Below are 61920 nucleotides of genomic sequence, written 5' to 3' on the forward strand. Positions count from 1 at the left end.
GAGTTATTTGTATGACTTTTAACTGTTATTTAATATGGCAAGTTCAGCAAAAAAGCAAAAAGTGCAAGATAGTAAAAGTATCAGAGAATTTCAAACTTGGTGGACTGAGAAGTATGGCATGATTAGTAAAGGTGACAAAGCAGTGTGCGTTTTATGTTCCGGAACAGTGGTATGTAGAACATCGTCTGTTAAACGACATTTTGAAACAAATCACAAATTCATTAGTCAAAAAAGCGAAGCAGAGCAAAAGGAATTAATTGCAAATGCATTGAAAGACAGAAATAAACAGTCAACATCAATGTTTAACTATGTTGCCAAAAATTGTCATACGAGCGCGGCAAGTTACGTGGCTGCAAATGTTATTGCCCGGCATGGTAAACCTTTTCAAGAGGGAGAGTTTTTGAAGGAAGCTTGGTTAGCATGCGCGCCTTCTCTCTTTGATGATTTCGATAACAAAGAGAAGATACTTCAGCGCATCAAAGTTACTCCTCTGTCAAGAAACACAATAAAGGAACGAATCTTAAAACTGGCCGAAAATGTAACAGACCAACAAAAAATTGACATTAGCTCTGCTCCTTTTATATCGCTATGTCTTGACGAAAGCACTGATGTCACTAAATCTGCAAGATTAGCTGTTTTTGCTCGATATTGCGCGGGAAATGTCATTAAGGAAGAATTAATAGCTATGAAATCATTGGAAACAACTACAAAGGGCACAGATATTTGTATGGCCGTTAAAAATTCGCTTGCAGAAATAGAAATTGATTAAAAAAATTGTTTGGAAATAAAATTGTTGTGGATGGTGCTCCAAGTATGGTGGGTAAAAAAATGGTTTCATTAGTTTATTTAAAACAGACGTAGGACATTCAATTCTGGAATTCCACTGCATCATTCATCAACAAGCCTTGTGTGCTAAGAGTGGCTTAACGTCTCTTGATAATGTACTGGCAGTTGTTTCGAAAATAGTCAACCTTATCTCATCACAGGCTTTAAACAAGCGAAGTTCGATGCTTTGTTGGATGAAGTTAACTCGGTGTACAACGGCTTACTGATGTATAATAATGTTCGCTGGTTGAGTCGCGGGCACGTACTTGAAAGATTTGTTAATTGCTTGGAGGAAATCAGACTGTTTCTGCAAAATGAGGGAAAACTTGAACAATATTCACAATTGTTGGACGTTACGTGGCTTTCAAAATTGATGTTCTTTACAGATATATGCCAACATTTAAATACTCTAAACGTGAAGCTTCAAGGCAAAGCCAAAACAATTATTGTTATGATAGATCTGATTCGCGCTTTTAAGGCTAAACTGCAAGTTTTCAGGAACGATATCGACATCAAAAACTACAAATATTTTCCAAACTTAAAAAAATATATGAACGATTTAGATATACATGAGGCACCAGACAAAGAAAAAGTTACCGACGAATTTATTTTTGTGATTGATTATTTAATTAAGGAATTTTCAATGAGATTTTCTCATTTCAAGGAATTATCGGAAACACTTAAGTTTATTATGTACCCTGATGTGACTTCATTTGATAAAATGAACTTGTCCCAATTCGATTGGTTGGAAATCGAAGAATTTGAAATGCAGCTGATTGATTTTCAATCAAGTTCAATATGGGTTAAAAAATTTATTGATATGAGGGCAGAATTAGAAATAAATGAAAGAGAAAGACTAACAGGTAACATTAGTGGAAATGCTGATAATAAAATATTGGAAATATGGAATGCATTACCAGACACATTTAAATGTTTGAAGAAGCTGGTTCATTCCATTTTAACTATATTTTCGTCTACCTATGCTTGCGAGTCCCTATTTTCAGAGATGAATAATATTAAGAACACGGTTAGAAACCGTTTAACAGATGAATCCAGTTCAGCATGCATCTTGCTAAAAGTTACATCTTACAACCCTAATATAAGTAATTTGTCATCTAATCTGCAACAACAGAAATCTCACTAATTTTATTTTAAGTTACCTTTTATAAACCTTACCCTGTACCTTTTTAAAGTAAATAAAGATTTTATAATATTTATTATTATTATTTTCTCGATAATCACTAAGTCAAAATTATGATGGCACGTCTATGACCTTATCAAACATTTCCATAGAATAAATGGCACGTTGTTACTTAAAGGTTCGCCATCCCTGCCCTAGATGAATCTCTTCTGCTGTGGAAAGGTTGGTTAGATATTAACCAATTAATTCCCAATAAAGCTGCCAAAGTGGGGATTAAAACTTATGAGATTTGTGAATCTCAAACCGGTTATTTATGGCGGTTTGAGGTTCATGCCCATAAGAAATCTCCACCGCAGCAGTTGGAAGATCCATCAAAAGCATTCACGCCTGCTCTGGTGTTAAGACTTTTACATGGCCTTGAATACAAAGGGCACACGGTGTGGATGGACAATTTTTATAATTCCCCTTGCCTAGCTCGCCGACTCAAGTCGCTGGGATTTGACTGTGTAGGAACCCTGCGGACAAATCGTCAGTTTGTACCACAGGCCCTACACAACCTAACTAAGGCGGATATGGGTCCTGGCCAGATTACTGGTCTTACCTCAGGTGACATCGATGTCATAGTATGGCGAGACAAGAATAAAGTTTCTATGATCTCTACGTACCATGGCAACGCTGTCGCTCAAGAGCGCGAGTCCGTCAAACCCATCTTGATATTGGATTACAACATCATGATGGGTGGGGTGGACAAAAAAGACCAGTTGCTGGCCATGTACCCAATGGAACGAAAACGTACAAGAGTATGGTACAAAAAACTTTTCCGCCGTCTCTTAAACATCTGTTCTGAATTCTTATATCATTCACCGCAGTTCTTCCAATCATCTCAATACTTCTCCTCTAACTCATAGAATCTTTCGTATGAATCTTGTAAGATCTCTCATAACTAAATATTCACGTCCTAAATTTTCATCTTTTTTTCCGGCTGTAACCGGACAGAACAGAAAAATTGACCTGACTCAACGAATCGAGAATTACCCGAAAGGGGAGACTCATTACCAGCGCCGGTTGTGCACCCTCTGTAAAAGGAAGGTGCACACGTACTGTCCCGGTTGCAGAAAAACTGTTTGTATAGGGGAATGTAATCGTAAATTACTAGGGCTGTACAATTTAACCGGCCAATCCGGCTAAAAAAGTTAGCTAAATTAATTAGCTAGCTAACCGATAGGCTTAGCTAATTTAACCGGTTAACTTAATTAGCTCAGCTAATTAGCTAACGGCTAACCGGCTAATTTTTTTTTTTTCAGCTATTCACTGTACTTTTAGTGATTTTTATGATTTTAAAAATTTACAAAAAGGTTGGGGATATAATTTTAATAAAACCAAAGATGGAAATAATGTTGTATGGAATGATATAAAAATGATTAAAGTAACAAAGAATAACCCATTTTCTTTTTTTATTAAACAATCATACAACCAGCAGGATTTTTCTGAAGTATGTGTTCGAAATAGACGAACTAAAATGTTACCTTTAGAGCAATTAACATTAGTTAAGGCTTATACAGGCAAACAAATGCTTAGCGAAAACAAAAAAAAAGATTTGCGCGAGTTAATTGCAAAACAATTAATACCAAATTTTTATTCTGATTTTTATAATTCTATACTATAATTAGATGTTAAATAACGGTGTTTGATGGCTAGTGGGGTACCTTTACAAACTAATTATGTATAGTTAAGATAGAGGTGCTACTTTTAGATACTTTTTGCTACTTGTTTACTAAGATTATGATAAGAACACAATGACTGATTAATAATTTATTTAGAAGTTCTATTTTTTGTTGTCATTCATATTTTATACTAGCTACTTTGATAAACCTCTAGTTCCCATACTTTAGAAATTTTCTTTATTTTTGAGTTCCTCTTAATTATTAAATATTATACTAAGCTATGATTAAGATTGGTTGAGGTGCAAATTTTGTAACCTGTCTTGTACCTGTCTATTAATATTTCATAAGAAATACGGCTCATTGATAATTTCATTAAGAAGTTTATTTTTATTTTGTTATTTTATACTTACATAAACTTTTAGTTACCATAAAACTATCTCTATGATAACTATAGGTTCATGATACCTTATTGTTTCATTTTTAATTTGTTTTAATAAATGTGTTATTACTTAATTAAGAATATTGTGAGACTGTGTGAGAAAAAATACAATAGAACATTATTGTACCCGCCTAGTTTGTTTAGATTATTACAAATTTTGTTCCTAAATGTTGATTTTACTTTTTATTAAAAAGACTTAACTCAAAAATATATTTTTTATTTCATTATAAATGGACATAAATCTGAAATGTACAGCCTAATAGTATTGTGTTTATAGTATTAGAGTGACTTAGAATCATTAAAAAAAGACCGAACTCAAAAACATCATAATCATTTTAGTGGTAAATAGACGTAAACCTAAGATGTACAGTCTAGTCGTATATATTTTTACTATTAGAAAGACTAAAAATAAAATAGGTCTATGTACTTTTTGAACAATTCATCATTACTTAATATTAAAAAGACCTAAAACTACAAAACTAAATTTAACAACCTGTAATATTCAAAATATATAACATATAAAGAAAAAAATTACTTCACCTAAAACTTTGATGCTTAAACTATCACAAAAATTAAACTTAAATCGTACAATTAAGATAATGTGACATTTATAGCAAATTAAACAGTGAAAGTCGTAATTGCAAACAGTTTTATGCGATTTGCCAAAAAAGTGGTTTTTTGAATTAAGTCACTGTAATACTAAGCGTGCGATGTCTAGTCAAACGGAATCAACTATTGGAATGGTACGGCCACTTATTCATTCAATAATAGATAAGTTCTTGGTGCTTGATGATTCAGATGACCCTCCGAAAATTCAATCACTTAAAGAAGTATTTCGCGAAGAACTAGAAGCTCGGTTTTTGGGGGAAGATTATGATTCCGTACCTGCATTAGCCTGTTTTTTGGATCCTAGGTATAGTTTTTTACACGATACATTTATTCGCTAATAACGAAATTATTTAAAAAAATTTGATTATCAAATTCATTTATGTTTTAATACATTGCAGATATAAAAATATGGCTGATGAAACTCAAGAATTTCGAGAGTCAGTCCAAGAAAAAATTTTGGAAATTATGGCCAAAGAAAATGTCAAAGAGACACCAGCAGCTATCACTAAAAATAAGAGAGAGAAAGATTTGAATTATCTCTTTAATTGTGAAGCCTTATCTCGAAGCTTTGAGAGAATGGCAAGCTTTGAAAGTGATAATCCAAATTATCTAGATAATGAAAATGAAAGAGAAATTAATAGCTTCAAAATGGAGCCAAATATTCCGCTTGGTGACAACCCTCTTCATTGGTGGCACTCAAAACGCCATAAGTTTCCTAAACTGGCTAGGCTGACGAGAAGATACTTAGGTGTCCCAGCATCAAGTACACCCTCTGAAAGGGCTTTTTCGACAGCTGGAAACATTATTAGCTCAAAACGCAACTGTTTACTACCCGAAAATGCTAATTTATTGATTTTTCTTTATCAAAATAGAAGTATTACGGAAAAAAAAATCAATAATTAATTTAAGAGCCATTTTCATGAACAAGATATTGTTAAGTGTTAATTAATTAAATAAATTACTTTCGTTATTTTTGTCATAAAAAATCATTATTATTATTTTTTGAACCTGTCTGTAAGTAAAGAATCAGTGAATAGCTGAAAAAAAAATTAGCCGGTTAGCCGTTGGCTAATTAGCTGAGCTAATTAAGTTAACCGGTTAAATTAGCTAAGCCTATCGGTTAGCTAGCTAATTAATTTAGCTAACTTTTTTAGCCGGCTTGGCCGGTTAAATTGTACAGCCCTATAAATTACATAATTATGAGTAATTATGTAATTTACGAAGACAAGCCCCTACACAATATATATATGTCTACCTTTTACCTATTTTATATATACATATTCTTTTTATTTATATTTATTTATTTTATATACCATAGGTAGGTTGCACCATTTTAATTACGGTTAACATGATGTCATAACTAACACTTAACGTTAACCGGTCGATTTCGATCGGTCAAAGTTATTGTTTTGTCAAATTTCGTATTTGTCAATGTTGACTCATTTTATGGAGTTTCTTTCGCCGCTTCTTCTCCATAACGAAACACGTTGTGAAGTGGTGGTAGTTGTATTGACATTCAAAAAGTGCTCTGTAAAGAACCTATTTTGAATAAAATAAAATGATTTAATTTGATTTTGATTTGACTCAAAATTGTGGTATTAGTAACATAAATGACGTTAATTACAAATAACTTGCTACACCGCAGAATTGTTCCATCGCTATCGCCAGAGTTATTGTAATAGTTAACATAAACACAAACTAAATGGGCCAACGTTGCAACCCAACTTTCATGTATTTTTTTTTGTTGAGATGGTCAGAACTGCGCCATATTTATTTTTGTGTTTATTTTGTGTATGTTTGTATTTATTTGTTATGTTTTTCTTTTTTTTTTATATTGTTTGTTTATATTTTAAGACTTTATTTACGTTAATTTTTTTTTTTATTTTGTATGTGTGTGCATCTGTGTGTGTCTTTTTTGTGTTGTTTTTCATTTTATACTTTGTTTATGTGTTATGAATTATTTTTAATTTTGAATCCACAAATTTTAAAAATGCTGAGTGAGTGAGCTCACTAGTGCCACATCCATACTATGTTCGTATCAATCCTTGGCGCTTTGTAGGTAAAATCGTTGTCTCTCGATGTTTTTCGATAACGATTTCTGAAATAATTTTGTACTGCAGTGTGCATTTGTGTTACATTTTTCAATTTCTTAATATCTTCAACTTTTGTAATTCAAATTAACATTAATAAAATACGGACCCGTATTTGCTCCATGACTCAAATTATAAACAGAAGTTTTTTGTCCCCATTTTCAAGTGCTTAGTTTTTTGTTCGTAGCTCATAAAATAAACATGCCTTACAGCTGAAATGTTATATTTGACAAGAGTAAGTACCAAAGTATAGAATTAGTTTTTGTTCTGAGCTGCTCAGCCGCCAGTGTTCTCAGAATTAAAGTACAAACATACTCTTATCTTAAGTGGCGCTCGCGCGCACCGTAACAATGGGTGTTATTTTTAAGCTTGTAATATAAACAAAATGTATCAAAAGGTCTGCCTTTTTGTGCTAAGTTTAAAGACATATGTATTTATCTTTATAAATAAATCGTAATTCATTTAAAATAGTGTTTTTTGTATTACCTATTTTATACAAAATTCTGGAAATAAGTCAGATCTCCTAATTACAAATCGTAATAAAAATAAATTACTGTAAATAAGGTTATTAAATCTTATGCCTGTAGTTAGCCTATATTATATAGATTTCAAAAACATATATCTTATGTAGATGTGTCATACAACATTATAAAGATATCGCTATTAGACTAGTGTCGCGGCGATGTCGCGCAGACGCACTCGCGACTAGGTGACAGTAACCCGTTATTTCGCATCCAAAATGGACGACTGTGCAAGGGTTACCTTTATATAATCTTTTAAGGCGTTGTATACAGCATCGCAGACTATCGGTATCATTAAACTTATTGCTGGTTTAGATACTCTGAGTAAATGTGACAAAGTACGCAGACTACAACCAGTGGCAAGAAAATACAACACTATCTGAAGTTTTATTTTTGGCGTGAGTGCACTCCTCATAAAATTATCTGTTTTTTTTTATGGCGGGCTCAACGCGCGTCAGCAATTCTTCAAATTGTGTTTCTGTCATTCGCATTGATCTGTAAAATTCAGCAGGATCTTCCTCAGCAATTTCTTCAAAAAGTTTATTGCAGGCTCCATACTGAGAACGTCTGGTAATCCATTTTCTTTGCCATAATCTCTTAGGCCTATTGATTTCAAAATTGAGTTCATTTTCTATATCAGATACCACAACAGATACAATCTCTTTAATTATTTGTATCAATATTAAGCGCTGTTCATCTTCCATTTCTAGAGACACTATGCACAACGGACAGTACCACTACTTTGAGCTTGTTCCTAAACACTGTGTAAACGGAGAAGAACAGACTACTTAACACTTGAGACTTTACGCGTAAAGTTAACGCTTAACACTTATCACTTCACACTTCGCAAAGTGTAAACCGGGCCTTAGTGTAATTAATTTCTATTTGGGCAAAACCATGTGTCTTGATATTGCTACGTCACGTACTGAGATTTTATATTTGAAAGCTTCTGCAAGTACCATAAACATATTACTGGCAAAAAAAGATTATGAAAATTCCGTCCAAAACAGTCCTCTTAAAAAAAATAAAAGCATAATACATTCCAATGTCCTTATAAAAGCTGCAACATCCATGAGTGATGTTTGTTTTTTAAACGAATCTTCTGGTAAGATTGAAATACACCATTTATTGCTTCAAATAAAAATAATATACCAGAATGCCTACGAGGAAAGAAAAAGAAACAAACGAAAAAAAAATAGTAGAAAGATATGAGACATAAAGTTAAAAAATGCGATAGAAACAAACAGCCAAAACAAACAATCAAAAGAAGACAAAAGCGCGATGATAGTGAGTCAAGCTCGATATCTGTGAATGATGAAATTATAACAGTTGATACAGATGATGATTATGAAACATTCAATGATTTTTACTTAGCTGAATCTTTACGAGAATATGTAGAGAAGGAAAATGTTAGGCCTACAATATCAACATATTGGATGTTAAAATCACAACTAATACGAGTTCCTAATTATTAAGACTGAAGTAATTTCATTAATAACACTACAATTAACAAATAAGTCTAAGAAGAGTTAAGAAAAATTATAAACAATTCATTTTACATAATTCTCAGGTTGTAAAATATTATAAATAACTAATGTAATTTTTTAAGGTTGTACTTCTAAAGGAGTAAAAAGTTTCTTATCTAAAGCCAAAAACTATATAAAGATAGCTAAATACATGGCCCTATTGTCGTACAAGTATTAATTATAGAAGAGAAAAATGTTAACATTGCGTTACAAACGCAATTTTTATTTGTTAATTGTTATTTTTTACTTGTTTAAAAGTCACTATATATTTACATAGATTCACGTAGAGCTTGTGAAATGTACCTAAGGGCCTCGTTCACCATCACCAAGTAAAGCGTTAATTAGTTACTTGGCAATTAACGTTAATTGGCAAGTAAAACTTCCGAGTATCTTCTATCAATTTCACAAACGAAAATCAAGCTTCGAGTAACAACTCACCGGTTAAGTGAACGACGTAACAAATCATACGTTACATTCGTTCAATATTACGTCAAAGTCACTTGTCAAACGTCGTTTTTTGGCAGCTTAGCTGTCATTTTTAATTTCGTATCTTCATTTCGCGTCATAGCGTGTTGTTTATTTGGTTGTTATTGTTTGTATTTATTATCATGGATGTAATGGACAAAGTTAAAAGAGATAGAAGTGCAAACTTTTCGTTGCCCGAGAGGGATATTTTGGTATCCCTTGTGCAGAAATATCAAACTGTGCTAGAAAATAAAAAAAGCGATGCTTCGACGTGGAAAATGAAGGAAGCCGCTTGGGAAAGCATCCAGAACGAATTTAATGCGCGATCTGGAGGCACATTCAGATCAACCAAAACTTTAAAAGTAAAGTATGAGGGCCTGAAACGTACGGTCAGAAAAAAGTCGGCTGCAATACGCTCGGAGCTTTACCGCACTGGTGGTGGCAGTAATAAGGCACCTTCATTGGATAATGTGGAGGAACAAATAAAATCCATGATTACACTCAGCACCGATGGCATGAAAAGTGTTTACGATTGTGATGTAATATCACAAAGTCATGAAAATCAAGGTGAGTTAAATGTTTATTTGTTTAATAAATAAAGTATTATAATGTTCAGTATCGTTAATAAATTATGAATTCCTAATTCCTAATAAATGAAATGAAAATATATGCTTATATTACAGATGTCATTGATGTTCCCAAATTAGAAGAATTTAAAGGGATTTCAGTATTAGACGTTGACATAACTGAGGTTGTACAAAGTGAGACTACTGAAAATCGTAAGTATCTAAAGTACTTAGTAGTTAGTCAATGTTATTTCATAGCACAGTCAATGTTATTTCATAATTATTCCCTCTTATCTGGTAATTATGCTATTTTTTTTACAGAAGTTATGTTACTAGTTACTGACGAGTGTGAACCATTGCCAATTACTAGTACAGACACAATTCCAGGAGAAACAAATATAATGCTAGAAAATATGAATGGTATGAATTGATATTGTTTTTGATGCTTTTTCTAAATATATAATCCTAAAAGAAGTGTGTAGTTGTCTCTGCCTTAAAAGTTTATGTTTAAAATTCATTAATTTTGTTACAGATGCACAAACATTGCTTGATACTCCAATGAGGAAAAATGTAATAACTCCATGTACAAATGCAAATAAAAAATGGGATGTCACTAGTAGAAGGAATTTAAAATCAAGGAAACACTCTTCACTGATTGGTAAGACATTAGGTTTACAGCCACAACACCACATCTTGATTGCTGTGCTAATAGAGAAACTCCCTAGGTCATTATTTCTTAACCTGTGGCCTGAGAGTCAAAGAGCAGCTGCTGTGTATTGGGGTCTGCCGTCTTATCTATTGGCATTTAAATTAGTTAAATAAATAATTGTAAGTTATTTTTTGCAGCACTAAAATTAATTATAAAAATAATTTTGCTAAGAGGGCCCGTGAAATCATACTTACGTTAACAACCACTGCCCTGGATCAAAGTATTACCTGTGCTGAGTGGTCATGTGTACTATTTCTATCGGTATTTATTTTACTATTGTTTTCTTTACAGCTAATGTACAGAAAAAAACACTTTTCGATGAGCTGACTCAAGCAAAATTAGATCTACTTCAAAAAAAATTTTTGGAAGAAGAAATTACTGAAAAAAGGAAAGTGTGGGAATTTGAAGAAACTGAACGCAAGAAGGAGGCAGAGTTTAAAGAAAAAGAGCGCAAATGGAAGGAAGAGGAGTACAAATTAAAATTACAAAATAATTTTAAATGAAAACTTTTGTTTTATTTACTCTCTATTATTATTTAATAATGGTAAAAAATATTCTTGCACCAGTCTATTCCTCAAATCATTATTCAAATCAGGACTCTGTGTTGCATTTTCTTCACCAGCCTCAGTATGTGAGTCATAGTTGTCTGCAAATTTTTCTTCATTTGCATCAATTGCAATATTATGTAGTACAAAGCAGGCAACTATTATAGCTTGTACACGATCTAATTTTAACGTTATCTGTCGCCGAAGGACAGGAAATCTGTTTTTACACACACCAAAACATCTTTCAATGGTGTTCCTTGTCCGTATGTGTGATTCGTTATATAAATTTTCTGCAGGGGATGAAGGATTCAGAAAGGGGGTTAAAAGATATTGCTTTATTTCATATCCACTGTCACCAAGAAGCAAGCTATCTCCAAAATATCCACTTTCAAATCTTTGTTTCAAACAAGAATTGTTAAAAATAGTCTGATCATGAACAGACCCTGGCCACCTTGCCACAATATCCAAGCATCTTAATTGACTATCACAAACCACCTGAACATTAATTGAGAAATTAGATTTTCTGTTTCTATAATTTTCAGCTGAATCGCCTCCTGAAATAACAAGTATTACATTAAAATGTTGTACTATGTACGTTCCTAGGTGAACAATCATAATAACTTCCATTCATGATAATATTTAGAAATACTTATAACATACCGGGTGACTGTATTGTAACATGGGTACAATCTAGAGCTCCTATTACCCTGGGGAATTTTGCGATTTGATAAAAACCGTCTTGTAGTGCAGTTAGGTCCTCAGGGAACTTTATTGTAAGTGGTCGTAATTGAGCGATAGCCTCAGTTACTTTCTTAACAATACGGCTGCTGTTGGTGGACTGACACCACAAAAGTCAGCCGCACTTCTTAAGTACGATCCAGTAGCAAGATACCTCAACGTTAATAATAGGCTTGCTTTAGTTGAAACTGCTTGATTTCTGAAATAAAGATTTTATTATTAATTAAAGTAGCTGAAGTAGGTTACTGATAGAACGCCGCATTCAATCTTTACGTCCTTCTATACGTCGTCGTATAGAAGGAACATTATGTTTTTATAGGTTATCTATTAATAAAATCATTTAATTAAATTATTCATAAATAATTAATGATACTCACCTTTGCGTTTTAGAAGTTATTTTATGTTTTATAAGGTTATGCACTTGGTTTACTGCAAACTTCGATAAACGAAATCTAGCCAAAAAATCACTTTCGTCTAAATTTGTAAAATAATCAACACGGAATTTAAACACACGAATCCTCGGTATCCGTTGCAGCGTAGAATATTCTAATTCATCCAATTGATGGTCAATTAAATCAATTAAATCCATTTTTACACGACCGATACACAAATGTTCATAAATCTAAAGCCTGTCATTTAATTTAACTGCCAAGTAAACACGCTAATTGGCAGACAATGTGGCAAGTAAGTTACGAGTCAGTTTAATCATATGATTAGTGTTACTCGAGCGTCGTGAAATAGACACATGCAGTTACGGGTGACTTTAACTGACGATTAGTCTACTCGATACTTTACTCAAGGGTGGTGAAAGAGGCCCTAAGCCTCCTAAATATTTTATTTTTTATTTAGTATCTTTGGAAATGATTCAAATTTTTAAAATGTTGATTTAAGTAGCAGTTACTTGATTATACTTTGTAAAAAGCAAGAATATGACAATTAAAGAACGTTACAATTTAGAATTGTGTTATATACCCCTTGCAGTGTTTTGTTTGTATATATTAATGTACTCAATAGTATCTACTCAATTGTGACAACCCTAGCACTTTTACGTAAACACATTGGGTTTGTATGGAGAGGAGCGAAAATGTCAGGATAACATTGCCCATTCGCTTTAATCGGTAAGTATTTAAGATATTGACTTAATTTTCTGAGCCATGGCCTTTATTGCCAGAAATATTTTATTGGTTCTTATATCATTCGTATAAAGGCTATAATTGCACCAAAAACCAAGGTGGGCAATGTTGGCTAGAAGTCCAGATATTTTTGCCCGCCATGAAAATTGGGTATTTGATGGGGAAAATGTAGGTAAATGTTGGATTTTGATCACTTAAAGTATGTACATGATCTTAATGTTCCTATAGGCACAAAAATATGTATGGGGATTCATACAAAAATCTTGAAATAAATAGTTTTATCCTCAAAATGTGGGCAATCTTGGCGTGTTTCACGGTAATTAAAAACTTACCTCAAACGTCAGAAAGTTATACTACTGATTTAAAACTCCTTGAATAAAGGTACAATAATAAGTATATAATAGTAAATAGGCACATTAATGCATTACTAGATCTTAAAGCTTTAGGGAAATCCACAGCCTCGAACTTGAGAGATTTCATTGCCATCATTAAGCAGGAAATCTCAGCAATTTTAAATCATGAGAAATAATGTAAAATACTGGGACAATTCTTATGTGTTTATTGTCTCGCAAATTAGACATGCATACAGCAAGAGCATACCAGCTGGAACGCGACCCTGCGATAGAGCCCAGCCTCAACGACTTTCTCAAGTATTTGGAGCGAAGAGCCCTTAGAAGATTTTATAACATTTAAAAAAAAAGTTATTTGGTGGACCGGCTATAATAAACATAACTATTTAGTTATGTTACTAGCAGAGATATAGACGTAATGATATAGTTGTCATATAGTACATTACAATACGAGGACGAAAATTTTTTTTCTGACAAGTGTGAGTTTGCAGGCCGAGCCGCAGGCGAGGACTGCAATCACACGAGTCAGAAAAACATTTTTCGTCCGCGTGTTGTATAAAATTTTATATTACGGGGTCGGAAATGGGGGTTTTGCGCACGCGAAGCGTGCGTAAAACGTCAATTTACGCACGCCGTAATATAAACACATTTAACTATATCATTGTATATTACTTAAGATTAGTTACAAGTTATTTCAATTAAATAATATTTTTTACAGGTGTCATTCCTTCAGATGGACTGCAAGTAACACTAGAACACAATTATTCGCAGCCTAGAATGTGGAGTAGTGAGAACAAAGAAAATATTGACTGTTCTCCTAATTATTGTGCTGCAGATAAAGGTATGTAACAAGATACCAAATTATGGCATTGTCATTCAAATTACATGCACATATGAAGTTTCACTTCGACACGACAGTTAAAAGTAGGTAAAAAATAAAAAATTGACTTGAAAAATTGTATTATTTTGCTTGCTAGTTAGTTACTTAGTTTTTTACAACTGAAGGATATTTTTAGGTGTCTAACTAGTCAACAATGTAATTTTGTGACAACGATGTGATACTTTGTGAGTTGGTAGCAAGCGTAATTTAAATAAAAACTCGATCATTACGTTTTAGTTGGTTTCAGTCCCTTTCATACTTTCATACAAAAACAGCCTTAACTTTTTTCAACATTAAAAAGTGTGGTACCTTTTTGAAATCTCTATTAACTAGACATATTTTTTGAGCAATGTGCACTTATAGTTCAGTACATTTTTTTTTCACCACGAATAGTCAAAGCTGAGGAAACTAGAAAAAAAATTAAAACCTAAAAATAGCCCTATTTTTTTCATGGTTCCTTTATATCTTTTAATCAATTTACATTTCAATGTGGTAGACCAACTACCTGATAGTAGTTAACAGAAAAAATAAACACTGCATCATCCAATTTGTACACGCAGTTAACGAAAGAAGATGAAGATGAAGACTGATTTTTTTTTAAATATAAAACATTTGATAGTGCAAAAATGGTGACATTTTACTAAGGTATTTTTTTTTCTCTGAGAGGTCAGACCCTAACCTATGTTCTCCCCAAGTTTGTCGTGGTACTTACGAGACACCCCTGTATACCATTTAATATTCTTATCTATTATATAATAATGTCTACAAACAAAATGTTATTAGTTTTAGTGTCCATGTGATATTTTCATTTGTTTGACGTGTGGTTTGATTGGAAGACGAAGACAAGAATAAAGGCGTCTCTGATGAATAGAGATGCAAACAGTACTGGCGGAAGACCCAGCACAATTCAAACCTTACTCTTCTGGATGAAAGAGTTTTGAGAATAATGGGTCTACAATCTACCACGTCTACAGAACCTTTTAGAAGACGTACTGTCTTCCACTCAGCCTGAACCTGCCGAGCAAGTGATAGTGTTAGAAGCAAGCACTACACCAGTCTTGAAGTTATGTCACAATCCTGAGCCATATGTTGCCTGAACTGCAGAATTTTCCTGGCAATAGCCAAAGAACATGGTTCCAGAGGAATGGAGCAAAGTCGAACACGTCTAAGAGCCGGTCCACACGGCGCGTTGCGTCTACGTTGCGTCTGCGTTGCGTCGACGTAGCGTTGTCGCTGCGTCGTTTTACATACTAATAATCATAGTGTACATACTTAGGTATTCAAGTAGGCCAAGAATTAATCAAACACAGAGAAAATCTCAACATGAAAGAACAGATTGCTTAGTTTTTCAGAAGGTGCCAATCATTTTCAATTGAGTTGAGCACGCAATTGAAATCACGTTTGCCTTTTGAAAATCTAGTTTTTCGAGAACTGAAATTTCTTGACCCACACACTACCGTGCATAAAGAATTTCGCAGTTTACGAAATGTGATAGAAACTTTCCCATGCGAAGTACAGCCAGAACAAATGCAGTTAATTGGCGAAGAATATAGAACCCTAAAGTTTGATCGCGAAGTAAGTGATTTGTTGCAATCTTCCAGCACTGGCTTGCCCATTTCGTGTGAACAATTTTGGGTGGAAGTTGGGAAAATTTGTAACAGTGATGGCATGTTAAAATACAAAAATATAACTAGTTTTAGTAAATCTCTCCTATGTATACCGGTGTCGAATGCTGCATGCGAGCGCATATTTTCACAGATAAATTTAATAAAAACGGACCAAAGAAACATACTTATAAACAAAAATGTGTCAGCTATTTTAAAAATAAAGCAAGGTGTTAAGGATGAAGGAGCTTGTGTAAATTTTAATCCTTCGAAAAGGATGTTAAAATATAACTCTTACATTTATTGTGAGTATGAATAAATAAAACGTGTTAAGAAAATCAGTATTTTTATTGGTATATCTGTCCTATGTTAGTCGTTATATTTCAGTATTTTTTTGAGGTGCCTCGGTATTTTCGTAAAATTTAATCTGTTACACTGTCACCAAGCTAGTTTTTTGCCAGTGATTTGGCGTGCATAGGAACAACCTGTTGCATTCTTTTGAAGTTTTGATTGTAATAAACTATATAACAATGAAAACAAGTGCGACTCAATTCGAAATGTTGGTGAACTATATTATATGGCAGACTGAGTATAAAGTATTATATTTTGTTTAAGACACGGTGATTTAAACAAACCTTAAAAAACCCACAAGGAAGGATAAGAAATATAAGGAAATGGGAAGAGCTCACCCATCTTTTAAACGGTTATCCCACAGGAGGAAGTAAAGGGACTGAGAAGTGGCTTGACGACACACGATTGGCTTGACTTCTATTTTAAGTTTTTAATACATACTTAATAATATGCATGCTGGGATTAATTACATATTTTTTCGAGGCGTTCCATCTTAGTCCTCAGGGGTACCGGCGCGTATGTGGCCGACCTCAAGTTGTAATATCTAATCCTATCTGGGGTTGATTACAGTTGTTGATGGGCAGTAGTAGCGACTTACCAGTGGACTACATACTCGTCTGCTACTCCTGTATTATAGAAAAATTAAAAGTACATTTATAATTTATTCCTTTATGCATGGATTTAAGGTATGGAGTGATTTAAAAAATAAAACCAAAAAGAAGTCTGCTAAGATAAATAGAGCAGCTTTTGGTACTGGTGGTGGGCCTGCCCTACAGGCAAAGCTAAGCGACCTGGAGCTCCGGGTTTTGCAAATAATTGGTGTCCAAGCAGCTACTGTGTTTACAGATGTGGTTGAAGTTGACTTATACGTACAGGTTTAGTTCTCTGACTTATATATTTTACTACTATATTACTCAATAAATGGTCAACTCAGGAAATCATTGTTTACACCATCCTGTTTATGTTTGTTTTACTTCTGTGTGTAAAAATATGTACAATAAAAGGGAATGGTGGTTAATATTTGTATCTGCTAAAAAAATATATTATTGCAATTATGTAATAAATAATATTTTTATAACAATAGGCACAAGATGAAGACCCAGACCGCACTCTGACGTTAACACCAACTCCACATACCGCTGTTGAGCCAGCTGAAGAAAGCCCAATTATTAACATAGATAAAGTTCTTTAATGTTGGATATTTAACAAAAAATGCTTTGTCAATAAAACTATTACCTACCTATATGATAGGATTGAAGAAATTGATTATAGACCACTAACAACAGCTGTCTCTTTGGTGGTCAGGTACTGTTTGTTTGCATTTACTTTTATCATCAGGAATAATAGGCGATTTGAAAACATTTGGCAGCAGGTTGGCAACAAACTTATATTTCTATCAATCACTACTCTAATAGTAGTGTAGAGGCTCCAAGTAAGTACAGTAACATTCCCACACTCTTCAGTTCATACCTAGCTATTTATCAGAACAATAATGTAACATTATTTTTACAGATCCATTTGAGCCTTGGAATGTGCCGGGAACATCCCAAGAGATTACAGTTGCCTCAGTGCCGCCCACATAAGTGGAAGAGGAAGCTGAAATGGATGCAGCACATGTAATGGAGGCAGTATGTGCCACCCCACCACCAGGACCATCAAGAGTCCCAGCACAGCAGGGTCAAACCCCTCGTCGTCGGAGTAGAAGGTCATCCCGAAGGATCATTGGGTCTCCACGGCACCGGAGGACCCATACTCATATGAATACGGTTTCACAAAACTTTGCCCATACTGATGATGAATGGAGAAAGTTGCTTATCCATAAACATGCAGAGGACTTTAATTTAGAAAGGGATCGATTAAGAATTCGGGAATTGGAGTTGCAGACACAGCAAAAATGGCAAGAGATTGCCTCAAGTGCTGTGGATGTTTTACATAAAATAAGTAATTCAAAACTCTGCAAAGACTTATGTAAATCCATCCTAGCTCATGACATTTTTGTTATGTATGCAATTCTTATTCAGTCGACTGATTCATTAACACTGCTGTTATAACTCAAATAGTTGTGCCGGTGGTGCCGCCGGAGACAAACCACAGAAGGTTCTACCATCTTATGAGCGACTCTGAAGGCTTTTAACACACCTGTACCCTTACCAGAAGTTTTCAAAACAACGCAAATTTTTTCGTTATGCTCAATCCATTCTTCTGTTCCGTTAGATTTAGTAGAATGATTTGTCAAAAACGCACCACTGAGTAATATAGTGTATATTCCTTATTTTAAATGTAATTGTTAATACCGGATTTGACTCCTCCCAGACATACATCTCCCATTGACAATCAACCTGTAAGGCAGCATACTCCCAACCCTAGGCCTACAATAGCGTCGCCAGAAAGTCGAGGTTCTAGACTTCTAGAGAGTCTAGAAGACGCCATCGGGTCGGCCGCAGTTCTGCCACTCAGCAGCGGCGTCCGACTCAGTACCTCAACACCCCTCGACGCCGCCACGTACATGGGCGACCTTATACCTCCGAAGACGCGTCAGCGCAATTTGCCTATATGGATGAGCGCTGGCGCGTTTTAACACAACAGTTAGCCTCCGAGCATATGCGATTGCGGGAAGGAAGCTGGAGGAACGACAGGCGGAGCGGGAACAACGCAGGGCCGAAATGATGCAGTGGCAAACGATTGCCGCTGACCTCATTCGAAACAGAGAAAGAGCGCGACAGGCAGAGCTGGACCTTCGGCGAACTGAAGTGGCTCGATGGCAGACCATTGTTGGGAAATTATTTGAGATTATAGATAAACACATAAATAAATAACTTTTATAAACCCGCATTTTAGCCACGCTTTTCCGTGTCCAAAGTAGCCGATTTTTACACTGTACGAATATCAATACACTACCCTCACAGTTGTAAAAAATAAACATAGTTATGAACGTTTCGTACTTTTAAATGTCATTTGAAAACTAAAAGTGAGTCAGGATTGTTTTGTTTAAAGCAATAATTATGTTAATATTTTATTTTGGATGTGATTTATAAATGTTCTTGCCATTGTGTATATCCTAAGCAATAGCATCACTGTAAGACAAACTGTTGGGCTGTATCGAGTTTCATTGTTTGTTTTCACTGTGTATTTTCTCTAGACACCAAAGTAGGACATATTTAAATTAGGAATCATTATCAAAATTAGCCATTATTGAAAATACTACTCCCGTAGAAACTTGATAAACTATTTCTTGTCGTACGGCATTCGGATTATAGAAAATGTGGATAATTGCGTTTGTGAAAAATAGCTATTTGATCAGAGTGAGGAAGGACGTTTAACTGAGGTTCGGATAATCGATTTTCTACTGTATTACTAGTATTAGTACATTATGTGATTGTTTATCATATGTTTCTTTAATACGCTTAGGTGGAGTTCTTACTATAAGTCACCACCATCAAGAGTCTCTGCACAGCAGGGTCAGACCCCTCGTGGTCGACGTAGAGGGACATCCCGAAGGATCATTGGTTCAGAACCTTCAGACCACCTTGCCCATACTGACGATGAATGGAGAAAATTGCTTATCCAGAAACATGCAGAGGAAATTAATTTAGAAAGGGATCGATTAAGAATTCGGGAATTGGAGTTGCAGACACAGCAAAAATGGCAAGAGGTTGCCTCAAGTGCTGTGGATGTTTTACATAAAATAAGTAATTCAAAACTCTGCAGACTGAAGCTTATTTATAATTATTATTAACCCCCACCCCCTCAAAAAGTGAAATCCCCACGGGGCCCTAACTCCAGTCCCAAGCGAGATAGGATAGCCAAGTTTGAGCTCAAATGATTCGCGAGGAGATTCCCCACCATCTGGCCCCAGCGGAATCTCCGATTTCCTATCGCACAACCGAAAATCACCAAACAGAGCAACAAGGCTTACTCCGGCACCTTCACCATCGTCGTATATATAAGGACCATAGTTTAAAGTTATTTATTTAATTTACAATCAATACATCACATTATGTCAGCCACGTCCCTAGCTGCTAAACCATCTGCGGAGGCCGCTTCCCACTTGTCGGCACCGGTAATGAAGCCAACATCATCGTTGAGACCCGTGCTAAAGACGCAAAGATCGCTGCGGGAAAAGGTATTAGCACGCACAAAGACAACCACAGCGCGATCTTAGGTTAGTGAGGACTCAGTCGAGAGGTTCTTGCCAAAGGAAAAACCTCTCACCCCCACAGACTAGGTCCTCCAGAAAATCGAGTCGTGGGAACTGGCCGACATACCGCCGTCCATCCCCGGGTTGCTGGCCGGGCGGTTCGCGCTTCTACTATTGCCATCCGCAACCCCGGAAGCCCCCTTTTAGTCGCCTCTTACGACAGGCAGGAGATACCGTAGCCCTATTCTGGTCCCGGAACTACAGGGAGATGGGCTATGAGACCCAGGAGCCCCACAACCAGATTAAGGGCCTAGTCAAGTCGGTTAGTGTCGTTGACGTCGATTCATTCGAGGAGTCTTTCTATTTCGCATTTGGGTTAACGTAACTTATTTCGTCGTGACGTGATATAACTTTTGACATAATGTATTTTTACATCTGAGCATTACTTCACAAGTGTAACGCAACTTTTGCGCGTAAACTTAGCTTTTTGTAAGAAGTATTTCATTCACTTGCATTTTCTATAGTGAAACGAAAGTGAAAAGTTACGTATTTTATGTTAAATTAGTTTTTTTGTTATTTTGTTTAAAATAAGTTTTATGGTGTCAAATTCGCTATTAACGGGTAGAACAGTCCGTATTTTTTTTGCCTGAAGAATGACATCCATTGCTCAAGCACAAATCAACAAAATTATGTCTTAAACAAATAAAAAATGTTGTTTCCCCCTCGAAAACAAAAAAGGGTCTGAATCATGTATTCAAATGAACAATAAACCTAGAAAAGTTTAGCAAAGAAGCTGCAAAAGCGATCAATTCAACTACACCAGAAAAAGGTGAAACAATGAAAATAGTTGGCTTTTGCAATGCACTTGTCATTTTCTTCCACCAAAGGACGAGATTTCTCCTACTTTATACAATTATATGAGATCACTTCATTATATACGCATAATAATGACCATTGCAGAACAAACAAGAAAAAATTTCAATGGATATACGAAAATAGTTTGCAATGCACTAGTAATTTTCTTCCACCAAAGGACGAGATTTCTCCTACTTTATACAATTATATGAGATCACTACAATAAAAATAATTATGCATATCTGCAGTCATAGTACCTAATCGTTGTTTTTCAACATCAAGCGATGCGCAGCGATGATTGATAGCGGTCATTTTTGACAATCTTCATTCCCTCTCTTGTGGTTGTATACAGGCTGTCCCATAAGTACCACGACAAATTTAGGGAGAACATAGGTTTTTGCACTATCAATTGTTTTAGATTTTTAGGCTCCATCATCAGATCAGTTCCAAGATATCAAATTATGGTATTGTCGTTCAAATTACATACATGTACGAAATTTCACTTCGAAACGACACTTCAAAGTAGGTAAAAAATGACTTATAAATTGTATTACTTTGTTTGCTAGTTAGTTACTTAATAATATTTTTCAGTGTGTTACTAGTTAATAATGTGATTTAGTTCTGTCTGACACATTGTGAGTCGGTAGAAACCGTAATTTAAAGAAAAACTCGATTATTACGTTTTAATTGGTTTCAGTCCCTTTCATGCAAAAACGGCCATAACTTTTTTTTCAACTTTAAATAGTAAGTGTGGTACCTTTTTGAAATCTCTATTAACTGGACATATTTTTTTTTTTATATTTTTGCGCAATGTACACTTATAGTCCAGTACATTTTTTTTCACCGCGATGAGTCAAAGTTGAGGGAAAAATAGTAAAAAAATTAAAATCTAAAATTATCCCTATTTTTTTCATGGTTCCTTTACATCTTTTAACCAATTTACATTTCAATATGATAGACCAACTATCTGATAGTATTTAACAGAAAAAATAAACACTGCATCGCCAAATTTCTACACGCAGTTAACGAAAGATGAAGAGGGCTGAATTTCTCAAAAAATCTAAAACAATTGAAAAACAGTGATACTTTTACGAAGGTAATTTTTTTTCCCAGAGAGGTCAGATCCTCACCTATGTTCTCCCCAAGTTTGTCGTGGTACTTACGGGACACCCTGTATACACATAATAATGACCGTTGAACAAACAAGAGAAATTTTCAATGGATATACGGACGGAAAATAAACAAAAAACGGACATACAAGTTCGTCCCTGAAAATATTAATAAGTTTGTTTCCTTCATGACTCTCCGGTCCATTTTGTATTTTTTATGGACATTCGGGCCAGCTCAAAGACGGCCCAATCAAACTCGCCAGATGGAATTTGTAGTATATGTGGAATATGTGTACAAGCCGTGGACTGCCACATGGTGAGAGCGGAGCATGGTCCCCCCTCTCTGCTGGAAGCAGGGCAGAACGGATGTGTGTGCGGTCTGAACATAAGTGAGTCGATACTTTGACATAAGGTGAAACACGAACAGTACAGACGTTAATTGTGGGGTACCATGCTACTATTGATGGACCCTTAACTTTATTGATTGTTTTCAATCAACACAGCTAGCGGGGCTATGCGCGCTTCAACGAGTAGTAAAGAAAAAAATTGTAATAATTGGGCAACCTGCAAAGCTCTACTTTATTAAGTACGTGTTTTGATTTTAGGAAAACATCGCGGCAAAAAATGGTGCCAGTTTTGCCGGCACCGTCAGCACGACCACCGTCAAGCCCAATAGACATTCCTTGGCCAGATCCAGACTGGCCAAGGAGAAAAATACAATATAAAAATATGAGAACAGAACGGCGGGACCGTGCCTATCCTTTATAGGCACGGTCCCGCCAAATAAATAAATGAACTGAGACTACTTACACTTATTTTATTTATTCTTATCCAAAAGGACCTAACTGATAGAATAAATAGGTATTTAGGACTTATTGATCGTTTAATTACTAGAGACACGCCTCGTAATTGCACAAGTGCAGGTACTAGTGAAGACCAATTTATGTATATACAACAAAAATTAAATACCTATAAAACATATTTTTATTGTAGGATACCAGTGAACAAGTGTTAATTCTGTTAACCCTCTTACTGTCTTCGTCTTTTTTTAATACTTATTTTTCCACATAGTAAAAAAATCATACAAACTATCTGGTCACTCATACAAATGAAAGAATTAGCCAAATCCGTTTCATTAAATTTCCAATGAGTCACTTCACTAGCACGTATTTGACGTCACGATTTGCCGTGTAATACCGACTACGGCTTATATATATATTTTATATATATAATTATATATATATATATATATATATATATATATATATATCGACGGGTCCCAAGAACAAAAACTTATGTAAATATAAGTCGATTTTTAGTTTTTTGATCAAATGTATTATGTATCATAGTAGCTATATGGTAGTGTAATTATTTTTTAAATAGGGTTTTTACTTTATGAAATAAACAATCGAACATTGCCTTATCTAAGAAATAGTTCAACGAACAACGACGCATCGACATGTAAGAACTTGTTCGTCGCGGTAAGCACCACGCGCATCGCGATGTAGCGTCAGACACGAGTTTGTACTCCTCAGTGGCGGTCGATTTTGGAGGTTCAAACAAGTTTTCAATTGTGAGTCAAATTAATGACAAAAGGTATAAATACAGTGTCACAGTGTATTTTTTACGATGTCTGCATTGTCAAGAAAGAAAAGAATTTTGAATTTAGCACTACAAATGGATGAAAGTAATTGTTCTGATCCTACTACAAACAGAAATAACAATGAAGAATGTAATAATCTTGGTAAGTAATTGTTTTATTTTTTCAAGACACACGTATTTTAAAGATGGCTCAGGGATTTTGTATATAATACTAAATATTTTAAGAAAAAATCGAAAATTATTATAATTACCGTCGTGTGTGATTAAAGTATGTTGTTCTACGGTAATATTTTTTTTTTTTTTTTGTATAATTTGTTGTAGTAATTTCATTCTTTAGAAAAACTACACAATAACATTTCATTTTGTTATATTTATTTTTACGACATTATTTTCACATACGTTGTTGTTCAGCCAAAGTTCTTCTAAACTTTTCAAACGTATGTGCAGATAGGATGTTGTTCTACGTAAACTTAACATGAAAATATACTCGTATGTGATAACAAGATTTTGTTCTTTGTAAGAACTTTTACATGAGACTTTTCTAAACAAAAATACACCATTTAATACTATCCTTTTAATTAAAATGATTTATTTTTACTAGTGATAGGCTAGTACTCAAGCAAGGTAATAAAATTCAGTAGCTATATTGTTTTCTATTTGACTTTATTACAGAATCTGCAATTGAACGTGACAGCAATACTAGCTCCCCGTTACCGTCCGATGCCCAAAACATTATCGTCGAAATGGCAGAAGTATATCATGCCGTATTTGATGACACTAATCATACAGAAGTACCAGAACTACAACTTGAAGCTACCGAAAATAATACTCATACCACATTCAGCAAGTTGTTTCACCCTCTAACACCAATACAACAGTATCTGAAAAGCAGCATAAAATTACTGAAAATACCATTTCTAATACCTGTCATCAAGTGGGAACACCACCTGTACCTTTTTCACAAGATCCGTATCCAGAAGAAGTACTTACTCCATTGAATATAGAGGTGACTTCTAGTTTTAATAATTCACCAGCGTTATACCTAGAAGAATTTGAAGAACCAGCTGTTGCCACTCCTTCCACTTCACATATCACATTAGCTACACCAATGCCCTCTCCAATAAATGTGATGATCATTTTTGTCCCGACCATAGTTCTTGGATAGATTCTATTCAATCTGTAGGTACTAGTGTTTCGACTTTGACATCAACACAACAAAAAAAGAAAAGATCAAGAAAACGATTAGTGAATAAGGATAATTGGTCTGACGTAAAACGAAAATATTTAAAAAATCTCGGTAAAAGCTATGTGTAAAAAAGAGGCAAATTCTTTGAGGATAAAGTAATGGGAAAACCTTGCAGTTGTCGATATAAATGCGCGGAAAAAATTACTGAAGACCAAAGACTGGAATGCTTCACTAGGTTTTGGAAACTTGGTAGTTCAGAAAAACAATGGGGATTTGTTGCAAAATATGTAAAAAAAAAGCTCCTAAATATAGATGTCTAAACCGCAGTACTCCTAACAACCGTCAGTTTACATTAAAGTATTTCTTGCCAATTAAATCTTTAAACGCCGATGCAACTACTATAAACGTCTGCAAGACCATGTTCTTGAAAACACTAGCTGTTAGTGAAAGTATAATTAAAACTACATTTAAAAAATATGATGGTGTGGCAGATTTTGAGGAAGACCACCGAGGCAAACACAACCATCACAAATCTATCATTAATAATGACATGATAAAGAGTGTGTGTGACCATGTAAATTCATTTGTTCCCGTTGAGTCTCACTTTATTCGAAAGGACTCGACCAAGTTATATCTAGATGGTAGTCTCAGCATAAGCCGAATGTTTAAACTGTATAACGAATGGTTCGATCAAAACATATACGCATCAAAAGCAACGACAGTACGCCAGTATAGGGAAATAGTGAATAAAAATTTTAATCTTGGTTTTCATATACCTAAAAAGGACCAGTGTGAAGTTTGTCATGCTTTTGCAAATAATCGGACACCTACAAATGACGAAATACAAAAACATAAAGTACATATGGACGCAAAGAAAACTGCACGTACCATTAAACAAAAAGACAAACATGATGCTATAGACTATAAAGGCTATAATTCCACCAAATACCATGGTGGGCAATGTTGGCTAGAAGTCCAGATATTTTTGCCCGCCATGAAAATTGGGTATTTGATGGGGAAAATGTTGGTAAATCGTTGGGGATGGTGCAAATCCGCGTAACTAGCATTGGATAATACCGCGTATCTGACAAATGTAGCCAATTTTGAATTTTGCGGCCATTCCGCGTAAGATCCCGATTGGCAGCCTTCCCGCTGACGTGACTTTCATTCGACCAATAGAAAGCTAGAATTCGCCCAAAAACAATACTGCGTATCTACAGCCGGCAATCGACGATACCGCGTATGTCATCAGAGCGTGTTTTGTGGTTAAGTTTTGTTGTAAAACTCAGTGTTAACGTTATAAATATTAATGACAACAACAAGTAAGTGTTCATACTATATTAATAAAGTACTATTCTGTGAAATATCACCTATTAAGTATCATTTAAATAAATTTTAACTTTATTCAATCATTCTAACCTATTTTTTTTTTTTCAAAAATATCTACTTATGGTAAAGTGAATGTGTTTAAGTTATGAAGTCTTTATAAACACTCTTAATATTGAAACAGATCACCGAATTATATAAATTAATTAATGTTTTGCTGTGAATACAGATGTGTAGTTAAATGTTATGTAGTTACGCGGTTTTGCTGTTCATTTATCCTACGGCAATGAACAGTAAAACCGCGTACCTAAGTTACTTACGTGTTCTACTGTGCATTTGGACAAATAGTTTATTTTTATTGTTTTAGCATCAAAATGGCGAATGAATCGTGTAGCAAAGACGAAACACTTCACGTCGTAACATTGTCCGATTTAAAGAAAAGGCGCGACAAATTATTAGAGCTTAAAAAGAAGATTTTGAATGAATCGCCAAGTGATGAAAATACCAAAGAAACGACCAAAAACTTTCATAATACCAATCTTGTTATAACAGAAAATCAAGAAGAGCTTGCTACTACAGAAACGGAAGCTTTAGCTTATTGCGACACAATCACTTTCAGTGCTTCCTGCTTAGAAAATCTAATGGAAACTAATGACAACGACAATTTTTCAGGCCTGGCTATGACTTCGACTAATAATTTAGCATCTAACATTTCTAAAGACGATGCATGCATTGAAATTAATAATGAACAAAATGAATTAGATTTTGACTTTTTATCAGATGATTCTGTTGCCGACCCAAATTACTGCCCACTCTCTGAAATAACCAATGTTGCACTAATAGCTTCGACATCAACTAACAGCAATAATGTTTTTTTGCCTGAAACCAACTTGGATCGTGAGTTAGCCGTTGAATCTAGAGTAAGAAAACGAAAAGCAGACGTATTATCTACAAAAAGATCAAGAAATAAGACGTTAAGAATGCTGGGTCAAGAATATGTAGGTTTTAGAAAAACTGGAGAGGAAAAATTTTCCCAAGACACAATTAAACCTGCGCGACAACTTGGGCAGCCTTGTAATTCAAGCAAATGTTTAAGAAGCAAAGAATTTCACTGCGATAAATTTTCTGAAACGCTACGATTAAATATTTTTAACAAGTTTTGACCTGGGCAGCGAAGAAAATGTTTGTGTCGTGTTTAGTAGATACAAAAACAACTAAAAGGAAAACCACTGGAAGGACTGATACAAGACGAAGTACTACACAACTCTATTATTTAAAATTGAATGGCCACAAAAAGAGGGTATGTTTAAAGACATTCTTAGGAACATTAGGAATCAAAGAGTGGACAGTGAGGTACTGGCTTGGAGAGAAACCAAAACCATCAAGTACAGGCCAGATAGATGTTACTTTACCTAAATTGAAAGATTTGGTACAAATATTTTTAAGAGCCATGCCCAAAATGCCTTCTCATTATTGTAGAAAAGAGAGTACTAAACTATATTTAGAACCCATTATACAGTCTAAGCGTGAACTCTATCGTATTTATGTTAAAGAGGCAACAAATAATGGTCAAAAAGTGGCTTCCAGAAAAATTTTTGAGGATGTTTTGAAAAATGAAAACATAGCGTTGTTTCAACCAAAGAAAGATGCATGTGATCTATGTTGTTCATACAAAGCTGGCAATGTTACAGAGGAAATATATCAACAACATGTATCTCGAAAAGATTTAGCAAGACAGGAAAAGAATATAGATAAAGAAGCTGCAAAAAAAGGAACGCTTCACGTTGTAACAGCCGATTTACAAGCTGTGAAAATGTGTCCATTCCTAAAAGCCAGTGCATTGTATTTTAAAACAAAGTTAATGGTTCATAATTTTACAATATACAATCTGGGTACTAATGGCGTAACATGCTATTGGTTTGATGAGACAGCATCAGATTTAAAATCTTCAACGTACGCTTCCTTTTTTGTCGATTATTTAAAAAAAATCATAGAAGAAAGTCCTAAAGATGTCGTAATTTTCACCGATGGATGTACATCTCAAAACCGAAATGTTATAGTTTCGAACGCTCTTCTGCATTTGGCGATGCAAAAAAACGTGGTCATCACACACAATTTTTTAGAAAAGGGCCATACCCAAATGGAGGCGGATTCAGTTCATTCCGTAATTGAAAGAAAGTTAAAACATCGAGAAATATTTTTACCAAGTCAATACTCTTCAGTTACGAAAGAAGCTAGGCTGAATCCATCTCCATATGAAGTAGTAACAGCTGATCACACGTTTTTCAAGGATTATAGTATCAAAAGTAATTTTATTTACGAAACAATCCGGCCTGGGAGAGGGACTGGCGCAAAGTGCGTAGTCGATATAAGAGTTCTTAAATACAATCCCAATGGTACTATTGAATACAAACTGAACTACAATGACGAATTTCAGCTATTACCACAAAGGCCAAAAAAAATTGCTCCAGTTATTCCACCACAGCTCTTTACTGATAGATTGCCAATCACAAAATCTAAGTATGAACATTTACAACAATTAAAAAGTGTCATACCCATGGATTGTCATGAATTCTACGATAATTTACCTTATAAGAATAATTAATTTACTTATTATGTTTATATTTTTTATTTAACTGAGAGATAGAGTTTATTTTTCTTAGATAGTTGAAGAACTTAATTTTGTTTTTATAATTTAAATGAGTAAGACTAATTGAATTATTCTAACACACTTACCTACTACTTAAATTACTCTTACACACATCTAATTTAATTACTCTTACACATTTAAATTAGGCATTAAAATATTGTTTTTAAAATGACAGATTTATTTTTGTTTTAAAGCTGAAGATGCTATTGTTTTTGTTTATTTAAATTAAAGATTTATACTTGTGATATCTACTATGCTTAATAGACATCTTTTTAAAAAAGGCTGATTAAAAGATTGGTTTAAAAAAAAACTAAGTGATGTTAATATTACAGTGTTTTTAGTTTATGTTTAAGTGAGATTGTGTGGACTTTTTGAAAAGATTTAATTTTGGGATACTCACTGCTTTAATAGACTTTTTAAAAGGCTGGTTAATAAAAAATAGATTAAGAAAAAAGTGATGTTGATGTTTAGTAACTTCAAAGTTATATTTAAGGGAGATTGAATAGAAAGTACTTTGATTAATAAATAAAACTTTTCTTTGTAAGTGTTGTGCTCATAAGCTGATAAGCTGATTTTGTAGTGAAGATCTGATTTTGTAAATCGTATTTTGCTTTAATTATTAAATATTATTTATAAAATTAATTACCAGTTTGATTTCAAAACCGCGCAACTGACTATTAGGTTCCATTTTGACAAGATTGTGGTTAAATCATATCCGCGTAAGTAGCGTGGCGGGTATATTAATCATTGTAACTGATCATTTATAGTAAAAGTATATAGAAAACATCAATTATTACTATCTATGTAAGAATGAACCCAATTGCACTTAAAATAACAATATGAAAAAGTTTTAACTTTCCCGTGTAAAATTTGATCGAATGCTGATACGCGGCCTTTACATGTCCTAGATACGCGCTATTGCACTATCCCCGACGAAATGTTGGATTTTGATCACTTAAAGTATGTACATGATCTTAATGTTCCTATAGAATACTATAGATACAAAAATATGTATGGGGATTCATACAAAAATCTTGAAATAAATAGTTTTATCCTCAAAATGTGGGCAATCTTGGCGTGTTTCACGGTAATTAAAAACTTACCTCAAACGTCAGAAAGTTATACTACTGATTTAAAACTCCTTGAATATAGGTACAATAATAAGTATATAATAGTAAATAGGCACATTAATGCATTACTAGATCTTAAAGCTTTAGGGAAATCCACAGCCTCAAACTTGAGAGATTTCATTGCCATCATTAAGCAGGAAATCTCAGCAATTTTAAATCATGAGAAATAATGTGAAATACTGGGACACAATTCTTATGTGTTTATTGTCTCGCAAATTAGACATGTATACAGCAAGAGCATACCAGCTGGACGCGACCCTGCGATAGAGCCCAGCCTCAATGACTTTCTCAAGTATTTGGAGCGAAGAGCCCTTAGAAGATTTTATAACATTTTAAAAAAAAAGTTATTTGGTGGACCGGCTGTAATAAACTAACTATTTAGCTATGTTTATAATATTACTAGCAGAGATATAGACGTAATGATATAGTTGTCATAACACATTTAACTATATCATTGTATATTACTTAAGATTAGTTACAAGTTATATACATTAAATAATATTTTTACAGGTGTTATTCCTTCAGATGGACTGCAAGTAACACTAGAACTCAATTATTCGCAGCCTAGAATGTGAAGTAGTGAGAACAAAGAAAATATTGACTGTTCTCCTAATTATTGTGCTGCAGATAAAGGTATGTAACAAGATACCAAATTATGTTATTGTCATTCAAATTACATGCACATATGAAATTTCACTTCGACACGACAGTTAAAAGTAGGTAAAATTGACTTGAAAAATTGTATTACTTTGTTTACTAGTTAGTTACTTGGTTTTTTACAACTGGATATTTTTAGGTGTCTAACTAGTCAACAATGTAATTTTGTGACAACGATGTGATACTTTGTGAGTTGGTAGCAAGCGTAATTTAAATAAAAACTCGATCATTACGTTTTAGTTGGTTTCAGTCCCTTTCATACTTTCATACAAAAACAGCCTTAACTTTTTTCAACATTAAAAAGTGTGGTACCTTTTTGAAATCTCTATTAACTAGACATATTTTTTGAGCAATGTGCACTTATAGTTCAGTACATTTTTTTTCACCACGAATAGTCAAAGCTGAGGAAACTAGAAAAAAAATTAAAACCTAAAAATAGCCCTATTTTTTTCATGGTTCCTTTATATCCTTTAACCAATTTACATTTCAATGTGGTAGACCAACTACCTGATAGTAGTTAACAGAAAAAATAAACACTGCATCATCCAATTTGTACACGCAGTTAACGAAAGATGAAGATGAAGACTGATTTTTTTTTTATATAAAACATTTGATAGTGCAAAAATGGTGACATTTTACTAAGGTATTTTTTTTTCTCTGAGAGGTCAGACCCTAACCTGTGTTCTCCCCAAGTTTGTCGTGGTACTTACGAGACACCCCTGTCTACCATTTAATATTCTTATCTATTATATAATAATGTCCACAAATAAAATGTTATTCGTTTTAGTGTCCATGTGATATTAGTTATATTTTCATTTGTTTGACGTGTGGTTTGATTGGAAGACGAAGACAAGAATAAAGGCGTCTTTGATTAATAGAGATGCAAACAGTACTGGCAGAGGACCCAGCACAATTCAAACCTTACTCTTCTGGATGAAATAGTTTTAAGAATAATGGGTCTACGATCTACCACGTCTACAGAACCTTTCAGAAGACGTACTATCCTGAACCTGCCCAGCAAGTTATAGTGTTAGAAGCAAGCACTACACCAGTCTTGAAGCCATGTAATATGTTGCCTGAACTGCAGAATTTTCCTGGCAATAGCCAAAGAACATGGTTCCAGAGGAATGGAGCAAAGTCGAATACGTCTAAGAGCCGGTCCACACGGCGCGTTGCGTCTACGTTGCGTCGACGTAGCGTTGTCGCTGCGTCGTTTTACATACTAAATCATAGTGTATATGGGCGCAAATCAGTATCTTATGTTTATATTATAACATTTAATGTTTAAAATAATTATTTATGGGTGTAAATCTGTATCTTACGTTTATATTATAATATTTAATGTTTAAAATAATTATACGTAATTACAATACTGTTATTGATCTAACCTCAGTGTCTCTTAGAAATTGCACTGACTCTTTCGACTGATTTTAAAACATTGATTTTGTAATTTATTTTTAATAATTCATATTGTTGCATAAACCTTCAAAGTAAAAATCAATTAGATTATTATGACTCCAATTTTATTGTTTTATAAACAAAACTTAGTTTAATTTGCATCCTACTAGTAGCGCCCTCTTTTGGCGATTTATGAAAACTTGTAAGGAATGTTTGCGTGTTGTAACGCGCTTGTTTATTAAAACAAATGTAATTTGTGTAAGATAAATTATTTGGAGTAACATAAAATTCATTATAATATTAATTTTTATTATGTCAATTTTGATTGTCAATGTGGAATTAATATTTAGATTAAAATATGGACGATTTCCGGTAGTACTTCAAAACACTTTGTTAGTCATACCAAATAAATTATGTAAATTATAATAATATTAAAATACTTATTCTCGTATTTTTAAAACAATATTTTCAATATAATGTTATTTTATTAACAGTTAAATTTATTGTGAATCACGTCACTTGTTATAACAAAACAAGTGATGTGAGGTAGTTCTTATGCTGTTTGTCACTCGAGTAGTATTTAAGTCCACGCGCTGGTAGAGCGTGGTACATTCGCATTTAATCAGTCGTGTAAGCCGTTACTCTGCTCGAATTGTAAATAAAAGTGAATAAAAGTGATTCTCATATTAAAGTCGTTTCGTTCAGTTTATTAATAAAGTGCGGTATTGGGATATCGCCGACATGTACATACTTAGGTATTCAAGTAGGCCAAGAATTAATCAAACACATAACAGAGAAAATCTCAACATGAAAGAACAGATTGCTTAGTTTTTCAGAAGGTACCAATCATTTCCAATTGAGTTGAGCACGCAATTGAAATCACGTTTGCCTTTTGAAAATCTAGTTTTTCGAGAACTGAAATTTCTTGACCCACACACTACCGTGCATAAAGAATTTCGCAGTTTACGAAATGTGATAGAAACTTTCCCATGCGAAGTACAGCCAGAACAAATGCAGTTAATTGGCGAAGAATATAGAACCCTAAAGTTTGATCGCGAAGTAAGTGATTTGTTGCAATCTTCCAGCACTGGCTCACCCATTTCGTGTGAACAATTTTGGGTGGAAGTTGGGAAAATTTGTAACAGTGATGGCATGTTAAAATACAAAAATATAACTAGTTTTAGTAAATCTCTCCTATGTATACCGGTGTCGAATGCTGCATGCGAGCGCATATTTTCACAGATAAATTTAATAAAAACGGACCAAAGAAACATACTTATAAAAAAAATGTGTCAGCTATTTTAAAAATAAAGCAAGGTGTTAAGGATGAAGGAGCTTGTGTAAATTATAATCCTTCGAAAAGGATGTTAAAATATAACTCTTACATTTATTGTGAGTATGAATAAACAAAACGTGTTAAGAAAATCAGTATTTTTATTGGTATATCTGTCCTATGTTAGTCGTTATATTTCAGTATTTTTTTGAGGTGCCTCGGTATTTTCGTAAAATTTAATCTGTTACACTGTCACCAAGCTAGTTTTTTGCCAGTGATTTGGCGTGCATAGGAACAACCTGTTGCATTCTTTTGAAGTTTTGATTGTAATAAACTATATAACAATGAAAACAAGTGCGACTCAATTCGAAATGTTGGTGAACTATATGGCAGACTGAGTATAAAGTATTATAGACTAGACTTAGTTTTTGTGAATGGGCTACTAAAGGTATTCGTCTAAGTAGAAGTAAACTTTTCGAGCTTTATAGTGAAAGAGAGAATAACTGTAGCCCGCACTTCAATGAATATGTTCGTAAATATTCTAAAATATTTAAATCAGTTTGTATGACAGCTTAATCTAAGTTCTTACATAATAAAATAAAAAATGCTGATAATAAAATTAAAACAATCTGGAAAATAATTAATGCCGAAACACGAACTTGCAGATTAAGTATCAGTAAAGTATCTCTTACTACTGAACGTGGTCAGATTACCTCAGATAAAGAAATTGCACAAGAATTTGAAACTTTTTTCTCGAATATACCATTTAATACTACTAAATTTTTAAAATCATCCCCAATTAAAGCAGTGACCATCCTTAAAGAGAATTTAAGTCAGTGTCACATTAAATTTAAATTTAGACATATTTTAATTAATGACATATTTAAAGCTTTTAAAGAATTAACTGTTAAAAATACAGAGGACATTTGGGGAATGTCAGTAAAAGTTTGTATATCAATCATTAAAACTTTAGCTCCCTACTTAGTCACTATTTTTAATATGTGTGTTGATCAGGGCTGTTTCCCTGATTTAATGAAACATAGCAAAATAATTCCATTGTTTAAGGCAGGTGATACTAAAGATCCCAACAATTATAGACCCATCTCAGTACTGCCTGTTCTAAGTAAAATTTTTGAAAAGATCCTCTTACAGCAAATGTTGCTTCATTTTAAACTAAATAATCTTTTACATCAAAAGCAATTTGGCTTTACTAAAGGCCGTTCTACCACAGATGCTGGTGTTCAATTGCTGCGACATATTTTTGATTGTTGGGAACAAGCACATGATGCTATAGGTATTTTTTGTGACTTGTCTAAAGCTTTTGATTGTGTTGATCATAAAACCTTATTGTTAAAATTACAATATTATGGTATTCAGGGAAATTCTCTAAAGTTGATAAATTCTTATTTAAACAATAGAGTCCAACGAGTGCAAGTAAATGGAGCATTATCAGCAGGTTCTAATATTAAAATAGGTGTACCTCAGGGCTCCATCCTAGGTCCGTTTCTATTTTTAGTTTATATAAATGATTTGCCAAATGTAGTAAAGGATTTATCTGAGTTGTTTTGTTTGCTGATGACACTTCCTTGGTGTTTAGAGTAAAACGACAATCACAGGATACGAACGATATTAATGAAACTCTTTGCTTGATTCAGAACTGGTTTGATGCAAACAACCTACTCTTAAATTCTAATAAAACTAAATGTATTAAATTTATGCTACCAAATGTAAGGAGTACGGGGTTGAATGTCGCTCTAAATGGTGAGACTTTGCAATTCGTCAATGAAACTGTTTTCTTGGGGATTACCATTGATTCTAAACTCCAGTGGGGTCCCCACATCTCTGCTTTATCCAGCAGACTTAGTACTGCAGCTTTTGCAGTCAGAAGAATTAGACAGTTAACAGACATACCTACTGCCAGACTTGTCTATTTCAGTTACTTTCACAGCATTATGTCTTATGGCATTCTACTGTGGGGCAGTGCTGCTGACATAGACTCTATATTTACTATTCAAAAAAGAGCAATAAGGTCAATATATAGTCTGCGGCGTGGTGAGTCCCTAAGAGAACTGTTTCCCACTATTAATATATTGACGGTGCATAGTCAATACATTTATGAAAATATTATGTATGTAAGAAAACACACTGATATGTTTGAAAAAAATAGTAACCACCATAACTTTAATACCAGAAATAGAAATAAATTAGCAATTCCTAAATATAGATTATGTAAGGTGGCTAGATCTTTCGTGGGCAACTGTATTCGCTACTACAATAAAATACCCGACCACATTTTGAATCTCACAGAAAAAAAGTTTAAACATGTCGTTAAACTAACGCTATGTAAAAAAGCGTACTATAAAGTAAGTGATTATTTGACTGACAAAACGGTGTGGTCTGAATTAGCTCCAGCTCCACATGTACCATTACGTTAAGTTAACATTGTCAAAACATTTTTTTTAAAAGATGTGTGTTATGGAGTTTCTTTCGCCGCTTCTTCTCCATAACGAAACACCTTGTGAAGTGGTGGTAGTTGCTTTGACATTCAAAAAGTGATCTGTAAAGAACCTATTTTGAATAAAAAAATTTGATTTGATTTGATTTGATATATTTTGTTTAAGACACGGTGATTTAAACAAACCTTAAAAAACCCACAAGGAAGGATAAGAAATATAAGGAAATGGGAAGAGCTCACCCATCTTTTAAACGGTGATCCCACAGGAGGAAGTAAAGGGACTGAGAAGTGGCTTGACGACACACGATTGGCTTGACTTCTATTTTAAGTTTTTAATACATACTTAATAATATGCATGCTGGGATTAGGTACATATTTTTTCGAGGCGTTCCATCTTAGTCCTCAGGGGTACCGGCGCGTATGTGGCCGACCTCAAGTGGTAATATCTAATCCTATCTGGGGTTGATTACAGTTGTTGATGGGCAGTAGTAGCGACTTACCAGTGGACTACATACTCGTCTGCTACTCCTGTATTATAGAAAAATTAAAAGTACATTTATAATTTATTCCTTTATGCATGGATTTAAGGTATGGAGTGATTTAAAAAATAAAACCAAAAAGAAGTCTGCTAAGATAAATAGAGTAGCTTCTGGTACTGGTGGTGGGCCTGCCCTACAGGCAAAGCTAAGCGACCTGGAGCTCCGGGTTTTGCAAATAATTGGTGTCCAAGCAGCTACTGTGTTTACAGATGTGGTTGAAGCTGACTTATACGTACAGGTGTAGTTCTCTGACTTATATATTTTACTACTATATTACTCAATAAATGGTCAACTCAGGAAATCATTGTTTACACCATCCTGTTTATGTTTGTTTTACTTCTGTGTGTAAAAATATGTACAATAAAAGGGAATGGTGGTTAATATTTGTATCTGCTAAAAAATATTGTTCACGCCTATTACGCATCTGTGGTTTTGACACAATTTGACGTCTGTGGGCGGAAGGAGCGGAAATGCGAGTTGAAAGAAAGGAAGAAAAAACTGGCGATAGGACAGAATGTGTAACAACTTGTAACGACTTTAAAGAAATTGTAATAAGCAGCAATAATCAAAGAAATTGTAATTAGCCTCAGTAATAGCAATAAACAAGTGGAATCAAGACAAAAAATAGTTTAATTTATCAAGTACGCAACAAATATATTATTGCAATTATGTAATAAATAATATTTTTATAACAATAGGCACAAGATGAAGACCCAGACCGCACTCTGACGTTAACACCAACTCCACATACCGCTGTTGAGCCAGCTGAAGAAAGCCCAATTATTAACATAGATAAAGTTCTTTAATGTTGGATATTTAACAAAAAATGCTTTGTCAATAAAACTATTACCTATCTATATGAAAGGATGGAAGAAATTAATTATAGACCACTAACAACAGCTGTCTCTTTGGTGGTCAGGTACTGTTTGTTTGCATTTACTTTTATCATCAGGAATTATAGGCTATTTAAAAACATTTGGCAGCAGGTTGGCAACAAACTTATATTTCTATCAATCACTACTCTAATAGTAGTGTAGAGGCTCCAATTAAGTACAGTAACATTCCCACACTCTTCAGTTCATACCTAGCTATTTATCAGAACAATAATGTAACATTATTTTTACAGATCCATTTGAGCCTTGGAATGTGCCGGGAACATCCCAAGAGATTACAGTTGCCTCAGTGCCGCCCACATAAGTGGAAGAGGAAGCTGAAATGGATGCAGCACATGTAATGGAGGCAGTATGTGACACCCCACCACCAGGACCATCAAGAGTCCCAGCACAGCAGGGTCAAACCCCTCGTGGTCGGAGTAGAAGGTCATCCCGAAGGATCATTGGGTCTCCACGGCACCGGAGGACCCATACTCATATGAATACGGTTTCACAAAACCTTGCCCATACTGATGATGAATGGAGAAAGTTGCTTATCCAGAAACATGCAGAGGAAATTAATTTAGAAAGGGATCGATTAAGAATTCGGGAATTGGAGTTGCAGACACAGCAAAAATGGCAAGAGATTGCCTCAAGTGCTGTGGATGTTTTACATAAAATAAGTAATTCAAAACTCTGCAAAGACTTATGTAAATCCATCCTGGCTCATGACATTTTTGTTATGTATGCAATTCTTATTCAGTCGACTGATTCATTAACACTGCTGTTATAACTGAAATAGTCGTGCCGGTGGTGCCGCCGGAGACAAACCACAGAAGGTTCTACCATCTTATGAGCGACTCTGAAGGCTTTTAACACACCTGTACCCTTACCAGAAGTTTTCAAAACAACGCAATTTTTTACGTTATGTATGCTCAATCCATTCTTCTGTTCCGTAAGATTCAGTAGAATGATTTGTCAATAACGCACCACTGAGTAATATAGTGTATATTCCTATTTTCAATGGAATTGTTAATACCGGATTTGACTCCTCCCAGACATACATCTACCATTGACAATGAACCTGTAAGGCAGCATACTCCCAACCCTAGGCCTACAATAGCGTCGCCAGAAAGTCGAGGTTCTAGAGAGTCTAGAAGACGCCATCGGGTCGGCCGCAGTTCTGCCACTCAGCAGCGGCGCCCGACTCCTCAACACCCCTCGACGCCGCCGCATATATGGGCGACCTTATTCCTCCGAAGACGCGTCAGCGGAATTTGCCTATATGGATGAGCGCTGGCGCGTTTTAACACAACAGTTAGCCTCCGAGCATATGCGATTGCGGGAAGGGAGCTGGAGGAACGACAGGCGGAGCGGGAACAACGCAGGGCCGAAATGATGCAGTGGCAAACGATTGCCGCTGACCTCATTCAAAACAGGGAAAGAGCGCGACAGGCAGAGCTGGACCTTCGGCGAACTGAAGTGGCTCGATGGCAGACCCTTGTTGAGAAATTGTTTGAGATTATAGATAAACACATAAATAAATAACTTTTATAAACCCGCATTTTAGCCACGCTTTTCCGTGCCCAAATAAAATAAACATCGTTATGAACGTTTACGTACGTACTTTTAAATGTCATTTGAAAACTAAAAGTGAGTCAGGATTGTTTTGTTTAAAGCAATAATTATGTTAATATTTTATTTTGGATGTATTTATAAATGTTCTTGCCATTGTGTATATCCTAAGCAATAGCATCACTGTAAGACTAACTGTTGGGCTGTATCGAGTTTCATTGTTTGTTTTCACTGTGTATTTTCTCTAGACACCAAAGTAGGACATATTTAAATTAGGAATCATTATCAAAATTATCCATTATTGAAAATACTACTCCCATAGAAAGTTGATAAACTATTTCTTGTCGTACGCATTCGGATTATAGAAAATGTGGATAATTGCGTTTGTGAAGAATAGCTATTTGATCCGAGTGAGGAAGGAGGTTTAACTGAGGTTCGGATAATCGATTTTCTACTGTATTACTAGTATTAGTACATTATGTGATTGTTTATCATATGTTTCTTTAATATGCTTAGGTGGAGTTCTTACTAAAAGTCATGACCATCAAGAGGGTCTGACCCTGCTGTGCAGAGAACAGCAGGGTCAGACCCCTCGTGGTCGATGTAGAAGGACATCCCGAAGGATCATTGGTTTAGAACCTTCAGACCACCTTGCCCATACTGACGATGAATGGAGAAAATTGCTTATCCAGAAACATGCAGAGGAAATTAATTTAGAAAGGGATCGATTAAGAATTCGGGAATTGGAGTTGCAGACACAGCAAAAATGGCAAGAGGTTGCCTCAAGTGCTGTGGATGTTTTACATAAAATAAATAATTCAAAACTCTGCAGACTGAAGCTTATTTATAATTATTATTAACCCCCACCCCCTCAAAAAGTGAAATCCCCACGGGGCCCTAACTCCAGTCCCAGGCGAGATAGGATAGCCAAGTTTGAGCTCAAATGATTCACGAGGAGATTCCCCACCATCTGGCCCCATCGGAATCTCCGATTTCCTATCGCACAACCGAAAATCACCGAGCAGAGCAACAAGGCTTACTCCGGCACCTTCACCATCGTCGTATATATAAGGACCATAGTTTAAAGTTATTTATTTAATTTACAATCAATACATAACATTATGTCAGCCACGTCCCAAGCTGCTAAACCATCTGCGGAGGCCGCTTCCCACTTGTCGGCACCGGTAATGAAGCCAACATCATCGTTGAGACCGGTGCTAAAGACGCAAAGATCGCTGCGGGAAAAGGTATTAGCACGCACAAAGACAACCACAGCGCGATCTTAGGTTAGTGATAGTGAGGACTCAGTCGAGAGGTTCTTGCCGAAGGAAAAACCTCTCACCCCCACAGACTAGGTCCTCCAGAAAATCGAGTCGTGGGAACTGGCCGACATACCGCCGTCCATCCCCGGGTTGCTGGCCGGGCGGTTCGCGCTCCTACTATTGCCATCCGCAATCCCGGAAGCCCCCTTTTAGTCGCCTCTTACGACAGGCAGGGGATACCGTAGCCCTATTCTGGTCCCGGAACTACAGGGAGATGGGCTATGAGACCCAGGAGCCCCACAACCAGATAAAGGGCCTAGTCAAGTCGGTTAGTGTCGTTGACGTCGAATCATTCGAGGAGTCTTTCTATTTCGCATTTGGGTTAACGTAACTTATTTCATCGTGACGTGATTTAACTTTTGATATAATGTATTTTTACATTTGAGCATTCGTTCGCGAATGTGAGTTGCATTTTGACAGTTTTTGTACGTAAACTTAACTTTTTGTGAGAAGTATTTCATTCACTTGCATTTTCTATAGGGAAACGAAAGTGAAAAGTTACGTATTTTACGTTAAATTAGTTTTTTGTTATTTTGTTTAAAATGAGTTTTATGGTGTCAAATTCGCTATTAACGGGTAGAACAGTCCGTATTTTTTAGCCTAAAGAATGACATCCCTTGCTTAAGCAGAAAATCAACAAAATTATGACTTAAACAAAAAGACAATGTTGTTTCCCCCTCGAAAACAAAAAGGGTATGAATCGTGTATTCAAATAAACAATAAACCTACAGAAGCTTAGCAAAAAAGGTGCAAAAGCGATCAATTCAACTACACCAGAAAAAGGTGAAACAATGAAAATAGTTGGCTTTTGCAATGCATGCATGTCATTTTCTTCCGCCAGAGAACGAGATTTCTCCTACTTTATACGAGGGTGCGTTTTTAAGTCCGCGGAATGGCAGGGTTGGAGGGGGGATAGCGGGCTCGTTAAGGGCGGTACGTGTTAAGTGACTCATAAATAGTATAAATATAAAGTTTTATCACAATTGCATCATTAGTTTTAAAACTATCGACAATTAAACAACTCAATCCGGAAGAAAATTGGAAGTATGGAGAAAATCGAGCATCGCGCCGTTATAAAGTTCCTTACCAAGCAAGGAAAGTCTGTGCAAATCATAATGGAAGAGATGTCATCGGTTTACGGGGACTCTTGCCCTGGAAAAACGATGGTTTACAAGTGGAACAACCTTTTTAAGCAAGGCAGGGATTCACTTAAAGACGACCCACGACCAGGACGGTCTGTTGAGGTGACCATTCCGGAAACCATAGCGGAAGTCGAAAAATTAGTACTGGAAGATGCTCGGCTAAAGAAGAAACAGCTTGCAGAAATGGTTGGAGTATCGGATATAACCATTTATAAAATTCTGCATGACCATCTTGGCATGACTAAGGTCAGCGCGCGGTGGGTGCCGAACCCTATAGTCCAGACCTGGCTCCCAGCGATTATTATCTCTTTCCAAAAATGAAAAAAGAGCTTCGTGGAAAGAAATTTTCTACAGACGAAGAAGTAAAGGACGCAATTTCCTCGTATTTTTTCGACAAGGACAAAACATTTTTTTATGAGGGTTTAAATAAGTTAATACAAAGATCTGAAAAATGCATTCGTCTTGCAGGAGAATATGTAGAAAAAGAAAAATAATTTTGACATTTTATTTTCGCTCCTTGTCCCTCATTCCGCGAACTTAAAAACGTACCCTCGTACGTTAAAGGTAATAAACAAATATTGATAATTTGTTATTGTTTTCTTGTATACTAACCATTTTTCAAAGTTAAATACCAAACAGAATCACTATTCGGTATCCGGCCGGATAGTGTGTTACTATCCGGTATTCGGCCGGATAGTAAAATAATGGCCGGATAGGCCGGATACCGGATAGCAACCGGATATCCGTTGCATCTCTAATTAAAACCTTACTCTTCTGGAAGAAAGAGTTTTAAGAATAATGGGTCTTCGATCTACCACGTCTACAGAACCTGTTCTGAAAACACGTACTGTCTTCCACTCAGCCTGAACCTGCCGAGCAAGTGATAGTGCTAGAAGCGAGCACAATCCCAGTCTTAAAGCTATGTCACAATCCTGAGCCATGCAATATGTTGCCTGAATGAGTTATTACTGCCTGAATTGCATAATTTTCCTGGCAATAGACAAACAACATGGTTCCAGAGGAATGGTGCAACGTCGAACACGTCTTATGCGTCTGTCACGAGTACATGAACAGGCCCCCACGCAGGCCTGAACTGACAGAACACGTTTCCAGCAGAATGGTGCAACGTAGAACACATCAAATGCGTTTCTGACACGAGTATATGCAGGCCCCTACGCAGGGTAGGGGAGATTAATGACCAGCAGTCAGAAGATCAAGATTTGGACGTTGGTCCTCAACCGGCAGGTTAGTATTCGTCTTTTTTTCTATAGGTGACGTTCTTCATTTTTTGCTATTCTAAATTAAAATTTTCTGCATTTTACAGGCGCTTCGAAACGGAAAAATCAGTCTCTTGTGATCAGCGATGATGAGGATGAAGCTATGTCGAACACTACACCGTCCAACATACGTCCCACTCCAGCACAAGATACTATGAAGAAAAAGATTGCTAAGCTGCGTATGGAGCTTGACTTAACGGAAAAGCGCAAAGGGTCTCTTGTAGCTGACGGCACTGAATTTGATAAAGCATGTAATTTGCGGCGAGAAATTGACATTTGTCTTTTAACAATTGAGTCTTTTTCCAAATTTATAAAGAATATAGACAGCAAAGTTAAACCTGTTCTTATTATTTCAAGTGACGGTGGGCCTGACGAGAATCCGCGATATCGCAAAGTGATCGCACACGCCATAGAGCATTTTAAACAATATGATTTGGACGCAGTATTTATTGTGACTAATGCCCCTGGCAGGAGCGCATTCAACAGAGTAGAGAGACGCATGGCTCCACTCAGTCGAGAGCTAACAGGCGTTGTTCTTCCCCATGATTCTTTTGGGAATCATCTTGATTCCAGCGGCAGAACATTAGACGAAAGTCTGGAAAAGGATAATTTCAAAAAGGCAGGGGATATTTTGGCTGAAATATGGTCTGCAGTGTGCATTGACGGACACGAAGTAGTCGCTAAATATATAGACCCGAATAATGACACCTCCAGCGTTCCAGACCTGCCAGCCGAAGTATGGTACACTGAGCACGTTAAAGAGAGCCAATATTTACTCCAGGTACATTACAGTTGGTTCATATCAAAATTTTATGCGTGCCTTTTTTTATTTTTAACGAGCGCGAACGTCAACAAATTTTTATTAAGAGTTACAAAGGGAAATTGTTTTTAATTTTTTTTTTAGGTTGTGAAATGCGATGACCAGAAGTGCTGCAGCCCACGCCGAAGTGATCTGCATATGATTCTTCACGACCGTTTTCTGCCACCTCCATACCCTATCACTCAGATTGATGGACATTTGACAATTCCGGACTTTAAAGAGCATGACGGAAAGTCATTTGCTCCATTTCTAATACGCCATTGTCTACCGATTCAACCGCTGAATGCCTTCATCAGCACACCTTATGATCTCTATTGCCCAAGTGTACGTGGTGATTTAGAGAAAAGATGCTGCAGTACATGCGGTATTTACTTTGCATCTATCACAAGAGCTGCAGAGCACAGGCGAGCAGCCCACATTGCACCAGCTAAGCAAGCGCGTATGGTCCGCAAAGTGCGACCCTCACGGATTGTTACAAGACGAGCTAATGAGTTACTGTGCGCAAGTGTCAACGGCTTAGAGTGGCTAGATGAGAACGAAGTTGAAGGAGCAGATGATTTTATTGAAAATCATATGGACATGTTGGTTCCAATAGTCTCTCTTGAGACCACGCATGATTCTCCATGGACTGAATTAGAGTATATATATTTTTTTAATCGCATTAGTTACGATTTAAGTATTCTACTGTTAAATTTTTATTACACTTATAACTCAGCAATATTGATTACTAGTCTTAACTAGTCGTAAATAAAAGTACGAAGCAATTTTTATTTTCTTTTTACAATAACACTCCAACACGTTTACATATTTAAGAAACGCACATTTTGAAAAATCTCACGTGAGATTGGGGGATGGGGGAGGGGGTTGAATAAAATCTCACGACATCTCACCAGGGGGGGAGGGAGGGACAGAAAATTTAAAAAACACCTCACGTAATTTGTGGATCTCCCCTTACCTGATAGAACATGTTTCCAGCAGAATGGATTCCAGAACCTTGCCCATACTGATGATGAATGGAGAAAATTGCTTATCCAGAAAAATGCAGAGTAAATTAATTTAGAAAGGGATCGATTAAGAATACGGGAATTGGAGTTGCAGATACAACAAAAATGGCAAGAGATTGCCTCAAGTACTGTGGATGTTTTACATAAAATAAGTAATTCAAAACTCTGCAAAGACTAAAGCTTATTTATGATTATTATTAAATCGCAACCACTGGAAATTTTAATTCGAGTGCCTGCAACCTCTAGGGTCAGGTGGGCTACAGTGAGCCAGTGGTACACAGAGAATCGGTATTATTATATTCAAAACTAGTAGTTACCGGATCATGGAACCGACACGTAGCAACGTGTTTCGTTACGTCTCCCTCGCTCCCCAGGTGAGGGCGAGCGCCCGTTGTAAGCGGTCGTGTGGTACGAGGATTTGTGTTTTCCCGCGCGAAAAGTAAAAAATAGGTAAGTTTTGCTTTTCTTCTTCAAACTCATGTTTTCTGAGCATTTCGTACCGTATTCTACATACATATTAAGTCACTATCTAGCAATAATATGGTAATTATGTTTTAAACATATTCCTTGATCAATTACTTTTTCTCAACATCAAATGTCAAATAATGTAGGTGGTATACAGTGACTCAGTATTGCAGGGTACACAGTGAACCGTGGGTCAGTGTGTACCGCTTGATGTTTCATTGTGTACCAAAGTTACAACGTCATATTAGTTAATAGATACAACTTTTTATTGCTTCAGGATGGGTCGAACTAAGGCAGTGAAAAGAAAGATTGGGGGGCATAGCAAAGATGATATGATGCAAGCACTTCAGCTTATAAAAGATGGTGCAAGTATACGCAGGGCCGCTAAAGAGTGTCACTTGGCGTATCCTACGCTATGGAGATACGCTAAAAAAATCCAGTCGGATGAAAACACTAACTTAGTTCCTAATTACGAAGTCAATGCAGTATTTTCCCAGGACCAGGAACTAGTGTTAAAAGATTACATAAAACAATGCGCCTTAATGTTTTATGGGCTCGGGGCAAAAGAAGTTCGTCAAGTGGCATACCAAATGGCAAAAGCCAACAAAATTAAAACACCAATATCTTGGGAAGCAAATGGAATAGCTGGAAAAGACTGGTTGCGATCATTTAAAGCACGCCATCAAGATCTTAGCCTTAAAAAACCTGAGCCATGTAGCTTAGCGCGAGCCACAGCCTTTAACAGGGACAATGTTGAAAAATTCTTTTCAAATTTAAAAGAAGTTATGCAGCGACATCATAGCTTCGGTAATGGCATGCGAGTATATAACTTAGACGAGACATCAACAACAACTGTCCAGAAGCCACAGAAAGTGCTAGCACCAAAAGGGTTTAACGTCTGTAAAATTACCAGTGGTGAACGAGGTGTTTTAATTACGACTTGTGCCATTATATCCGCATCTGGACAAGCTTTGCCTCCTGCAATGGTACTTCCTCGCAAAAATTTCAAAACTCATATGCTGCATGGTGCTCCGCCGGGTACTCTGGGCTTAGCCGCGCCTTCCGGATGGATGAATGTAGACCTCTTTGTTGATGTGATGAAACATTTTGTTAAGCACACTTCATCCTAAAAAGATAACCCATCACTTCTAATATTAGATAACCATGAAAGCCATTTATCAATACAAGCTCTGGATCTGGCAAAAAAGTCAGGTGTTACCGTGCTTACTTTACCTCCACACACAACTGCAAAACTCCAGCCATTAGATGTTGGCTTAAACGCTCCGTTTAAATGTTTCTACAACGCAGCTGTTGATTCATGGCTGCTTCGTAACCCAGGCCAAATGCTGACAATATATCACGTAGCTGAATGTGTTGGACAAGCTTATCTAAAATCAATGACGCCTGTAAATATCACAAATGCTTTTAGAAAATGTGGAATTCATCCATTCGATGACTCGATCTTCACAGATGTAGATTTTTTGCCAAGTTCTGTCACAGATAGACCTGATCCAGAATTAACGATTTCTGAACCAACTGAAGAACAAGATTCTCGTGCCTGTGCCTCACCATCACTCTTAGAAATGACTCAGGATAATTCAGAAATTATATCATCCCTTTTTGAGGCTCAGGAAAAAACACTAAAACACGATGTTAATTGCTCAGTCATAGACACTGCTCCACAGAAACCTTTATATGTCCCATCGATTGCTACAAGTGACACCGTTGCTCAACCACAAAAATATGATAATCAACTGGATATACCGTCAACTTCTAGGGGACAAGGAACTTTCATATCGCCAAGTGTGTTTAGGCCACCAATCAAAGCTGGACCACGTAAAATCAGGAAGCGCAGAAAGCTAGGAAGAAGCATGATCGCAACTGATACTCCTGAAAAGAATGAAATAGAAAACAAGAAAAAGGCGTGCACTAAGAACGTGAAAAAAAGACATATTTTTAAAGAGAAAAAAACAACTTCAATCGATTGCGATAGTACTAGCACGACCGATGAGGAGATTTTCGTAGCTAGTGGTTCCTCTTTGGGAGGAGAAGATTTTATCAGTGATGAAGAAGAAGGAGAAATAATTTTAACTGAAAATTTCTTGCCTTTACCTCGGGAGCCAAAAGTAGGAGATTATGTAATAATTTTACTTGAAACAGAGAAGAAAAATAAATTATTTTATATTGCTAGGATTATAGAAGAATCTGATCAAGATGACTGTGATTATTATGTGTCGTTTTTAAAATTAAAAAGTAAAGTGTATCATAAATTTTCCGAGCCTCTTGAACCAGATTGTGCAGGAGTCCGGAAAATTGATATCAAATATATCTTGCCTAAACCAAAAGTGGATGGAAGCAGTCGTCGCCAAGCGACGTTTAAATTCCCCGTCAATATTTCACTTCTGAAGTTCACTTATTAGAATTATTTTTTGATTGAGGCTGTTACCGCAACTTGGAGACTGATTTTATAGTAGGGTAGCTAAGTAATAAGTTGTAATTTTTTAGAATATTATAATATATTTTATGTTACTGTTCTACAGAAATTTAAAGGTTCTTTATACCTACTTAACAATTATTTCTAAATAAATATTGTGCTGTGTTTGTTCGTGATTAAGTTATAATTTTATTTTTTGTTTTTTCTTGACAGTATAAGCAATAAACTTTCTTGACTAAATGAAAAAACTATTGTTTTAATGATGAATTTTGATTGATGACCGATTTACCCCAATTAGTCCAGTTAAAATATAACTTAACTTCGTTTTATTCTGATGTGGTTCACTGTGTCCAACGGTGGTTCACTGTGAACTTCATCATGGATCAGTGTGTACCAAAGAGTGTACACAGTGAACCAATTCCCATTTTTTTAAAAACACTTGATAATGTCTAACCTATCAGTTTTTGAGCGTAAATTTGTAAAGAAACCTTAAGTCTATTAGACACTGAATGGTATGTATGAAAAAAGAAAACGAAAACTTTGAATTCAAGTACATGACAAAAGTTTGAATTTTTTGTGGTTCACTGTTGCCCACCTGACCGAAACGGTGCTAGCTCTCTCGGACTCCAGGTCGCACCAAAAATATAACCTGGAGAAATAAAGATCGCGTCATACGGTTAGTTTCGTTGAACAGAGGATGAAGGACGTCCTCAGCAAGTCCGCGGAGAAAGGCAAAGAGGAGGGTTCTAAACATCTAGAACCCCTAATAAAAGATCACGCCAAACTAATAACTGGCGTGAACTCAATCTCCGCCCAAATGAACAGACTGAGGAAGGACGTTGAGTTATTCGAGGCGTCTTTCTATTTCGCATTTCGGTTAACGTAACTTTTTTCATCGTGACGTGATTTAACTTTTGATATAATGTATTTTTACATTTGAGCATTCGTTCGCGAATGTGAGTGGTATTTTGACAGTTTTTGTACGTAAACTTAACTTTTTGTGAGAAATATTTGATTCACTTGCATTTTCTATAGTGAAACAAAAGTGAAAAGTTACGTATTTTACGTTCAATTAGTTTTTTGTTATTTTGTTTAAAATGAGTTTTATGGTATCAAATTCGCTATTAACGGGTAGAACAGCCCGTATTTTTGTACCCTGAAGAATGATATCCATTGCTCAAGCACAAATCAACAAAATTATGTCTTAAACAAAAAACAATGTTGTTTCCCCCTCGAAAACAAAAAAAGGTCTGAATCAACTATTCAGATGAACAATAAACCTAGAACAGTTTAGCAAAGAAGGTGCCAAAGCGATCAATTCAACTACACCAGAAAAAGGTGAAACAATGAAAATAGTTGGCTTTTGCAATGCACTAGTCATTTTCTTCCACCAAAGGACGAGATTTCTCCTACTTTATACAATTATATGAGATCACTACATTATATACGCATAATAATGACCATTGCAGACCAAACAAGAAAAAATTCAATGGATATACGAAAATAGTTTGCAATGCACTAGTAATTTTCTTCCACCAGAGGACGAGATTTCTCCTACTTTATACAATTATATGAGATCACTACATTAAAAATAATTATGCATTTCTGCAGTCATAGATAGCTTTGTTTGTCAACGTCAAGCGATGCGCAGCGATGATTGATAAGCTGTCATTTTTGACGATCTTCATTCCCTCTCTTGTGGTTGTCATATACGCATAATAATGACCATAGGACAAACAAGAAAATTTTTCAATGGATATACTTGTGTATTTCTATGAATTTCGCTTGTGCTCTCTCACTTGTACTTTACGACAAGTATGAAGGAGGAACACAATCAGCTTCAAAAGTAGTGAAAAGTATGAAATACTTTTACATATATAAGACAACTACAAAGACAAATTTCAAATTACTTGTGAAAGATTGAAATATACTCTGGAAATAAACAGAAGTATCCACCAAACGAATAAAACGCAGAAACGTGTAGACGCGTCGCAAGCGCTTACGAATACCTTTTTATTTGCTAAAAATTCAACACAATTCGTCTACAAACACTCGCAAACCTACACAAACCAAGTCACACATCTATCCGCACGTTTATTCGATAATAATGGTAACACAAACGGAATCCAAAACATTTTTCGTGCGGTTATTTCGAAGTTTCGTAACTTGATGTTTTTCGTGATCGTTGTCTGTGTTGTTGTGTGTGTTGTTGTCTTATTTTCATAGGGCGTTTGTTAAAATGTGTGTAAGTTCTTAAAGTTTTAGTTTGTTGTTAATTTTTATGATGAATCAGACTATAGGTAGGTGTGCAGTGTGTGCGTTGACAACTTGATATAGTTGAATACAGAAGTGTCTATCTATTATGGTTCCAGAACGACGGTAGAACCCTGTGACAGACGGACAGACAGCGGAATCTTAGTAATAGGATTCCGTTTCCACCATTCCCCATATCACAAACTCACCAACAACAGACAGTCCTTTGCTAACTTACTTAGATACAGAAAATGACGAATGTAATATACAACTTCAAGACATTCACGCATTTGAAGTTCAGCAAGACTTAATAAATGTCATTGACGTTCCCATGGAAGAGTTTTTGGCAGATGATGAACAGACTGAAACTAACAACGAAATACGCAGAGATCGTTCTAAGCCAAGAGTATGGGAGACAAAATCCGAAACCCATGATATTCCCGTTTTTAAAAAACGTTTTAAACCCAAGGCGAATGACACGCACAAAACTTCACCACTAAGTATTTTTGAACGGCTTTTTTCTGATGAACTGATTGTTATAATTGTGGAACAAACAAATAGATACGCATATCAGAAAAATAGCAACAATTGGCAACCAGTAACTCAACAAGATATTAAGGCGTATCTAGGAGTTTTAATCCTCATGGGCTTAAATCCTCTGCCGGACATGGAACTGTACCGGTCTAAAGATCCTTTTTATTACAACAAGGAAATTGCCCAGGTTTTCCCAATCACAAGATTTAAAAAAATTACGGAAAATCTCCACTTAAATGATAATGAAATGGAACCACCAAGAGGCTCTTCTGAATACGACAAATTATATAAACTGAGACCCCTCCTCACAGAACTGAACAAGGTTTATCAGAGAGAAGCATTTAATTCTGAAGTACAATCAATTGATGAATGTATGGTGAAGTTTAAAGGTCGAAGTTCGTTAAAGCAATATATGCCGAAAAAGCCCATCAAGAGAGGATTTAAAGTCTGGGCAAGGTGCGATGCAAAAACCGGGTACTTGTACCAATTTGAAGTTTATACTGGAAAAGGCGACAGCACGGAAAATGAAGGATTAGGATACAATGTTGTCATGAAACTCTGCAGTAGTGTACCAAAAAATACTTTAGTCGCATTTGATAACTTTTTTACAAGTTGTAATCTTATGGAAGATCTTTATGATAAAAAGATTTATGCAGTAGGGACAGTCAGATGCAATAGAAAAGATCTACCTGATATAATAAAGAAAAAGCAACCAAAACCATTGCGATTGGAAAAACATCAGTTTGCAGCTGTTACTGCAGAGCCAATCACAGCCATTAAATGGCTTGATACGAAAGAAGTCGCTATACTTACGACAGCCCATCAGCCACTAGATACAATGCTTGTAAAGAGGACCCAAAAGGATGGTTCTAGAGCAGACATTCTTTGCCCGAAAGCAATTGCTTCGTATACACTTAGCATGGGTGGAGTTGATCTATTCGATCATTTTAGATCATCGTATCCAATAAGCCGTAAATCACGAAAATACTGGATGAGACTTTTGTTTTTTTTTGTTCGATGCATCCATAATAAATGCATATATTACCTACAACTATACACATGTTGCGACCCTTCACGGACACCGAGAATTTAGGTTACGCTTAGCACGTGCCCTAACCCTTTTCAAGGTAGAGGCAGTATACATGCCACCAAAAAAAATATTTTTTTATTCTCGACTGTATCTTTCACCGGTATTTTATTTTTTATTGATGGCAGCATCAATGATTTTTACGTCAAAAATGAGCATCCTTTTGACAAATGCTTGACAACTGTCAATTTGAAGTCGTCCATTATCGCTTGAAAGTTGTGATTTTCGGTTAGAATTTTTCATCCAGTTGCATCTTCTAAGATTTTGGCTAAAATGGTAAGAAAAGTAATTTATTTTATTCATTTGTTTTTATTTATTACGTTTTACGTGTAATTTTGGCTATGAATGTGTTGAAATTGGTTTTATTGTAAATTTTATTGGTGGCCGTATCTATGCCACTGCCTGCTCACTGACATGTTTTGGTGGCAGTATAAATGCCATTGCCTGTTTGTATTGCAGGCGTACTTGCGTGATGAAGATATTGTAAATGAACTTGAGCAGATGTTTGGACTTCCTGAAGATCCTGACAACTCAGAAGATGAGTACGAGGGCGAAGATGGTATAGAAACCAATTTTGATATTCGTGCGATGTTAGAAGACCAAGATATTGTTCAAAATCAAGGAAGTCCAACACCTGGACCATCAAGACGGAGTCCAGTAGATGTGGGTTTGCTTTCTCCTAATGCAGGTGAAATAGAAAATATTGATCCTAACATAGGAGTACCTGATATTGAAAATAGCGAAGACGAAGAAATATTGCGACCAGTCAGGCCTTCACGAGTATCGAATCTGCGCTCTCGGCATATTTTGGAGTCTTCTCCGGAATCTTCTGCAGACTCTTCTTCAGAAGATGAGGACGACAATGACTGGAGAATGTGTAAAGGCATACCTTATGTGGTCGGACAGGCCAAGTGCTGATAAATTTGACGAAGCCACCTTGAAAACTAAAGTTTTTTTTCCGAGCAGGACTTCTCCAGTGGCTTATTTTTCAAGGTATTTTTCTGAAGAAGTAGTTGATCACATAGTTGAGCAAACTAATTTGTATGCCTCTCAAAAACAGACCCAAAATTGGGAACCTGTTAGAAAATCGGATATTGATGCGTTTTTGGGAATTATCATTCTGATGGGTATACATGTTTTACCATCTATAGACCTATATTGGTCTAGTGACCCATTTTTTAGAGTGGACGAAATTGCGCAAGTAATGGCATGTAAAAGGTTCAAAAAAATTTTAGAAAATCTTCATTTGAATGATAATTCCAAGACTCCTGCAAAAACAAGTCAGGAATATGACAAATTATACAAAGTTCGCCCTGTCTTGGAATTATTGAATTGTGCATGCCAAAGAGAAGCGAAACAAACTACTTCTCAGAGCATCGATGAAGCTATGATACGGTTCAAAGGCGTATCATCTCTAAAACAGTACATGCCAGCTAAACCCATAAAAAGGGGATTCAAGGTTTGGGTTCGCGCAGATAGTGTAACTGGTTATGTATATGAATTTCAAATTTACACCGGTAAAAATGACAATAATACACCGGAGTTAGGTTTGGGTGCCAATGTTGTCAAAGCCCTGACAAAATCTCTAATTGACGAGAAAGTTCAAGCTCATGTTGCTTTCGACAATTTTTTTTCCTCATATCCTTTGATGGAATACCTTTATGAACATGGTATTTACTCCACTGCCACCGTAAATGTAAATAGAGCAGACTTACCGAAATTCGTAAAAGGGAAAAAAGGGAAAGTAAAGCTTGACCGCGGAAACTACAAATGGAGAGTGAAGAATAATGTTGGGTTCATGATTTGGAAGGATACAAAAAACGTCACAGTGTTGAGTACAGCTTTTCATCCTATGGAAAAAACTTTTTGTCAACGAACGATGAAGGATGGCACAAAGAAGAGTTTTCCTTGCCCTTTGGCAATCACTGAATACACCAAGAGGATGGGAGGAGTCGATAGGTTCGATCAAAAAAGAGGCACATATGAGGTTGGACGACGGAATAGGCGTTGGTGGTGCCGGATTTTTTATTTCCTAATCGATCTAGCTATCACAAATGCGTTCATATTACAATCTGTTTCACCGCGAAATCATGGACCCCCATCGAATCTACAGTTTCGCATCTCGATTGCTAGATCGCTTATCGGAAACTACACATCGAGAAAGAGGAGCCTTTCTAGCGAACCCAATTTTATTGCAAAGAAGAAGAGAGCTACAGGCAGTACCAACTACCAGAAAGTCGTAGGAGTGCATGACGACATTCGTTTCCAAGATGTTGGAAAACATTTGATAGACAAGTCTGACACACCGCGCAGATGCCGTTTGTGTAGTACAAAGACAAATAACGTAAGAACCAAGTTGTCATGTACGACTTGTAAAGTATTTCTTTGTGCTTTCCCTTGTTTTACTCAATTTCACCAAAAGAATTGAAGATTGAATTAGCTCTTATGTGTGTTATTTTATAAGAAATATTGACTGATGAGCATAATAATACTAAATGTAAAGAACCAAAGTTTCAAAAGATCTCAAATGTTCACTAGTTAGACCTAAGCATATTTTTATAAAGAAAAGCATCTAAAAATAAATCTTTTTGTGTTGATAATTATTACATGGTTTTATTTCTAATTTCATAAAATGTAAACATTGAAAAAAAAATGGAATTTACTTAATTTACAGAAATATTACCCTCATAGTATGGGCAGTGGCACATATACTGCCACCAAATTTTCCACACATTTCCCAAGACTTTTCCGATTTAAAAAAAATCTTAAAAATCAATTAAAAATACCCATATTAACATATCAAAATTTCATTTCTGTACTACCTCTAGTTTTCTCGGCCTTATAAAGGGCTAATAGATAATCACACAACACGGAAAGGTAAAGCACAAAAAGGTGTACTTTTTAAAAAAGATAAGAAAGGGGGTAGGTTTGGCGTGCCAGACGAAATTCGTTTATTGAATGTGGGCATACACTTGCCAGAAGAGACTAATACTTACAAAAGGTGTCGCTTTTGCAGTACCAAACAGAAAGAACAGAGAACAAAAATACAATGTTCCGCCTGTGGAGTAGCTTTGTGTGCTAAAAATTGCTTCAAAACCTTTCACACTGTTCCACCTCAATAATATTATTTTTCTTAGTAATTAAGTTTCAGTTTATATTAAAACTATATATCATTCCTAACGTTGTTGTTTCATTTTATAACTTTATTCACTCATATTACAGTATTTTTTTCAATTTTATTATATAAGACAAAAAAGAAACAAGTAAAGTAGGAGCAACTTACATGTATAGAACTTGTAGTAAAAATATATCAAAAGTTGAGAGCTATTCCGGATAATGGAAAATAATTTTCCACTTAATTATATTTTGCTTTGAAATACCGGATACTGGGAAATAATTTCCCACTGCAAAACCCCCATTTCCCCCCTTTTTATAAAAAAAAAGGAGTTGTTTTTCGAAATCTACGGCACCCACTTACCTAAAAGCCGTGACCAGATTTCAAATTACTCGAAAAATAAAGTTTGTTTGATTAAGGGTTATTAGAGGCTTGCAGCTACAAAACTTATATGCCAGAATCCCTGCTAGAGGATGAACATCAGCTCACCACCGAGCAAGCTAACAGGAGTCGTTGTGTAACCATATGCCGTTGGGTGGTGGAAGTTGTTAACGGATACTTTAAAAGAGATTTTAAAATATTCCGGCAAGATTTTTTTAATAAAATTGTTCCTCATATGATGCAAATGTTTTCCATAGCTGCAAGCCTTTTAAATAAATTCGGCAAACGATTAAAAAATAGAAATGATGCGGAGCAAATCATAAATATTATTAGGGAACGATTTCCATTACATAATAATTTATCCGATTTTATAAACAATATGAATATGAATAGACGAACATCTGATTTTACTAGTATCACAGCTGCATCCAATACTAATATTATATTCCCCCGTCTAGAATATAGTGAAATTATATTATTTGCCCTAGGAACATATCAGATCCGACAGGCAAGGTCCTATTATAGTGAACATGTCAGGTTTCACGGAGGGTATCGTATTGAAATAAGCAGAGATAACATTAATGTAAGAGAGTATCGTTTGAGAGGAAGTGGAAATAATTCATTAATAAGAGGCAAAATTAAATCCAGACACATTTCGAGAAAAGTGTATTATGTTTATATATTAATTGAATTTAAAATAATGTGTCTGGAAGGGAAGCTATAACAGAGTATTGATGTAATTGTCTAGTTGGTAGAAGAACGGTTGGGTGCTATGCACATGTTATGACAATTGTGTGGTACCTTGGGTGGGCCAGGCATCAGCCGACAATATCAGAGCCAGCAGCATTCCTCGATGCTGTAGTTGTAAGAGATGATGATGAATAAAAAGTATTTTTGTCAAACCTATTTCTTTCATTTAAGTGCTCCTACCATTACATCTCATTTACTCCTGTAACTTACCAGTACTCGATTTGTCAATATCTATTCAACTTGAGTATTGAAGACTGAAAGACAGTATGTATCTAGCGACTAACTCTCTTCAGCCAGAATAAATTGAAGTGGTCAAACCACAAAAAAGCCTTGTAGAAATACTTCACGTGTGATGTTGTGCCATCCTTGGTTTTCTATACTACACGTTGTGCAAGTTAGAGCATTATATAAATATATCTGATAAACGGACAAGGGGACTTGTTCGCTTTGACCGATGTCCCATTTTTTGGGTAATTCTCTGAGAGAAATCGCAATAAATAGAAAAGAGATCGCTAATTACCCACTCGCTTATCGTTAAATACATTTTTAGGCTACGCCGCACTCGGTTAAAAGGTAGTTGTTGATCCTAACCTCAAAAGTATAGTTGATGTTTTTATAAAAAATCGTGGCTATTTAGATATGATTTTCAAACGGGATGGTGTTTACAACAAAAGGACAAACCAATCTAACTATAGTTTAATTTGGGACATGAAAAATAAAAGTCGAGTCCAGCTCCTATAGAAATCTGGCCAATCAACATTATGTCTTAAACATAAAACAATGTTGTTTCCCCTCGAAAACAAAAAAGGGTCTGAATCATGTATTCTCATGAACAATAAACCTAGAAAAGTTTAGCAAAGAAGGTGCAAAAGCGATCAATTCAACTACACCAGAAAAAGGTGAAACAATGAAAATAGTTGGCTTTTGCAATGCACTTGTCATTTTCTTCCACCAAAGGACGAGATTTCTCCTACTTTATACAATTATATGAGATCACTACATTATATACGCATAAATAATAATGACCATTGCAGACCAAACAAGAAAAAAATTCAATGGATATACGAAAATAGTTTGCAATGCACTAGTAATTTTCTTCCACCAGAGGACGAGATTTCTCCTACTTTATACAATTATATGAGATCACTACATTAAAAATAATTATGCATTTCTGCAGTCATAGATAGCTTTGTTTGTCAACGTCAAGCGATGCGCAGCGATGATTGATAAGCTGTCATTTTTGACGATCTTCATTCCCTCTCTTGTGGTTGTCATATACGCATAATAATGACCGTTGGACAAACAAGAAAATTTTTCAATGGATATACTTGTGTATTTCTATGACTTTCGCTTGTGCCCTCTCACTTGTACTTTACGACAAGTATGAAGGAGGAACACAATCAGCTTCAAAAGTAGTGAAAAGTATGAAATACAAAAGTTATACTGCATTATGTAACGTCCCACTAGATAACAGTAAATATAAATACCTTGTATTTAGGAGCGATAATATTGTAATTACAATATGTGTCTACGCAAGTAGCGGGTCGAGGGGAGCGGAGCGCGGGGATTGCGGCCAACGACCGCGCACCGGGGGCATTGACCTCACCGGCGGGCGGGGGCCAGTGCGCGAACAAACCTCGGCGCAGACGCACGCTCGACCGTTTCATATTTTGTTACGATTTTTATTACGATATTATATCGCTCTTACCGAAACCGTATTTTATTGCTGCGCATCGAGAAGCCAACTTGCTCCCGAACAATATGAAACGAGCTTTTATGGGAGTGACATAGTCATTGGGTGACAAAACCCCTTTTTCTTAATAAAGATTTATTCCGCTTGTAAGAATTTACATATAGATGAGGAATTGAATATTTCGTAATCGTTTTAGAGGTAAGGTGTCGCCGATAAGCCGAACAACAGCATAAAAGTTAAAGTCGTGAAGACAACCACAAAGACAAATTTCCAAAGACTGTACAAGATTGAAATATACTCTGGAAATAAACAGAATTATCCACCAAACGAATAAAACGCAGAAACGTGTAGACGCGTCGCAAGCGCTTACGAATACCTTTTTATTTGCTAAAAAATCAACACAATTCGTCTACAAACACTCGCAAACCTACACAAACTATGTCAACACTCTATCCGCACGTTTATTCGATAATAATGGTAACACAATCGGAATCCAAAACATTATTCGTGCGGTTTTTGACATTTTGTAGTTAAGTAATGTTATTCGTGATCGTCGTGTTTGAACTCGAATGTTTTCTTATTTTCATAGGGCGTTTGTTAAAATGTGTGTAAGTTCTTAAAGTTTTAGTTAGTTGTTAATTTTTATAATGTATGAGACTATAGGTGTGCAGTGTGTACGTTGACAACCTGATATAGTTGAATACAGAAGTGTCTATCTATTATGGCTCAAGATGAAGAGAGATGAAGAGGTAGAACCCTGTGACAGACGGACAGGCAGCGGAATCTTAATAATAGGATTCCGTTTCCACCCTTTGGGTACGGGGAACCCTAAAAAATTATGAAACAACGGAGAACAGCCACAGGATCTTTCTGTACATAATTAAGAGCTGTGGATTTTGTTATAAATAAATAAGTAACTAAAAAATAAATTAAATAGGAGACAGACAAAACGAGAGTGAGAGTTCCCCTCCATATTGTGAAATCCTTGTGAATACATACATATGACATGTTGAAAGTGTTTATCAAAAACTTCAAACAACGCAGAACATGGATTATAAGCACATAAATAACGCCATAATAAATTTATTTAGTAGCAAATGCAGTCCCCGTTATGGTAAGCTACTGCCGTATGGACATCTGTAATCAACCCCAGATAAGATAATCCTACCTGAGGTTGACTACAGATGCCCTGCTACGTTTGAGGACCATTTGGAATGTTTCGAATCTCGAATAAGCGAATCTGCCTTATCCCACCATACTGGAACACAGCGCTTAACACTGCTGTTGTAACAAAAAAAAGGTGTGGCGGTGGTGCCGCCGGAGACAATCCACAACAGGCTCTACCATCTTATGAGCGACTTTGAAGGCTTTTAACACACCTGGTTACAGATACACAGAGGATAACTTGTAAAGTTAAAACAATCAGACTGAAATACTTTGAAAGGCTTCGAAAAATATTTTTCATTGTTTTTTTTTTGACAAAATATAAAAAATCAATTTTTGTTACTTTGATGCAGAACTCAAACACATAACATCATCAGTTAATTAACTTAATATTTAAGTAACAAGTTAATTAAATTATCTTAATTAATTAAGGTAACTCAATAAGTTAATTAACTAATAACTGATATGGTTTACATTATTATCACACTGCGATTACCAAGGGCCAGTTAGTAGACTGGACACATCTTTGATAACTTAAGTCATTTAATATAACTCAATATATAAAGAAGACACCAATTAACAATGCAGAAGACATCTCACAATCTTTGTTATATATTTTTGATTAGGATTTCACTTTATGAGTTTTTTTAAAGATGTAAAATTATTTTGACTGAGAACGCCGGAATATAATATAAACACAGTTTAGGTAACCAATTTTGCCACTCAGCTAGAAGACCTAATAAAGGAATTTGTAAGTTGAAACTTAACGACCAACTTGTTCTAGGACCACCCAACAACAAGAATTAACAACAATATAATATCAACAATCTTCAAGACATCCTACTAGTCCTCAAAAATGGTAACATTTGTCACCATTAGAAATATTCAGACCACCCAACAACAGAAATTGACAACAATATAATCACAACAATTTTCAAGTCATTCTATCAGTTTTCAGAATTATCAACATATTTGTTACAAAGTACGAAATGAAGAAGCAATGATATTGTTATCATTAGAAATATTGATATAACACTTGTGCCTATCGTGTAGGATCGCTGACGCCGGATATTGATGAGGTTTTCGCTTACTATGCACCCAAATTCTCATTCCATATCAGCGGTTAAAATATTTCTTTACAATTTATTTTTTGTGTTATCATCTGCAGTCTGTTGACTATAAACATGTGTCGTTTTTGAAGCTTGTAGGGAACTTCTTCCACAGGAGTCAACCATTTTTCTTTTCAAACTTTCAGTCACACATCATCAATGACCCACATGGCTAGCTGTCACCGGTCTGACGTGCAGAGGGGCCCGGGATCGATCCCCGGCCAGACAGATTTCTAAATGATGAATTAAGATTTATGTTTCTGGGTCTGGGTGTTTATGTATTTCTGTGTCCATGGTACCCACAATACAGGGAATCCTAGTGTGGGGCTGTGATTGTAGAAAGCAAGTAGAAAAACATTATGGGGCGAGTTAAGAGCCCTGACTTTTTGGCTAGAATTAGCTCCCTGACGTTGATGGCATTCTATAAGCTTGGAAATCTTCTAGACAATCTTCGAGACACCCCATTAATTCTCAAAAGTGTCAACATACAGTAGAAACTAAATTATCTTGAACTAGGATATCCAAATTGTTCAGACCACTCAACAACGAGAACGGACAATCTTCGAGGCATTATTCCTCAGAAACTCTTTTTCCTTTAATTATATTGCAAATCCATATAGATTTTAAGTAATACTTCTTATTCAAACTTGAATTGCAAATTCCAGTATGTTCCATTTGAGAATTTGAGGCCAAGTGATCTGGAAAGAAATAAACTTTATTAAATTTAATTAAAAAAAAAAATTAATATATTTGCTTTCTTTTATGCAAAAAATGTGGACTCCATGGTCCTACATAACTTCTGTAATAAAAAAATTATAACATGTAGCTTTGGCGCCGCCATATTGAACCACTTAAGTATAAGTTTGTATTCACAAAAAATGCCACAAAAACTAGTAGAAAAAAATACACAGGACCCTAGAACAAAATGCTAATCATACTGAAGTCTTATGAATTATGTTACATAAACAAATAGATTAAAAAATCTGTGCCTATCTATAACCCTTATTAAAAAATCTAATGAATCATTACATTTATTGACTTTAACGAAAAGCTGAGACTGAGATAGTCTCCTCATATATATCAGCACACATTCTTTATTTAAAACGTAAAAAATATAATATCATTATATCTATACTACTACAACACAAACAATTTTAAATTTGGAACATTACCGAAATCACCATGGCGCTTACTAACACGACGATGTGGAAACATACAAAGTAATGCTTTAAATCAATGTATTTTAAAAGGCTTAGTCGTCCACTTTTAATTATCCATCAAATCCCACAAAAGAGAATGATTTATCATATCTACATAATATTTTCATATAATGTACGAATTTTAAAACAAATATATATGGATAAAAGGAAACAAACATTGGAACACATTGGCATAAGCATCATCTCTAAAATAATCAATAATCTACAATAAATTTATTGATGCGTCGTTGGTAATTTACTGCTACATATTTTAACTCCAAAAATAACACGTGAATCTGAAGAAATAGTCAATAAAAGCATATTTTGAGGTGCCTATCCGAAAATGGCGACATGAATAAGATGTATAGCAGATTTAAATTTTTCTCTATTTTAGTATCCGAAATAAATACGATAATAAAAACGGGATTTTACCTTTTCCTGGAACCGCAGATGTTCTCAGGAGCCGCAGAGCACGTTGAAACGATGCAGACACGAAATTCTGCAAACTTAATATTGATTTTGCGTTTATACTGAGCACAGAACACCTATACTCCTAACGGAGAAGAACGACGACTTCATACAAAAAACGCGATTACATAGTTAGCAACGCCATCTAGATTTGGCCCCCAGTAAACCGAGCGTAAAATTTAGGCGGGAAATTTGAATAATTATAAGTGGGAAATTTGAATAAATATGAGCGGGAAATTTGAATAATTATGAGCGGGAAATTTGAAAATACATTTCAAATTACTTTTTAAATTATTACGTAATGTAGGCACTTTTACCCGTAAAATATAAGCATAACAAAACTGTTTTACAACGCTTATATTTTACAGGTAAAAGTGCCTACTTTACGTTTAAAATATGGGAAGAAAGTAAAATAAAAGATTTTTAAAATATGCTCCAAAATTTTATTGAAATTAAAGTACTCTTTTAAGAAATACAGTTCACATCTATTTTAAGACAATACAGTACACATTTCTTCATTTCTTATATTGCGTACATAAATTATATAAAAACCTATGGAACAGTTAATCTGTGTTCTATGCGCCAGACATTCACTAGAAAAATATTTGGATGGAAATTGAAAAAAAAAAACTGTGAACCCACAAGTGGTCTTCCATAACCATAAAATAAGTACATACTATAGTCTAAGATCCCAGGGCCCCCAGACGTTACTTATTTTTGAAGTAACGAATTTTACGGTATAGACGCTCTTATATGTGTTTAAGAGTGTGTGCATACTCGCT

General features: G+C 35.4%; 2 protein-coding genes and 2 long non-coding RNA genes across 6 annotated transcripts; 2 read left to right on the forward strand and 2 right to left on the reverse strand.

Moving 5' to 3' along the window:
* Nucleotides 1-9122: 9122 nt before the first annotated feature.
* LOC140755559 (uncharacterized) lies at nt 9123-11061 on the forward strand. 3 transcript variants are annotated; one of them, XM_073090852.1, is made up of 5 exons: nt 9123-9847; nt 9964-10266; nt 10379-10504; nt 10847-10887; nt 10925-11061. In XM_073090852.1, the coding sequence occupies exons 1-5, from the start codon at nt 9424-9426 to the stop codon at nt 11033-11035; spliced, it is 1005 nt and encodes a 334-aa protein (XP_072946953.1). In that variant the 5' UTR covers nt 9123-9423; the 3' UTR covers nt 11036-11061. The 3 variants fall into 3 exon arrangements, with proteins under 3 accessions (XP_072946953.1, XP_072946954.1, XP_072946952.1); XM_073090853.1 differs by lacking the exons at nt 10847-10887; nt 10925-11061 and having other exon boundaries at nt 9964-10059; nt 10168-10266; nt 10379-10828; XM_073090851.1 differs by lacking the exons at nt 10847-10887; nt 10925-11061 and having other exon boundaries at nt 10379-10830.
* Nucleotides 11046-11920, reverse strand: LOC140755566 (uncharacterized). The gene is made up of 2 exons (XR_012103794.1): nt 11761-11920; nt 11046-11654 (listed from the first exon to the last, which is right to left on the reverse strand). It is a non-coding gene; the product is annotated as an uncharacterized LOC140755566 (long non-coding RNA).
* Nucleotides 11921-42570: 30650 nt separating this feature from the next.
* Nucleotides 42571-44369, forward strand: LOC140755553 (uncharacterized). Its single transcript, XM_073090842.1, has 3 exons — nt 42571-42630; nt 42710-43443; nt 43567-44369. The coding sequence occupies exons 2-3, from the start codon at nt 42766-42768 to the stop codon at nt 44221-44223; spliced, it is 1335 nt and encodes a 444-aa protein (XP_072946943.1). The 5' UTR covers nt 42571-42630; nt 42710-42765; the 3' UTR covers nt 44224-44369.
* A 6916-nt stretch (nt 44370-51285) lies between these two features.
* On the reverse strand, nt 51286-54113 carry LOC140755567 (uncharacterized). The gene is made up of 2 exons (XR_012103795.1): nt 54082-54113; nt 51286-51527 (listed from the first exon to the last, which is right to left on the reverse strand). It is a non-coding gene; the product is annotated as an uncharacterized LOC140755567 (long non-coding RNA).
* Between the last annotated feature and the right edge of the window lie 7807 nt (nt 54114-61920).

The sequence above is a fragment of the Epargyreus clarus genome, unplaced genomic scaffold, assembly GCF_041222505.1.
Source record: "Epargyreus clarus isolate Ecla_fem2 unplaced genomic scaffold, WU_Ecla_fem_2.2 ptg000033l, whole genome shotgun sequence".
Lineage (NCBI taxonomy): Eukaryota > Metazoa > Arthropoda > Insecta > Lepidoptera > Hesperiidae > Epargyreus > Epargyreus clarus.

Excerpts from the sequence above, each read along its gene's own strand:
- LOC140755559 (XM_073090851.1), top strand. The coding sequence starts at position 9,424 with ATGGATGTAATGGACAAAGTTAAAAGAGATAGAAGTGCAAACTTTTCG. Across the intron at positions 9,848-9,963 it reads ACAAAGTCATGAAAATCAAG|ATGTCATTGATGTTCCCAAA; the intron begins GTGAGTTAAATG and ends CTTATATTACAG. Across the intron at positions 10,267-10,378 it reads AATGCTAGAAAATATGAATG|ATGCACAAACATTGCTTGAT; the intron begins GTATGAATTGAT and ends ATTTTGTTACAG.
- LOC140755553 (XM_073090842.1), top strand. The coding sequence starts at position 42,766 with ATGTCGAACACTACACCGTCCAACATACGTCCCACTCCAGCACAAGAT. Across the intron at positions 43,444-43,566 it reads AGAGCCAATATTTACTCCAG|GTTGTGAAATGCGATGACCA; the intron begins GTACATTACAGT and ends TTTTTTTTTTAG.